The sequence below is a fragment of the Agelaius phoeniceus genome, chromosome 1, assembly GCF_051311805.1.
Source record: "Agelaius phoeniceus isolate bAgePho1 chromosome 1, bAgePho1.hap1, whole genome shotgun sequence".
Taxonomy (NCBI): domain Eukaryota; kingdom Metazoa; phylum Chordata; class Aves; order Passeriformes; family Icteridae; genus Agelaius; species Agelaius phoeniceus.
Window position 1 is genome coordinate 18,329,016 of NC_135265.1, and position 60,324 is coordinate 18,389,339.

General features: G+C 40.0%; 1 protein-coding gene and 1 long non-coding RNA gene across 2 annotated transcripts; both read right to left on the reverse strand.

Moving 5' to 3' along the window:
- Positions 1-2,521: 2,521 nt before the first annotated feature.
- On the reverse strand, positions 2,522-5,259 carry OTUD1 (OTU deubiquitinase 1). Its single transcript, XM_054649830.2, has one exon. It carries the CDS (start codon positions 5,013-5,015, stop codon positions 3,717-3,719), a length of 1,299 nt encoding a protein of 432 aa, XP_054505805.1. The 5' UTR covers positions 5,016-5,259; the 3' UTR covers positions 2,522-3,716.
- An 805-nt stretch (positions 5,260-6,064) lies between these two features.
- LOC143693375 (uncharacterized) lies at positions 6,065-15,850 on the reverse strand. Its single transcript, XR_013180985.1, has 2 exons — positions 15,538-15,850; positions 6,065-10,400 (listed from the first exon to the last, which is right to left on the reverse strand). It is a non-coding gene; the product is annotated as an uncharacterized LOC143693375 (long non-coding RNA).
- Between the last annotated feature and the right edge of the window lie 44,474 nt (positions 15,851-60,324).

The following is a 60,324-nucleotide window of genomic DNA, read 5'->3' on the forward strand; positions in this document are numbered from 1 at the left end:
TATTTATCTTGCACACATGTAATGTATCAGCCAAATACAACAGGACAGATAAACCACAGTAGCTGGCACTAGACAACTTCTATGTGTCCTAAGAAAGTTACTAAGCACAAAGTGTCGTCCACTTAACTTTCTGAAGAGCAAGCACTCAGCTGGAATGGAAAACAGTGATACTTACATAAATCTTCCTTTTCCTACCTGCCCATCACCCTTATTTTGGGATTCCTTCATTGCAAACCAATTCCGTTCTTGCAAACCTTGCTTCGTGTAACCTGTAAGTCTGTTCAACACACACGACAATTTTAACATATCCCTTGCACATTTAGTGACAGAATGTCATAGTCTTGGCAACCTAAGGAACTCCTGAAATGCAGCATCCAACATGTCAACTAATTCACAACTGTACTATAAAATTCAAGCAAAGATGGCATCACAAAGCTTATGCTCCCACCAACTGAAGTTCACATTAGCTTGGTTTAGAATTAAAGCATTTTCTACTGATTTATAGAACCGTACAAGTGGAATACTGAAAATCAAGCTCTTTTTCTGACTTATTGTCAATAATAAGAAGTCTGTTGACCAAAGTCCCCAGACAGGTCTAAGGATTAGTTGGGTTATGTGAGTGATTAGCCACAGTTAAAATACTTGGGCACTGAAATTATGATCCAGGACAATATCTGTCCTTCCCTTGTTACTGGAATTGTTGAACAGAGGACAGTAAAGGAAAACTTGCAACTACCTCTGCTTTTGCTGGGGGCAAGAATAGTGTTAGAAGCAGTTTTGTAAAGCTCTGTCCACATCAGGATCACTGCTTCCATAAAATTTGTCCATAAAACTGCCTCTACTCCTGTTCAAAGACACCACTAGCTTGCATCTGAACCTAGTGTCTCAGCTGAACTTGAAACACTACAGCTATTAAAAAAAACCACCACCACTTTACATGTTCAAAACATCTGAAATGCCATTTTTGCAGTTTCCTTTTAGACAGAGTACATAATGCAAGCTGCAAAAACAAGTGCCTTGTTACACGCTTCAGCAATACACCCTCCATGTCTTTGCAAACTAGTTCAACAAGTAACCTAGTTTTTTCAAATTCCTTAAAGTTATCTGCATGCCCCTGTGACTCATGCAGTGGATAAATTGCTGAGGAACTCTGTGGGAACCCATCCCAGGGTCCTGCACGGTTGGTTTTTAACACTGCTTTCTTTATTTGTGATATTTTAGTATCGTTTTTATCACACAGAGTGAACACTATGCTGTACCAATCCTTTTTGCTTAGCTTACTGAGCATTTCTAAGGTTTGTGTTGCAAAACACAAACAGAATTTGTGATCCCAATTCATGATACAGCCAAAAATGGTAATTTTAGAGGACTTTAAATAAATGTGTTTGGGATTATAGTTACAACTTTGAATGAATTAATCCCATCCAACCCAAAGCCAAAGCAGCCTGGATAAAATGTTTTTGATCAGTCAACACATCACTGATATTTAGTGATGCTGTATTAATACCTTCATTTTTAGAGTCACGTGAATAGCCATTTTCCCCATAAACTACCTCTGCTCGTTATGAACACATCCATGACTGCATCTTTGCTGTGCTCTCCCCTCAAAACTCAGCTTTCCAAAGATTCATGGGTTAAGCAGAAGTGGACTAGAAAACCGGGGTTTTTCCACCACTGTTTGCACTCTAAAGAAAAAGGACAACTGGGTGTAAAGAGAACAGGAAAAATATTCTACTTACCAATATTTTGAAAATACCATAATATTTAAATCTACTCTTTGTACCACATAAACCAGTAACAAATATATACATCAGTCCTACAGCTCCATCACATGTGCTCAACTAAGACTGATGCATTTCAGCTGTTTAGTTACTTTTTAATCGTAACTTTAACCCAGAATCCTTCTGTTGTTTAAGGATGAAGCCTTTTACAATTTTGAGATCAGGGACTGATTTGTAAACACATTTTAACAACTTGCAAGGCATTTCCATCTTGTGAGGGGAGTAGAAAGCTGCATCTCCCTATGACATTACTTCTGTTTGAGTGACAGGAGGGTGCCAAGGCATCACTACTGACAGGACAAATCCCAAGCAAGTTTGGGGCTAACTGCAGGATGGAGGCTCCCAAAGACCCATGTCCAAGCCCAAGCGTGCACAGTCCAGCAGAGAGCTGGCTCACCACCAACCCTGGTGTCACCAGCTCATGAACTATGCTTGAGAACTCCTCTTCTAAGGCATATTAATACAGAAAATTGTTTCTCACTGGCAAACAGATACACTAAGATCTCTTGCAGTAAGAAAATAATTACAGATATTCAATTGTCTTTAAATGCTTGCATTTCTTTCACATATTGACAGACACCAGAATTATCAGCGGTTCACATCTATAAAGTACCATGCCCCTTCTTCCCACCTTTTAATAGGGGAGACTAAAGCAGAGAAGCTAAATAAAAGGTCCTGTAAACCCACCCACAACTGTCCCCCACACCAGGAATGCACAAGGTAGAAAAGAAGAGCACAAGTAAAATTATATTCTTTATTCATTCCATTTTAGCTGTGAATATTCCTATTATACAAATACAGTATAAATTCCAAAATCACAATATATTACAAAATAAAAAAAGTACAAACTGCATTACTTAATAAATATATCTAACAAGTTAATCAGAAAGTAGAAGAGACAGAATCCAGATTGGAGACATTTAAATGTTTGACCCAGCAAACCATACAAACCTCAATTTAAGTATTTTTTTCTTTTAAACCATAAACCATTCCTGATTTCTTGATTAGAAAATAAAGTCACGTGAATAAAATGTTGTGATCAGATAATGACTTGTTGGTGGAACACCAGTGCCAAAAAAGAAGCAGGGCTTACACGAAAGACACCATAACCCCAGAAACAAGAACACAAACACTGAGGTGCAGCCAAGGCAATTACTGCCAAAGCAGGAGACTATTATCTAGTCACAACATTCTATTGCAAGTTAATGTTCTGTTATTATAGATAAATAATATAAATGGAGCAGAGAGTGAGCCAACCAGGCAACAAGAGGCCAGTTTACTCAAAACAGTAATTAAAAACAGAAGAGTCAATTGCTCCCTGCTCTGTTCACGTGTAGCTGCATTCCAACTGGCTCAAAGGACCTGTTCTGTGCTCCAGGCAGAGAAAGCAACTGTTCCTAAAAGCTGTCTGTTCTCACTTTGCCACACTTTTACAAAAGCCATTATTTTAATTTTGCAAGAAAATACCCACAATATTTTCATCAACTAGGGGGGTCAGTTTGACATCAACTTCATTTGGTAAAAATATAAGGTTTATGGGTAAAAAACACAGCAAAAAATAGCTGTTACATCATAAGCCTTATTTACAAAAACTGTTTACAAACGTTTTTGGCTGTACAGCTGAAAGCCAGATACTAATGTAAGATGTAGAAGATGGAGGTAACAGTTTAAAAATAGTGTGCAAAAAATACATTCTTATAGAAAATAGACAGTGAGGAGGGGAGACACAAACATACACAGAGAAATCTGCTTGCAAAGAACCCGAGGCTAAGTTTTTACAACAGAATATTACAACTACGTCTGTATTTATCCCCCGCAACCTACAGTCTTTCTCCGTCTGGGGTGCTGCTGCTTCATTAAGGATTAAGGCATCACCATCACAGCCAGCACATCTCTCTGTCAGTCCCTGCAGCCAAGCTCCCGGCCCGGGCGCTCTCATGAGCAGGCATTCTGCTCTATGTACATCTTGGACAAGGACACCGCCATGGACTTGGCCAGCTCCTCATCCCGCCTGCGCTGTACCTGAGTCTGTCTGCACCACGCCTCGTACTCTGGGTTGGGGCACACGCGGTCCAGCACAGCATCGTAGTGCCCATTGCTAAGCCAGCTCAGCCAGATACTGGGCCGTGTCGGGTCCTCGGGCCCCAGGTAGTGAACCATGGTGGAAACGGTGGGGCTCTCGGGCCGGCCGCCCGTGGTCAGGTGGATGTTCACGTTCAGCATCTGCCCCATGGCCAGCAGCTCCGGGTAGCCGGCCCAGGCTCCGTCCTGGGCGGCGCCGATGAGGAACTCTCCCACGTCGCCCTCGATGATGGGGTTGAAGTGGTCCAGGTGGTCGGCGATGTAGTGCACTGTCTGCTCGCGGAGCTCGCCGTGCAGCCGCTGGTCCCCGTACACCGCCTTGCAGACGGCGCGGTACAGGCAGTTCCCGTCGGGGATGATGTGGAAGCGGAACCGGCCCTTCTGCCGCAGGTACTTGTCCTGCTTCTCCACCTCGGCCAGGTACAGCGCCAGCTTCTCGCTGCGCTCCGCTCTGCCGCCGGGCCCCCGCCGCACGTCGGGCCCCACCGCCGCCTCCTCCTCCTCGCCGTGCGCGGCGGGGCCGCCGGGCTGCGCGGGGCCCCCGCTCCGCTCCGCGGGGCCGCAGCCGGGGACCAGCCCGGGCTGGGCTCCGGCGGCCGCCGCCTGCAGCGCCTGGCAGTGCTCGCTGAGCCGCAGGCTGCGGTTGCTGGGCTCCTCGGCGGCGGCCTCGCCGTCGCCCCCGGCCTGCCGCACGCTCTCCAGGATGCCCTCCAGCCAGGCGCGGCTGCGCGGCGAGCCCGGCACCAGCTCCCCGGCGGCCTCGGCGCGCTGCACGATGCGGATGGGCACGATCCGCTCCAGCGGCCGCCGGCGGCTGACGGTGACCTGCGTGCAGGAGCTGAACTGCGGGCCGCCCGCCGGCCGCCCGGCCGGGCCCGCCGCGGGGCCGCTCGGCATCACCTCCAGGCAGGACGAGAAGGCGGGCATGGCGGCGGCGCTGCTGCTGCCCCCCGCGGGAACGAAGCTGTCCTTGCCGGAGCTCTCGGCGGCCGCGTTCGGGCCCGCGGCGTCGGCGGCGCTCGGTGCCTCCGCGGCGGAGGGTCCCGGCGACAAGGAGACCTTGAAGACGGCGGCGGAGCTCGGCGAGGCCGCGGCGGCTGCTGCGGTGGCGGCCGCCGGGTAGTGGGTGATCACGGAGCTGTAGAGCTGCATCCTCGGCTCCCCGCGGGCGGCGCTTTATAGGCGGCGCCGCCGTCGGAGCTGGGGCGGGGAGCGGCAGCGGGGGCCGCGCTGGGGCTGCCGAGGAGGATGAACCGCCCGGGTAAAAATAAACAAGGGCATCACCGCCCGCCCCGCCCCGGCCGGGCCCCGCGGCCGCAGCAATTCCGACTGCGCCACCGGGCCGGCCCCCCCGCGGCTCCGGCCCTTCTGGAAACTGCGGGAGCGCGGGAGGGGGGCGGGGCTGCCCGGGACGTCAGCGAGCGCCGCCCCTGCCCGGCCTGCGTGCGCTCGGTGTCGCGGTGCCCGACTGCAGCTCGGTGTCACGGTGCCCAGCTGCAGCTCGGTGTCGCGGTGCCAAACTGCAGCTCGGTGTCGCGGTGCCCGGCCTGCGTGCGCTCGGTGTCACGGTGCCCGACTGCAGCTCGGTGTCGCGGTGCCCAGCTGCAGCTCGGTGTCACGGTCCCGAACTGCAGCTCGGTGTCGCGGTGCCCGACTGCAGCTCGGTGTCACGGTCCCGAACTGCAGCTCGGTGTCACGGTGCCCGGCTGCAGCTCGGTGTCACGGTCCCGAACTGCAGCTCGGTGTCACGGTGCCCGGCTGCAGCTCGGTGTCACGGTGCCCGACTGCAGCTCGGTGTCACGGTCCCGAACTGCAGCTCGGTGTCGCGGTGCCCAGCTGCAGCTCGGTGTCACGGTCCCGAACTGCAGCTCGGTGTCGCGGTGCCGAACTGCAGCTCGGTGTCACGGTGCCGAACTGCAGCTCGGTGTCACGGTCCCGAACTGCAGCTCGGTGTCGTGGTGCCCGGCTGCAGCTCGGTGTCACGGTCCCGAACTGCAGCTCGGTGTCGCGGTGCCCAGCTGCAGCTCGGGCACGGATAACATTCATTGTGTCCACTCGGATTTGGACAGTCCCCGACGAGAGCTGCTGTTTGTCCACCTGCAGTCCCACTCCGGGAAATGCAGTGCATGCATACACAGGTGTGTGATATAAACCAGCACATATTAACAGGAGACACGCGGGTGAAATACGGGTCTCATCAAGATCGTTGATAATTGGTTTATTAATGCCAGTAGCAACTGAAAATTAAGCCACGTCTTCTAGCCTTAGCTGCGGTATAAATAAAGTCATAAAGCCATCTTCCAGGGACGATTATGAGATCTGTACACTCTTTGTTTTGATTGTGTTCTGTCAGGCATGCTGACCAACAAACACCAGTTTGCACTATGATCAAATGCTAACACAGTCATTGCTAACAAAATGGGAAAAAAGGTATTGACATATGGAAGTTCAAAGTGATACTTAAAACCAGTTCTGGATTCCATCCCACAGCTAAAGTATCTTCACGAAAGTGTTAGTAATCCAAGCAGATTGTAGAACGTTAAAAACAAACAGAAAAACAAACAAACAAACAGAAAACCCTTTATTTGGCTATTCTGAAAAGTTTCTTTTCCTCATTCCATTTACATTAATTAAAAAGACAGAATAAGAGGATCAGTTGCAATATACTGCAATGTCCAAAATAATTTTCTTTGGAGTCTTGGTTGTATTTTGTATCAATCTTTAGGGATATACTTCCTATCTTCAGTCTCAGTAGTTAATTTCAGGGCTACCAGTAAAACAATATGGAATTTCATTCTCTTTACATGGAAAACATACTATGACTCAGCTAAATTGCCTGTTGGAGAAAAATGTTCAATTCCTTCATACAAAGTAAAGTGGATATTTACGGGAAAAGTTTTCACGTACATCTTTTTTATTCTGGATAAAACACAGCAGTTTATTGCATGCAATATTGGAAACCTTTTAATAAAAATTTACAGACTAAATACATATCCAAAAATTTTGCCTTCAAAGACGAAATATAAGAAGTATAAGAGATATGAATCAAAGTCCAAATGTCCTCAGTTACCTGACAGAGCCAGCCAAAAAGTTGATATCTTTAGAACAAATGGTGATGGGCCTTATCGAGGAGCATTTCTGGCAGCCTGTTCGAGTGGGATAAGATATTACAACTGCTCTGAAATTACAGAGTGACTCTTGTATTTCAGAATGTTCAGAACTTTGTTTTAAATATAGTTTGTGAGCCCAGTCAGTGAGTCTTTATTTCTGGACTAATCATTACTTAGAGAGGAAAATATATTGACCAAATAGCAGTAAATTGAAATCCTTCCTCCTTGAAATGGATGCTTGGAGCAAAGGAAAGATTCCCATCTAGTTTTATTTCTTAGTCAGAACTTGACAATGTCTATTTCCAAGATAACATGTATATGAATGATAGGAGAATTAATGTAAAACAACTGGAAATTGCCCCTTCCAAGTGGGTTTAAAATATGCCAGTTGTTCTTCATTGTGTGTTTGGTCATTTATAAAAACATATAATGTATATTACTTAATGCTCATCATTTAATGCTTTTGCTACTTTTTTTGTCTTCCAGAAAATCTATCTGTAGTTTGGTTTAGTGAATGTTCTGTCTACTAGTAAATGTCAGAGCTGAGTACAGGATGGTGGTTTAAAGTCTTCAATAGTCCGGTAACAGAGAGAGGGGAGGGAGAGGCAGCTCTTTCTCTTAGACAACAGTAAATGGATGCAGCAGAATAAACAGGAGCAAGTGCTGCATTTTGAATGCTCAGTACTGCAAATTTCTTTCTTCTAGGATATTATAGAAACTCTTGCAAATGACTGTTCTGCCTCTCCAAAACCATAGGTTATTTGGAACAGTGGTACATTAATGGATGGGCAGCTGTTTAATTCTGATTGTTGGTTACAATGTACAATGAGGTACGACTTGAAGTTTGTGGTGCTTCATTTGAGGAGAGAAATAGATTTTTGTATGCCCAATTTACCCTTGTACTAGTATTCTGATGCTCTAATGTAATATATTCTGGATAAGAAAACTTGTTTATCTGAACAGAAATCCAAGGAATATCCTGAAACACATGCTAAATATGCCAGCAGATTTTTATAATGGTAGCAGAGAGATTGTTCTATTTTTCACTTTTTGCTTATAAGCAGATACAATGTCTTTCCTAAATGTTCAGTTAAAATGCACATAATAAGCTTACTAATAGCGTTAAAATACAATCAAGATCTGTTGCTAGGAAACTGAGAGACAAAACAAACATTGTAACCACTGTCTTGATGTTAATAGTATACTACTTTTGATATCTTTATTATGACCTGTGTGAAGTAAATGGAAAGAGAAGCTCACCTTGGTGTGTTTTACCTGTGTTGTTATTAAGTACTGCCAATGTAATGGAACAACATTTTTCATAAGTGAGCAGCCAGAGGTAGTCACACGTACTTGGCCTGAGGGGAATCCAGTCTCTCTGGATGACCAGTGACAAAAATCCCATTGAGCCTCTGCCACACAAGCATATCCTGGTTAGCTTTCAGCTCTCAAACTAGGAGTTACCAGGAATCAGCACTTCCTAAAGGTCATTTTCTTAGATATCTGACAGGTTTTAACAATAACATCCTAAACCATGGTCTACAGCAGGGAGTAATCATAGGATGGCCTGGATCGGAAGGAATCTCAAAGATCATCTAGCTCCTGGTCACTTTCTGCTAGACCAGGTTGTTCAAAACTCCATCTAGCCTGGCCTTGAGCACTTCCATGGAGGGCCATCCACCACCACCACGTGAAGGACCTGGAATGATCAAGTGCTATGTGTACAACTCTGGTGAAATAGAAATTTCAAAGAAAAATTTGAATGCCTTTAATGCAATAGTCTGTAAAAGCCAGGGGCACATGGTTCTGCTGCCTTTAGTGCCTTTTACTACCAGAATATTGGCCTTTAACATTTCTTTCAGCTACATATATAACTGCTGTTAATTCGTAGGAAAAACTAGATTTTGCATTATTATGACCCAGCTAAAACACAACCCATGTATCGATTACTTCCAGAATATTTCTGTATTTCCAGCTTCTGTCCACTTTTGCCTACAGGTCGTGGCCTCACAAGCACTAGGGCTGTTTGGAAAGTGAGAAGAGCACACTATGGATATTCCCTTCACTGTTTTCCACATAGTAATATTCCTGAGCTTCTGATTCACTCATAACAGGGTAACATCCAGTCCTTTGCTCTTACAGAATAGATCTCAAAACAAGCTCTGCAGTAATAAAGCATAAACATCTCCCGTGGTTAAAGTTTCTCTTGACATTACTGTTATCACTGGTTACCCTGCACATTCCAGGAATACTTTAGATTGTTTAGAAGGCAAACCACAATCACAAAAACAGCTGTGGAACAACAGTGGTATTCACTGACGTAAAATGAAATGCATGAGAGTAGAACTAATTTTAACTTTAATGTGTAGTAGATACATGATTGACATAGAAGAAACAAATTCATTACATCACCAGGAACATTTGCTAGTGAAGAAAGAAGTTGGCTAAAATGATGTAGTGAAATGCACTAAATAAGCATTTCCATTGCTTCTTTTTTGTTTTGTTTTTGTTTGTACTGACATAACAGCCCTTCAGATAAAGATATTTCTGACTGAAATATTTAATGAATTAATAACTTTTTGTGTATAACTTGAAGATGAAATGTTGAATTTATACTAATAATATGAAGTGGTATACCAAGGAAAAAAATCTGTAATATATTAGAAAATAGAAAAATATATCAAGAAACTTCCAATACAGGGAAGAAATGTGTATACACTTCAACTAGAAGGAACATTTTGACAAAATATCAATTTTATCCTCTGTTGCCTGCAGACTATCATATCATATATATCAATCATTTCTTTCATAAAATTACTAGTTACGGGTAACTTATTTGGGGTATGGTCATAAAGCTGTCACAAGGCAACAGAACTGCCAAAACAACAAATTCTGCCCTTTCCTGTTCCCAGTGTCTTTTTTCTACTACTGATGCCACCTGCTTTGTGATGGCCTAAGTGTTAGTATTAACTAAAGTACCTAGTGTATTTCACCCTAAATGCTAACATAAAAAGGAGGAAAACTGTATCCACACTTCCACTGAGGTGTGAAAATGTTGCATAAAAGAAGAGCTATGTCTCAGAGAGCTTTGCCTCACAATTTGTTATTCAGCTTCTGCATATATTAAAATTTTATTCATGGTATGGGTGCCCCAGGCATTAGAGATGCAAGCAGTGCTATGACATCATGTGGCAGGAGTTTGTGGAAAAAGGGCTGTTGGTGATAAATATAGCCATTTGCTCATGTCTCAAGGGCTCAGTTGGTATCCCAGTTGATAAGTGAGTCTCTAAATGTGAGCGATGACGCAGATCAAGCCTCACATTTCTGCTCAGAAGTGTAAATGGCAGTTGCAGTGATCATTGTGCACAGGGCCTTAAGATGATACCAGGAAAAAAAAGGGGGGTGGGAATCAACAATGCTGTTTCCTCTGAAAAAAAAAATGTTAATAATGTGGTAATAATGTTACATAGACAAATTTTATAATGTGTATGATGTTTAGAAAGGTTATCTTCTCTATTTTTATAAACCTGATGAGATATAAAAGTGTTCACAATGTCTACTTTTTTTGTCAGTTACAGGAAATCAGTCACCTTCTCTCTCTTTCATGTTGGTTAATGGCAATTTGGGGTTGAGGAAAGTAGATACTTTGGCTAAGACTAAGAGCAGAACACAGTTCTGACAAGGACAGACTGTGAAGGAGGTAGGGGAAATGGGCAATACAGAAATACCAGAAGCAGGAAATCACCACTCACAATTACAGGAAACATTATTAATAGCTTAATCTTGATAAAAACTGGAAGCATAAAATAACTATGGTAGAAAAGAAGGTGCAATACTGCCTACTCTTGAAGTGAAAAAATGCACCTGTGAGGTAGCAAGCAGCCAGCACTACCATGTGTGGCCTCACTGTTTGGAAACAGGCTGATTCCATGGGAAGTGCCATCCCATCTATCCTCTACAACCTGGCAGTGCCACCTTTCCCTGCCTTTCTTCCATCAACAAGCAGCAAAAGGAGGAATCATCATTTTGCAGCTAGAAGCGAGTGTCACAGAAAAGATTTCATCATTCATGCTTTGAGAGTCACAGAATACAGGTAATTACATTTACCAGCTTTGCTGCTCCCGTGCCAAGTCCTTCCTGTGGGAAAGGGCTGTGGTTATATGCTACATAACCAGCTCAGCAAGTCATGTCAAATCCCTGATGAAATGTAGGGAGAGAGCTTACCTCATCACAATTAAAAACCTGCTCTGTTTCCATTTATGTAGCAGAGAGCTAACTGTTATGGCAAGGTTGGATCACAGCTATTTAACTCAACTGTCTTAACATGAAAAAATAACACAGGTAGAGCCATTAGAGAGGAGGGATGACATCAATTCATCCTGACTGACGTCCTAGTCTGCCTAAATAACCAAACCTTTCCTTAACATACCTTACCATACCTAAGTGTACAATATGGAATTTTTTTTTCCTGACCTGAATTTTAAAAGTTCTAATATAAAAAGAGACGATTTTTTAAAAGCATTTATAACAATGAGCCTGAATCTGAAATATTTTTCACTGGAAGAAATCAGGGACAGATACTCTCCAGTTAGTAGGTTTATACTGGCAACTCCAATAACAATGGAATCTTTATTTAGCCTGAAATATAAATTAGTGTTCCTGGGACTTCCAGTGAATATCTACAGAAATTTTAAAATAGGATTTTAGCAATTTAAGAGTTTCAGTATTTATTCTAGTGGAAGCATTAACATTGTTTCAAAGAAGCACTAGTTATTAAAGGGACATTATCCATACATGAAAATAAACATTCTTCAAGTTGTGATTAATAGGTAAGCACAATTTTATTAACATTAAGCATTAATCAATTAGTAATTCAGAGCCAGAATCCCAAATACAGTCAGTTTACCATATCAGACCTGGACATAGAGGGTTTTGTGCATGTCTATCTGAATTTGATATAAAGTCACTATAAGAAATTTAGTATATCCAGTCTTGCAGTATCTAAATTAAGTTTCTGATACTGCATGGTATGAGTCATTACCAATCCAATTAAGACAGAGATTAAAACAAGAAAAAAAAGATGATGATGGGGAGAGACAACTAAAAATGATTTAAAGAAACTGTTACACTGAAAGAAACTTGCTAGTGGAGTACTTCAAAGATCCATCTTGAGACTGACTTTAGTATTTTCATTAATTACACCAGCACTAGCTGTGCTACTGACTTAAAGACTGAGAGCTGAGCAGCATTTAAAGAAGATGTTTTAAAATGTCATATGGGAAACATCTGAAGCCTAGAGACAGAATTGCTTATGTGACTATCTGAAATTCAACAGTGCAAAATGAAAGGGCATCCACCTGGTGGCAGGTCAGTATTCCCATTATTAGCATAATCTCAGCTGTGGGAAACCAGCAGGACAGAAGACCCACAAATGCTATTCAGAGGCAGAATCACTGTAGTTTCTCATGTGATGTAACTTTCAAAAGGACAAATAGGATCCTAGAACTCACAGCAAGTGAGTGCATATACAACATAAATATTTCTTTAGGAAAGGACTTGTGAAACTTAATCTGGAATACTGTATACATTTCTGTTCACTGTTGCTTAAGGATGTTGACTGGAAGGAAAGCAAGGGGGAATTGGAATGATCAAGGCACGGGTGGCTGTGTAACAAGTGGAGACAACTGCTCTTGGCTTGCATTACCTAAGGTTGAGAAGGGATCCCTAAAAATAAATCACAGATTAAATACTAGGGAGCAAGAAGAGCTCCTTTGGTTAAAGGTAATGTTGGCCAAAAAGAAATGGATACAAACTGGCAAGGAAGAAATTTAGTCCTGACTCACAGCCTTGGCTTTCAGATATGACATAACTGCAAATAGTTTTGTGAAAGGATGCTGGTAACAAAATACTTGAGCAGCATGGCGAAACCAGGGTGGTCTATGAATGTGAGGACCATTATAGTTTAATTATAACACAGGGCTTTAGCTTGGTAAAGACTTTGATCTTAATGTGCAATCAAATCTTATTCCACTTCTTTGTTCTATTATGTCTGTTTCCTGGTTTACTTTTTTTCTTTGCTGGGTTTTATGTGGTGCCACAGTGTTCCCTGCACAGAAAGCAGAATCCCCAGCCAGTGAACCAGTAACACTTCTGGAGAAATGGGACACAAACCAGAGGCAAGTAGGATCTCCTTTCTGAAGACTACAAGTAAACTCATTTTTCAAGGTTAAAAGCAGTATTTTATTAGGCTATAAATACTACTCTTTTAGATTTGGCATCAGTACCATTCCAAATCCATTTTCAACAGCTTCTAACTGGGTTAAAATTATCATAAAATTCCTTTCAGGGAATTTGGAGAATGAAGATTATAAACAAACAGTTTTTAATTATTATCTAAGAGAATCAATAGCTGTCCTTGCCCAGGCTAGAGAGCAAAGACGTTTCTAAATAAACAAGATTATTATGAGTGCAGTAGGTAATTAGGGTGTGCAGCATCGAGTTACTTAACATAAAAACATCAGTTAGAATAGTTAGATCAACAGTAATCAAAAATAAGAAAAGAACTAACAGTGTTAGTCATAGTATGTCATAAACAAAGTGTTGAGTTTTTCAGTTCATAAATACATGTGAATCTTCTGATCAGAACTTCTAATGGATAAAACTTGCTCCTTTCGTATGTATCAAGCAATATACGGGATAAATAAATCCATTGCCTAATCTGTGATCTGATTCCTGTATGTCATACAAACTTTGAGGTAATCTTTAGCAGTATTTTCCCAATACATTTGTGATCTGTTTCAAATGGCTAATAAGATTTTTCCCAAACCAAAATGCACTCTTCCCTATATTATTAGTGTTGAAATGTGACCTAAAAGACAGGCTTTACAAATGGTCTTTTGAAGCCAAGTAATGAATTCTGCCATTCATTCAATTACCTTTATTTTTCTAACCAAAGAAAACCTCTGAGAGGAATAGTTGAGTTACAAGCATCAATTTAATCCATTACTCAGCACGTCTGACTTAATGATGACATCTCCCTTTTATAGTCATTTAAGTAACATCTGTCAATGTACTCATGATTTATCTCTTGCACTATATGTAACTTCTTAAATTTCTCTTTTTTACTCCTACAATAGAGATCACTTGTTTATCCCTTTTTCAGCTTGAGCTGAAAAAAAATCTAGCATTTAATTGTATGTTGGCAGTTTGTATCACTTTCCATCTTTCTTCTGTACTTGAAATGAGATAATGCCCAGAGCTTGCAGAAAAGGTACAATTAGTTAAATTATTTTCATTCTTGAAAATAAAGGCACATTTTTTCTAAAAGGCATATGATTCCCTGGCACTTCTGTGGACTCACAGAACCTGAAATGGTTTTTATTAATCTAATCATGGTGAGTTATGAGCCATAAAGATTATGTGTCACATTGAACAGTCATTGAACTAGCAAAATTCAACTCCAATAGAAGAAATCATCCTGTTTAAAACTCCTTATATTATCTATAAGTAATTATTTGCTTCTATATTTATAGAGTTGTGCTATGTTGATATTTGAAATTAAATATTTGACATCTCTCCAGGTGTAGTCTGAGTTCAAAAAAGTTTAAGGAATTTTTAATGCAGATGCTAATAGCTATTGAGGTCAAATAGCACTATAGATCAAACAGTGTACTCAAACTCACATTAATAACTTTATCTTTTTTTCAGCTAGTCCATACTTTCTGACTGACTTCTGTCAAGGGAGAACTATGAGAAAATAAGGCCTAGCTCTGGGCCATTATACTATTGTCTCCTTGTGGATGCCATGGTACAGAGAGAGAGAAACGGCAAGCATTTCTCACAGCAGCTTGTGAGAAATTTTAAGGAGCTAGAAAGATGTGATAACCTGTTGACTATAAACAATTTGCAGGTGCTGTTTTTCTACTTTATTTTTCTGTTCCTCTCAAGGACAGTGCATGAGAAAGACGTTTCTGTTAGTTAGCCAATAGAATGGAATCTATCGTGCCACTCTATAAAAACCGCGCGGTTCTTTTGAATAAAGCCTTCTTTGCCTTTTCTACGATCCTGCCTCTCACCTGTTCCTGCCCCGATGCCGGAGTGGCATCTCCTAACTACACAAAACCTAGAATTTCGAAGTCTAGGTTTATTTATTGCAAAGAAAGAAAACTGGCCATTCATAATGGCTTATACTCTTGTTTGAACCCCTCCTCCAGCCTGAAGCCATAAACTACCCAGATTATTTCTTCTTCTCCCTTCAGAGCCTAAACCACTACTCTCTATTTCTTCCATATTTTCTTTTTATTCTTATGCAGCTTTAAAAGTCCATGTAAACTTCATCCACCTCTTTGTCCCTCAGTGTGTAACCAGAGGTGAGAGGCTCAGGATGGTCCGTGTGTAGTGGGAGTCACTGCACTGATGCCCCGTTATGAGCAGCACTGTCTGAAATGTGTCATCATGTGGGGAAAATGTCTCCTGACCTCGGTCACCTGAGTGCCTGACCTCTCATCAGACGCTCCCCAGTGAGGATCCAACCACTGATATTTACAACTTAACAGCACTTTTACCTTAAATAGGAAGTGTCCAGTTGGACAGATGCTCCAACAGCGTGTAGGCTGGCTTAAGGGGGGGAAGAGGCTACGGAAGGAGATTAATACGGATCAAATGAGAAGAACATCTAGAAGGGAGTGAGGGTGTTTGCGGAGCAACAGGTGTCGGTAGCGAACAGGACAAGCGCGTTCTGCTCTCGGGAGACGGGACCCGTTTTCTCCGCTCCGGGACGCTTTGCGGGCTGCACCAGCCCGGGCGGGCTCTGCCCGCGGCCGCCCAGGGCAGCCGGGCCCCGGCGCAGCGCGGAGGCCGCGGGCCGGGCCCGGCGGGCGGGGCGGGGGCGGCTCCGGGAAGCGGCGGGGCCGGGCCCGAGCGCAGCGCCGCCCGCAGCGGGCCCGCGTCACTTCCCGGCTGCCCGGCGGGGCCGGGAGGGCTCGGCCGCGATCCGGTGCCGTCCCGCGGGGATCTGGAGCTGCGGGCTCCGGGGCGCTCTCCCGTCACACGGCTGACGCCGGTAACGGAACCCGGCCTTCTTTTCCTGGCTCTGATCGCAGCTTTCTCTCAGGCATCCACCTGCCCCGGCGGGGGCTCCTCCACGGGCTGCAGGTGGATCCCTGCATCCCTGTTGTCTGCAGGTGCATATCTGCATCCCTGTGTGCCTCCATGGGCTGCAGGGGAATCTCTGCATCCCTGTGTGCCTCCATGGGCTGCAGGGGATCACTGCATCCCTGTGTGCCTCCATGGGCTGCAGGGGAATCTCTGCATCCCTGTGTGCCTCCATGGGCTGCAGGGGAATCTCCCCTCAGGCTGGAGCACCTCATCCCCCTCCGTCTTCACTGCCCTTTGTGTGTGCAGAGATGTTGCACTTATATATTCTCACTCTTCTCTGAGCACAATCACGTTTGCACAATAACTTTTTTCTTCTTTCTCTTACCAGGTAAGAGAGGTGCTGCCACAATTTCTGATGGCTCAGCCCTGGCCAGCATTGGGTAGTTCCTGAGGCCAGCTGGAATTGGCTCTGGGACATGGAGGAAGCCTCTGGCAATTTCCCACAGCTGCCTCCCTGTAGCCCCCCACTACCAAAACCCGGCCATGCAAACCCAATACCTCCATCTATCCTACAAAAGTAATCCAAATGAAATTATAAAAGAAATACAGGCATTGCCTCTGAATTTCCATTGCTAGCAGAAGATCGATTAATAATGCAATTACTCTAATATTGCAAGTGATTTTTTTCAATCTTTTAGGTTTTGTATCCCGTGCATTTCAGGTGACTTAAAAATAGGATATTAGAGCACTGATCATGCTACATAAACAGTTTTCAAAGAAATACCAGAATAAAGTAGCTACCTATTGCTATGCAAACTTTAGTCAAATTAGGAAAGTATCATAACAGAGTTTTTCTTATGCTATGAAAAATACTTCTGTCACTGTTATCTCTGTAACCCATAAGGAATCTGTTTTGGCTTTTCTTCTGTTTAATATACCTATTTCAGCTAAATTATATAGATTTGTGTTTTCAAAATAGATTAATATGCAAGTGTTAATACCTTAATCAGAGACTGGATTGCTTGGCCATCTGAATCAGGGCAAGAGTTAACAAGCGTTAACAAGACTTTAGGTGCAAAAAAGATAAGCGAAAATTCTGAAAGTTTGGAGTAGTGGCTAAAAGCATGGAAATAAACACAGGCCTGGCAGTTCATTGACACTTGCCCAGTGTGAGCTCCAAGTTTGACCTTAGCTAATCTCAAACATTAAGGAGAATAAATGAAATAGTGCAGTGCTTTGGTAAATCACATACAAAAGCAAATTAGAAAGAAGATCCAAATAATACAATCTACTCTTGTCTTGCACAGTTATGTGTATTGCAAGCAGTGTGTCTCTGAAATGCAAAGCTTAGACTTGGAGGGAGGGTGCAGTCCTAAAGGAGGCTCAGTGGAGTCTGCTCAACCCGAGTGCCTTAGGAATTTGTGCGGGAAGACGGTGCCTCTGCAGACCTGCAGAGGGAGATGTGTGCCTCCAAAACGAGGGGGTTCTAGCTGTCCCTTTACTGTGTAAGAAATTTCATAGGAAGTTGTCTAGGGTTATAAAATAATTATGCATACAAAATTCCTAGAAAGAATAAGCTTTTCTTTTTCGTTCTCAGTAGTATACAGAGATATGAACTAAAATTAAATGCTTATTTTTAGAAGCAGTGTCTCATTCTACCACTAATCCCTGAAAGACTCCAGTGTATTTTGCTCATCTGAGCCAGGGGCAAGCAGAATGTATTTCCTTTAACCCTTCGCCTGTTCTTTGCTAAAATGCTGATATTTCAATTATTTTCATCAAAAAACATTTGCAGAGTGTTGAATTAGGATTTTTCAACAAGCTTTGGCCACTTACTGTGCTTACATTTTGATGTCTGTATTAATATATATGTGTGGGTCTCATTTGCAGATTCTGACTAGTTACCATCTGGCAGATACTTGAGTGTTCCTAAGTTAGTTATTTTTTGAGAAAGCTGAATATTCTTCCTGCATAAATATTCTCTGCCTGTCAAATAGTGAGTCCAAGTATCTTCTAAATATGCAGTACTGGAGGGGGAGTCTTTAGTTTAACAGAGAACACTTTGTACACCAGTGTATATTTGTATTTATATTTATATTGAGGGTCAGGTCTCATGCTTTCCTTGCATGAGACTAAAGAGATATGTGTTCCATTTTGTATATTCAGATCTTCCATTTCATGAGTTACAGTTTTCTTAATGTTAATGTTAGTGTTAGTTTTAAATTTTTATCATCCCCCAGAGTGATGCAATAGAGCAATGCTTACAACAAGCATTGAAAAGATGTCATTGATACAACTGGCATGGCAATATATGTTAATTTGGGCTCATTTTTATCATTTATTCTGCAAACGCAAATTACAGTTTTCTTCATGTAATTACTTTTCAGTTTTTATCAAACAACATTATAGTGCAATATTTCTTATTTTCTTTACAGAAGGCTCCCTGATACTTTATTTAGCAGTCAAAATTGTTGTTTTGGGTGGAGAATCAGCTCACAGATGAAGAAAACGGACATTTAGGTGTCTCATGGGAGGATCTTCCCAAGCAGTCAGTACAGATCTGTCTTCTGTTCAGTGGAGATGTCTGAAGATATTTGAGCTGGCCTCCACCTCTGGTTGCAGAAAGGGACAGGTTCCTTCAGCCCTATGTGAGATGTGTTTCATACCTCACTTCTGACACTAAACTCTATGTTCATGAGCAACTGACTCAAGTTTCATTTGTCCTATTGCCTGTGGCAGAAACTTACTCTCCAAGTTCTTAGGCAGACACTTAAATTTAGGTCTTTTCCTGTGCAGATGACATTTCTGCTGGCAGCCTGAGATTTCCAAAGTGTGGATGTGAAGCTGTGAGCTCTGACAGGTGTAGAGACCCTGCCCAAGTGAACAGTAGGGCATAGAAATGTGTTTAGGTGATTCAATCTAGTCATAGGCATATTGAACAGAGTAATGGAATAGCCATACTTTTCTTTTGACCAGCTTGCTTTCTATATAAATATAAAAAATTCTAAGATTTTGATTTTTAGCTTATTTGCTCCCTCTAGCCAGATTTGTTCATCTGCAAAGGCATCAGTCAAGCACAATATGAAGAAAATTTCGAAGAGCAGGCTACAAACCTTTGTAAATACATAAATGACCCACTGACAGACATTGACTTTTAACATAAATGGGTAAAGACAAAGTTCTTTTTCACTTACATGTTAATCTTCACTGGATACCAGGTTTCATTCATACATCCTTTTCGTGCAGATTAAGACAATATTTTACTTAACAAAAACTAATGCATGGAAGTACTGGAGATAAGGAAGTAAAAAAGAGTACTAATATAGATTCAAAATTTACTGTATAAGGTGTCTTTTGCAAATCTACAATTGAACAGAACATGAATTACAATGTGTTCAGTATATTAACCACCCTATCTAGAAAAATATTAATTTGTCTTGTGGCATTTCTGATAAAATACTTTATAACAATATTTTAATAGGCAAGAAAAGTAGCATACTCCCTATGTGTCTAATTTATTTACAGTTCTTTTCTCACTTATTTGATAAGATACGGTCAGTGAGTGTTGGGCAGTCAATCACAGCCCATGCCAGCATTAACACTCCTTGGCAATCATGTTGCAATCAATGAGGCCTCACTGCTAGAGAGAAATATGCATAAATTCTCAGATTCAAGTTTCTTATTTGAACAGTAATAAAAAAAATACAGAAGAGGAACATAAGCTTAAGAAAAATGCCGAAAAAAAATACAGAAGAGGAACGTGAGCTAATTGTTTAGAAGAGCTTGGATTTAATTTTCTTAAAAAAGAACAAATAAAAGTAGTTTGGTCCAATTTTATAATTGTTCCTGTTCTTTTACTGTACATCAAAATTATCAGTAATGCATTGCAAATTGAATTACAGAATGAGGTCCAAATTCAACAAAGCAGCAACAGCAGCTATGTGGTACCCTGGCTGTTCTCAGGGCCAACTTTGAGGGAGGTTTTCATCATGAGGGTGATATAGACTGCTGCTCTGAGTATTAATGTGTCATGAACTGGTTACACAGTATAGATTTGCACTTCAAAACCTAGAGAAGGTATTTGAATTTTTTGTGAGGACTAGGCATTTAAACTATATTTAATAGAAATAAATCAACACAAAAATTAGGGCTTTTCTTAAACAAATACTGTTTTTTCTTAGGCAGTTTAGCATTCTTGAATATAGTTTTAGGTAAGTAACATCATAATTAGTACAACATGAATGAGGTATGTTAGTAGATACCAGTGGAAGAATGCAAAAAAGTGCAGTTTTCAATTTCTTGACTCAGGAGGATTGACCACAAAATACTCAAGCAATGTAGGATTAGACCCAAATATGCAGTCAGTGCCACTTTTCCATGTTACTCAGGATAGGCAAATCATGAAGGGATGAGCATACTTTAATTCACAGCAATTAAGGGAGCCTGCTTCATTGTCAGTCTGTGATAGGGTCTGTTAGGAGGCAGAAACATAGTAATCACATAAAATGGAGACTGGTTCAATTTGAAAAAAAAAGAAATTTGATGAGTTTGGTAGTTGAGCTCTTAGGCTCCCAAGCAGCTGGTGATGCCCAATTGTGGGCACTCCCTTCTAGGGCCTGTGCCACAAACCTTCATGGTAACTAATTTCAGCATATAACTGGAAGAGCAAAAGGAATCCACATTAGGAAGTATGGAATCTAAATTTCATCTTTCTTCCCCTACATGTAAACAGAGCACACATGGTTGTACTTCTTGGCAAAACAAAGTCAGTATTTAAAAAAAAAAAAGGATTATTAAGTTACTTCACTTATGTGGGTAGTTGGGAAAGGTGGTAGATAAAATATTTAGCAAAATTATCCTCCTGTTTATACATAGCACAGTCAAGTGGAGATATGTATGGGAAGTGTGTCCAGTATATTAACAGCATCTCCTCTGTAATACAGTATATAAAAAAAATGGTAGAGAATCCTGGAAGGAGAAAAGAATGTGTTCTTACAGCATGAATGATCTCCTAGACATGTGCAGGGACAGGAGAACAGGTGCACTTCTGAATGGGTTTAAACCAGCATTAATCATGTGGATGTTTCACAGAATAGGATAGAGAAATGTGAAGCAAAGGAGAAAAGTTCACAGAAAAGATACGAGGAGCTGTGAGGCTGAGGAATTTTAAAGAGATGTGAGAGGAAATCAGAATGCAGAAAGCACTGACCAAGTGACAGAAGGTGCTATGCAGTTCAAGAATGTTGCATAGCTTAAATTAAGTGGTTAGAAAGCAAAATCAAGGGTTTAGCTTTTTAGAAGGAAATGGAAGATTGTGTCAAGAAAGAAACTGCAAGTTTTTTTAAAACTTCATAGAGTAAAGACGTTAATGTTTTTCTTTTGTTCTTCATTACTGGATAATGGTCTGATGGTAGCATCATTAGTTGAAGAAAGAAATTCTGCTCCAAAACCAATCTTAAAATAGGGGATTTTTGTGAGTGTTGAGGAATCTTCTTGCAATTGCTTCAAATGTTTTAGGCAGAGATAGTTTAAAAGAGCACTGAGACTATAGACTATTTGAGGGATAGTCTATATTCCCTTTTACAATTAGGTAGTGAAACACTGCTTCTGGGAATTCTAAAATAAATATTTTATTTTTTCATTCAGAATTGGGTTGTTAATCATTTAAATCAGCATTTGAAATGTATAGTGAAGGTATACCTTCATTTGAAATATAAAAATGTAATACAAAATCCATCATTTGAGTTTTCTTAACACCTGCAGTAAAAGTTCGTGGAGTATGACAGCTACTTGGGTACAGCCATTAATAGATATGAGAAGCTCTTTTCAATTATGAACCTTTTCCCCCATGCAAATGCAGACATAAATAGCTAGTTATAGTGGCAAAGAGCTCTCCTGCTATTCAGTCTCTAGTCTTCAAATAGGAGACATGATTCAGTCTCATTTGCCCATACATCTGCTTTGTATCCCTCCTGCAACATAAACATGTCATTCTGCCCAAATTGACTGTCCTTGTCTGGAGTTCACTGAAATGTGACTAATCTGGAACAGTTTTTCAAAACTCCACATATGCTTTAGGCTGGTAAAAGCAGTCTCAGGCTCTAAAGAGTTTCCAGAGTGCCAGCTAAGCCTGGCACTCTATTGCTTTTTCTTCCCTGCTCTCTATGTATCATTGAGATGTGTAGTACTACTGAGATCTAAAAATGCCATCTAACTGTGCTGGCAGCCACCTAAGGCAGAGGGTATGTGAAATTCTAGAACGACAAAATCATCTCCTCACTAGCTTTTAAAAGTTCTCAGTTGGTGGGAGTACTTTTAGAACACCCAGCTGGATCTGAAAGCCTGTAGAGACGTTTGTAACTTCACTGGAATTCAGATGTTAAACCTTTCATTCTGTTAGGGTTCAAAATAGTTTGGCAGCAACACTTAAACTGCTTCACAGTTTTTAGCAGTGCAAGGTCAGTTAGTTGTAGATTTTAGTGCTGGAATGCTGAATTATTTAGTGGATCATCGGGGATTTTGATACAGTTTTTAGTCTCAGCCTCTCACCCAAGGACACTTGTATTACCACTGTCATGCCTGTGAGCCCACTGTAAAGACACAGGCTGGGGGCACTGCCCACCCCTCTAGGAAACCTCTTGAGGGTTGTGACTGCACTCTGACTAAAGAAATGCTTCCTAATGTCCAGTCTAAACCTCCCTGGCACAACCTTGAACCATCCCCACGTGTCCCATCACTGGACACCAGGGAGAGGAGATCAGCACCTGCCTCTCCCCTTTCCCTCCCTGGGAAGCTCTAGAGAGCAATGGGGTCACCCCTCATACTCCTTTTCTCCAAACTAGACAGCCCAAAGTCTTCACTGCTTCTCTCAGGAAATTCCTCCCAGCTCTTTCAGGAGCTCCTCTGGACATGTTCAAGGACCTTCACATCCTTCTGAAATGGTGGGGCCCAAAAATGCACACAAGGCTCAAGGGGAGGCCAAGGTTAATGAGAAGCTAGTAAGTTATGCCATAAATACATGAATGCATTTGGGTATGCAAGCGGGTTTTGGTGCACATACATGCAATATTTCCAAAGCTTGATATATATTGGTGAGAAAAACTGACCAACAGTTAAAAGCTGAAAACAATAATATGAACAAAAAAGCTGAAATTTTTAAGAAAATAAATGTTATGTGGCTAGAAAGGCCACATAACTAAAGATGACAACAGCTATTGCTAAAGACTGGTCCACAAAATGGACAATGTATCAGTGTAAGTGCTATAAATGGCACCATTAAGGACAAAATAACCAATTTGTTGGAAGCAAGGGAAGTGAATGCTCTTGTATGACTTTACTCTTGCATAAAAATTGCTGAAACATTAATAGTGAAAATCCTTGGGACAAGCACAGCACAACTAGCTGTCCAGGAAGGAGATTGTCCTGCTCTATTCTGTGCTGGCGTGGCCTCACCTCAGGTCCTGTGTGCAGTTTAGGGTGTTGCAATATAAGACATAAAGCTATGGGAGAGTGCCCAAAGGAGGGCTGTGAGAATGGTGCAGGGCCTGGAGGGGAGCTGTGTGAGGAGCAACTGAGGTCACTTGGTCTGCTCAGCCTGGAGAAGAGGATGCTGAGGGGCAATCTGCAGCTTCCTTGTGAGGGAAAGCAGAGTGGCAGGCACTGATCTCTTCTCCCTGGTAACCAGTGACAGGGAATGGCCTGAAGCTGTGTCAGGAAAGGCTTTGGTTGGATATTAGAAAAAGGTTCTTCACTCAGAAGTTGGTTGGGTACTGGAACAGGCTCCAAGTGTAAAGCAGTACTAGATCTGTGGAGTCTTCTAGTACTCGTACTAGTTCTAGCCTGCATAGATAGGGAAGTGAAAAGAAAAAGTCAAAATATTTTTAAGAGCTAGAGAAAGTTCCCTAAATTGAAAAACTCAGCTTAAATCTATTTATCATATAGTTTGATATTAACTGATTACAGAATCTGAATACCTTGCCAAAGAGAAGATTTGGAGATATTTGCATAGTGTTTGGAATCTCTCTCTTAAGAGAATGCTTAATCTCCCTCCAGGTCACAAGAAGCATTCTAGCAACAGTTTACAAAACTTCACTAATTGGTTTTCATCCCAGACAAGCTCCCAAATGGATGGAAACAGCTGGTTGCAATAAACATTTCATGTCAAATTGGCTGGCCAACCCTTCATCCTTAGGCTGCACTACAAGGATTACTTCAGGTTCTATGCAATCTTTTTATTTAATCCATACAGCAAAAGTTGTGGTCATCAGCTTCTCTGAGAATTCTGCATTCTCATACAAAACAGGAACAAGAGAAGTTCACTGTTTTCTTCTGTCAAAGAATTTGCAATGAAAAGGCTATTTTCCCTTCAAAGCTATGCTGTCTTTAATCTTTCCAGCTCTGACATGACATTAGAAGGTAAATGGAGCTATCTGTGCCAGTAGCCACTTGTTAGTCCCTCCCTGGGCAGTGCCTATGTTTTGTTTCATTTAAAAGGCCTCCATAAATGCCAAAATAGAATACAGTGGCTACGAGATGACACCATTTATGTGAATGGTTGCTGATTAGAGCATGTTGTCAAAGGAATGATGACATCTTGATCTCCTTCAAGACCTTGGAAGCCCTAATAAAATGTATCCATTAACTCAAGATATGTGTTTAATAACAGGGTGGATGACTCTAAGGTAAAGGCTTGTATCCACCCAGTGCCCAAGCTGCAGGTTCCCGTGTTAAATCACATTTCTTTGAAATAGACAGTTATCAACTGTGAAAGATTTAATATTATAAACATGGGAATGCAAGATGTTATGGATAATAAAAATAAATAAATATTGAAATTTGAAATCATTTCCCTTGCCGCTCAGAACTGGGTGTGTTTGTAAATGAGTGTTTTTAATGACAACCTGGGCAATTGCACCCTCTGGTGTGCACGCAGCATGGCCTGTAAATACCTAAAGTCGAGTTTGAAACAGAGGTACATGATCATTCTGGTGACAGATTCTCGAGAATGGGTTTGTTTTCAAGGAAAATTACCAATGTATCTACAACAGTAACAACTTCAGTTTATAATTTTAATTGGAATATTCTCAAATATGTTCTTCTTTCATGTCATAGGATAACACCAGTAATTCACATCATATTTCTATGCAGTAAGAGTGCAAAAGTCATAGCAGTTATTCAAAAGGCAGAATTATTATTTTGAGTATACATTAAATACTGCAGTGCACCAAAACAGAAGTGCAGATTTCTCAATTACATAGGGAATGGCTGTGTTCTTTCACCTGTACCTGTTTGGCTAAAATACTATGAGAATAGGTGAATGAATCCAATTGAAGCTCATTGTGCTCCAAAACTATGTGTGCATATCTGTCTTGTGTTATCAGAAAAACTGTTGTAAATTTACATTACAAAACCTTGGCAAATATAGAGTAGAATTATTAAGGCTTAAATGTGCTGCTTTAAATTTTTTGGGTTTGTGTTTTTTTGGTTTTTTTTACTAGAAGTTATAAAAGTGTTGGAATTAAGGCAATACATCAGAAAAGGTGAGAAATCTTGAAGTCTCCAGCGTAAGCCATGTTGTGTAACCCGTCCAACCTCTAGCCCTTTTTTCTTACAACTTAAAAGTTCCCCAGTTTAAGGCAAGCCAAACGCTACCGCTGTGGGCAGATGGTAGAGAGAACATTGCTACAAAACCTGCCACTCAAAGTGTAACAGATGACTGTAGCTACAGAAAATTGTCCCTTTGTTCATTTTGCTAATGAGTGTCCTCATTGCAGCGGGAGCCGGAATAGTTAATGAGCTGCAGTTCCGGGCCGCGCCGGGGGGTGGCGCTGCAGCTCAGGCGGTGCGGGGGGCGCGGGGCCGGGCCGGGCCGGGCCGGGCCGGGGGAGCCTTTGCGAACCTCCCGTGTCCTGTCCTTGGAACGGGATCCTGATGGCGCTCAGGGCCGGCTCACGGTCACCCACAGCATCCATTTAACTCTTTTTGTTGTTGTTTATTTTATGTACAGGTTCTTCTTCGAGCCTCTGCTGGTGATGCTCAAACCAGAGCCGCACAAATACTTAAACTTTTTTAGGAGTTATAACAGTTACTTAAACAGTCATAACAGTTACTTAAAATGGTCTTTTGAAATCCTGAGGTTGTTTTGCGGTGGTTTAGAGCTGGCCACTGCCAGAATAGTGTCAGCTAATTACCTAAATGTCGCATGTGCTCTTTTCTTAACACTACTGCTTTCCCTGCGGGGTGTTCGGCCGTCTGCAGGATCTGGTAAAAGTTTCCAGTAAAAGCATGCACTCTCACAGTTATCTCAGAGGAATAATTTTAAATCTGGTACTGCAGAAACCCCGCTTAAAATGAAATATCGATGAAGTATTTAACTAGAATTTATTGAAAATACTACATTATTAAAAATAACATTCTTCTTACTCACACTTGGTCTTTATGTAAGCTGCTACTGTTTCTTCAGTACAGGAAGGGAAACCACAAGCTAATATGAATTAATTTGCGAAGCACTTGACATTTTATTTACACAATTTCTTATAAAATCAATGAAAACTTTGCAGTCAAAATTTTATGTATACTATATGTAGTTTCTTATATACTATATGTAGTTTCTTCTGGTCAATTGGAGACAAAAAAATGTCTTTTTCAAAGAAAACCAAATAGTTATGAACTATATTTTATCCATCATTACACTATAGTTTAAGTTTATGTGCCATTTCAAAAACTTGAAATTTAACTTTTAAAGTTCTTTAAGATCTTTTGTTTGGAGTAATTCTTTTTAAAGTTCATATTTTTACCAAGTGATGCAAATAATATCCCGAATTTTCCTTAGCAAGCAAAGGAACTGTTGTCTGAGTCTCCTCTTTTGTGTTAATATTTTAAATGGTTTCAGGAGTTAGTTAATATTCTGGTATTACTATAAAGATCTGTGCCAGCTCTGAAAGCTTTTCTATAATTTTAAAAGAAATATGTGGCAGTAAAATCTAGACAGCCATAAGACAATATATTCAAATGTTTTCAATAGCTTTGAAACCAACAAGAAAAAAAGAGTAGCTGTCCCAATAAGCTTCAGTTGCATAAGAAGTCTTTTCCATAATGGACGTGGCAAGATTTAAACAAAGGACACGCATAATAAAAATGTAAATGAGTTTGCTTTACTAAAACTATAACTTTAAAGTCTTTTGTTGCATGTTATCCTGGAACCTTCTTACAAGGTAATCACTGTTTGCATAGAGATTTAAACCGTAGTCTTCAATAGCATTAAACCCCTGCACGGTCTATGTGTGACAGGCATGCAAAGCCATGTTAATGTTCAGAATATGAATTGCCTCTGGGTGGCTCCGACACCAAGTGGAAAACCAACTGTGTTGATATCAGAAGGCCTGATGGACTCCATGCGGCTCCCAGCCTGAAAACTTCACCGCCTTGACATGTGATGTGCTCCTCATGACACTGGCAGCACTGTCACTGAGAAATGACACAAAGGCAACAAGCCCCCCTCCTTAGCCATGCACTTTGCAACCCCCTGGTGCTGCCTGTCCGCAGTCCCTCCTGCCTGCCTAGTTACGGACAGCGCTTCATACGCACGGGGGGAAGTGTGGGTGGATAGGCCCCAGCTGCCTTCCTGGACACAGCCTCCATAATAAATTGACCTGAATGATGAGGGCACACAAACAGTATGATATGCATTATTCCTGTCAATAAAATGTCCCCATGTGTTATGGGCTTTGTATATAATGTACTGCAGCCTTTCTTCTAGCGGGGACCTATTTAGAGTCTCGACTTTTTTTTCTATTCATATTATGACTCTGTAATAGAATTCAGAAATTATATGATACTGTGATGTATAATATTACACCAGTGCAGCATATTTAAATCCCTGATTCCTTCCTTATAAATTCAAGGCAGCACAATCTTTCAGGTTGCCTTTGAAGACAATGACCATGCAAGAAAAAAAAAAAAAAAAAAAAAAGCTTGAAAAAGATAATGAGTCTTTTAAATTGCACAATGAGACTTCTCATCTTGAAAATGCTCTGAAACATGCTGAAAAAGAAAAAAATAGTTATTCGGTAAAATTTTAAACTGGTATCAGATCAAGATGATTAGTTTAAAAGCAATAAGAAATGTCACTAAAGTTGGAATTATTTGCCCTTCAGAACTTGTTTCTGGACTGTTGCCTTTTTCTGGTCTCAAATGCTCATTTTGTATGTATTTGTAGTGAAATTCATACACACTTATTCTAATTCTAATGCATATATTTACATATTTTTAGATTATGACAAAGGAATATTTGCTGTGCCTTTTGAGACTTCTAATATTGCCTAGCAGTGTGACTAGACTGCTTATTTTGTGATAGATACATACTGTAAAGTTACTGATACAGAAAAGTGCCAAATGTAGATTGTAATGTTTTAAATTATGGTCTACTATTTTATCTTTAAAATATTAAAATCTGCTATCTCCTTAGAGTAGTTCTTGAGCTTCTGCAAAATATACATTTCTTCATATAATTAGTTTTGTGTTTCTGGTAAAGTTAATAACAGAATCAGTTTCTCTCAAATAAGCTAGCACTACTTTGATACCTGTGCTTTATTATAGTTTTAAAAGAAGGTGTTTTTCCAGATGCAATGTACAGTCCTTACCTGCAGTATACCTCTCATATATTGCAAGAGTGAAACATTTAATGGAGGACTAGAGCCTATGGCAACAGAATCAAATTCGGCAGTTCAGCTTTGTTGTTTCCCTATAGGTGAGACTCAGTATCACCTTCAACAGTGGTGAGATTGCTTTGATACAGACAGCACTCCTCATTCCTGTTTATCATCAGATCCCATGGAGACTCTTATCTTTTGATAGTTTTATATGAGATATAAAGAACCACCTGTTAAAACACTTTGTACTGGGTGTGAGGAGCAGCAAGGGTGTCCAGAACCAGTACTAATGGAAAGCTGTGGGCACTCAGTCACACTTGAACTTACTTCTCCATATGTCCGTGCCCAGGCAGCAGAGCAGCAGGGAGGAGCTGTGAATGTCAAGGGCAGCAGGGAAGGTCACAGCTCTGCCAGGACCCCCACCCCAGTGCACTCTGCTGGCTCTGGACACTGACCTGAAGCAAACATTTTGAATGCATTAATGTAGGCACGTGATTCCAGGCGTTTCCTCTTCCCCCTCTTGTTTTCAGATGAGCAAGTTCAAACAATGCAATTAAAAACGAAAGAGATGAGCAAGTGCTTCAAAGGGTTCAAAGTAATTTTAGCTTCTGTAAGGGACACTCCTGGCAGAACAGTAACAGTCCAGGAGTGTAGGCAGTGTAGAGTCCAAATGGTGTTAGAAAGCTGACTTTAACTTGACTTATGTTACGTTTTGGGTCATGGTACTCATTGTAGAGTGATAATGAGTTGGTATTCCTTGAATGAAAATTACTTTAAAAACCTGAATATTCTAAACCTCAATAAGCTACAGTAAAAGGATTGAACACTTTAATTTCAAAAGTAACACAATCAGTAAGGTTTTGAAGGCAAGGAAAGAAGATTTGTGTGGGTGAATAGCTAGAAATTTCAAAAAAGAAAATGTATCATTTTTGTAATCTATGACTTGTTAAATATTCCACTATTCCTGAACACAGCTGTTAGTATATCTGAATTGTTATTGATATACTAGCTGAGCAAAACACTATCTGAACAAGGTGTAAAAGCCAACTTTTAAAGAAAACTTAAAATGCTAATATTTATTAATTAACAGTTGATCTCAGTAAAATGTTGACAGCACTCAATGTTTTCCTGGTATAACATCTAGATATCTACCCAGTGGACTTCCTTTCTTATGATGGTTCTCAAAGAACTTTTTTCTACAGTGTATAGTTCTCATTCTGAAGATCAGGAAATAGACACTAGAAATTAGGCCTTCTTTCTATAACATTCCTTCTGTGACACATTTCCAAAATGTTTTGTAGATTATTCACTTCTCTGTGATGAAACGTAAGGGAAATAGTGGTACTTCTAGATTTGAATTCCACTATTACTAGATTCTTGGGCAAATTCATATTTTTAAAGTATAGATATATTGTTGTGGTGACTGAGGCAGTGGATTTCTAAAATCATCCCTTTTGTTGCCTTTTATTGTACCTTGGATTAATATCCCTGGGACCACATTTCCCACTCCTAAAATAGTGATGCCTCTATCTTTACAGGAGCATTGAAAAGGTAAATTCATTAGCATTTTGTTCATGAAATACAAAATCAAAATTAGAGTAGTAATTGGTTGACCTAATGCACTAGTCTGTCAAAGGAGGAATGTGTCTTCTGAAAGCTTTTATCTTCTCTCAGTGGCAGTGCTCAGGAATCCTGCTTAGGTTTGAAGATTCATGCTCAAAAGAAAAGGCCACTCATCTGTTCCTGTACCAAATATTCCTTCTTAGTTCATTTCTAAAGTTCAAAGAGTATTTTTAAAGTACATTTTTTCACCCTTTCATTCACAGGAAATTTTTCCTGAAACTTACTGTCTGTTTTCTTTTCCTTCCCTTCATCTCCACACAATGGAGGGCGTTGTCTCATATTTAGTGTCTTCCCATGAGCAGCAGCACAGGTACTCTTTTCTGTGGGCCACTCATGTGATCTGCAAGCACATATCTGTGTAAATTTGGACCACACATCTTCCTCCCTATGGCCTCCAGCACAGCTGCCTGTACAGGAGGCCCTTCAGAGTCAAGGCACAGTCTGTCAGGGTAGGTGATGTGGTGTGAGAAATCTTTGGGACAGTCCTCATAATTCTGATCATGAATCTAGTTATGTTTCAATTCTCAAAAGAAAAACTACAATTCTTAAAGGTTAACTACATATCTTTTGAGTGATGTCCTCCAGATAGCCAGAATGTGCCTAAATTCTTCTTTAAAGAAAAAGTTTTGATTTTAAAAAAGAGGAGCCGGGCATGAAGGCGCACGCTGCTGCAGTACCCAGCAGCTGGACATTTTAGTCCAGAAAGGGAATTCACAAAGTTGATACAGGATACACAGTATAAGGAAGGATGACACTTAAAAATGAGATTCAAAGCAGACACAGCTGCTCATAAGTAGCAATGAAATGTGTTGGAAACACTTGGACTAACGAGAAATTACTGATTGATTTCTTACAGGTAGGACTTGGAGTCTGGGTCCTGCTCCTGTACCCAGGCAGCCAAGCTGTGCACTGTCTGAGAGCATTGCCTCTCTCATTTCTCTCATCACAGGAGATGGAAAGGACTGAGTTTCTCACAAGGACTGGAGCATTTGTCCAGGGCCCTGATCACTGGACTTGAAGACCTTTGAACGTGTAGCTCCATATGCCAGTGAATTGACTCCAGTTTACACCATGTTCCTCTTCAAAGTGGGATACAGGGAGAGCAAGCACAGAAGAGCCATAACCTCCCTGGGATGCATGTTAGGATACTTGGCATAAAGGAAGACACTTTGCTGTAGATCTGGTTTTTCTTTCTTTGTGTTTTTGCTGAGTATTTTTGCTTGTGTTGAGTTGCAGTGTGGGGGAAGGGGGCATATTTTGTATATTGTTTTCTTGTAATTCATAGTCTAACATAAAATGCATAAATAATCTATGGAGCCAAAACCCAGGGTTGTCCCTTTCTCATGCAGTCACAGCTTTGGTATGTCGTCAAGCTCATGCATGAGTATTCTGTATCTAGTCTCATGAATTTCATATTCTTTGTGTCCAATGGCACAGCTTGAACAGAACTGGTGGCTTATTCTCATCATAGAGGGGTACTTAGGCTACTTTTCCATGACTTGGGATATTGTAATCAAGCCCCATAAAACTCACAGCAGCATACAATGTCGGCTGTCCTGATTTGTGGCTGAGCATTCTAGCTTCTGGGTTATTGTGCTGAAGGGGAGCATTTCTCCGTTTTTATGAAAGAAAATGAATGTCAGCGTTGTACTCAACATTGTCTGGTTTTAAATATGTTCAAAATGCAAATTCAGTAAGTAACAAACTGCTCCTGGTGACACAGGGAAATATAGATGTTTAACTTGTGAGTCCCCGGTGACAGTCGCTTTGACAGACAGCTCCAGCCCAGCAGAACCGAGGGAGCTTTGCCATGCAATGTAACTGTTTAAAGGAGCTTGATTCTGGAACTTCTAAAGAATTCATAAAGAAATTTGGGTAAATTGCTCTTTAGGCACAATCCTTTGTCCTGGGTGAGAAGGGATGTGTAATTTGCCTGACAATGTTTGTCTCACAGGGGCATGTTAGAACTTGCTGCAGATGATACAGACATCTGCTGATCTTTCTGCCATGCACAGCACTACAGTGGAGTTGCTCCTGCAGCTCCAAACTGCCACTGCTGTCTGGCTGGAGCAGGTTTCCACAAATAGCCACTTTGCTGAGGGTTTAGGCCACTGAAGTCTGTTTCTTATGAATTTATCATTTTCCTACTTCCTGTAACATCACACTCTGCTTTATATGTGTGACTCCTGTGGCATTATTAAACTCCAATAAAGTATGTAGCTCTGAGTGAAGACATCTATGTGCTAGCAGTTATCACACAAATATTTGTTTGTGTGACAAGGTTTAATCCCAGGGAGAAGCTAAGTGCCTGTAGCCTCTTTATCAGGGAGACTGGCCTTTGAAAGGGTTTTTAGAAATTTATGCCTGTTTGTAATATGAAATCCAAAACTAGATCTCACATGTATGTGTTTTAGTTGATTGAAATTCAAGTCAGAACTTGAAAATTAAAGACCATCAGTTAAAAATCTGGTAAGATACTGATGTATAAATTTTTGTTTGTAACCATCATTTATTATTGCAAGTCTAAAAAAATATGCCAAAGTCTTGTGATATCCCATAGATTCAATAAATTTATTTTAAAAGTAGGAAAGCTATATTACATGTGAAAAGAGACAGCAAAAATACTTTACAGTTTTATTTTATTCTTACCATATTTTGAAAAGAACAGAGGTAAACGTTGTGACTAGAAATACTTTTTTTAAAAATCTCTATTATTTTGATATAGGAGGATTTGGAAAATATTTAATAAATGCAGCATTATTTGAAAGGATTGCTGTTTGCAAATGTCGTAGGCAATGATGCAGATTTTTGTCTTAAAATATTTTTGTATTCTGCATTAGTCTCATAAGAACACTGCCTTTTATTTTCTTTTTACATGATCCAGGAACTTTCCAGACGGCTGGTCCTTTATTTTGCCATTTGACTTTTTTTTTCTCCCCAGCCTGATTTCGTACTGGCTTTCACACTGATCACTGCTAGTACGTCTTTGTTACAGTAAACTGACTGGGTTTATTATAATAAAAAATAAAACACAGCTTGACTTGCAATCTAAATGTGCTGGAAAAGAATATGATACTGTTCAGAAGAGAAAAGGTTGTGAATAGAAAAACAGTACCACTTCAGTTATTTAAACATTTGCTTTTCTGCAGCTTGTCAAACTTTGTGCCAAGTCATAGCTGCTTTACTTTGTTTTGTTAATCCCAGCACCATGTGTCTTGGGCTTTTTTAATAGAAGACCAATCCTACAGTACTTACTCAGTTTTCAGTTTCAGTGAGTCTGGGTAAGTACTGTAGGACTGCATTTTTTGTTAAATTAAGGGGAAAAAAACAAAGTATAATGTTGTAGATTAGATGTTTCAAAACAGTTTGTGAAGGTTAAAAAATTCTACAAAATAAGTTGCATATTAAATAAATTCTAGCATGCACCTTCATAATGAATTTAGTTTATAATTCTCATCACATTTTAAGAAAATTTCTTTGAAGGTGTAAGCAGGACTGCATTAAATAGGAAATAATAAATAAAATATTTTAAAACTTGTTTGTCTAAAGTCAGGCCAGAGTATAGACTTTACTTTTTCAGGGAAAATCTTTTGGGATAAGACTCTGCCAGCATCCTAGTTAGCTCTAAAAATTACACTCTGACTGGTAAATTCACCAAAAGCATTTGAAAGTGTAAGGTGCTGTAACTGAGGGTTGATTTACCTTCATCATCTGTTTCTGAAGTGATATGTAAATATCATGAAAATAAATGAAAAATAAATGAAAATAAATGAAAATAGCTCAGACACATTTCTGGATCATCTCTGAGATACCTAGAAAATAATTTTAGACCACATATTTAGTTGTGATAATTCTAGAAATTCCAGTGGGACCTTTAACATCAAAGCTTAAGCAGTCAGGTTTGACATAATCTAGATATTAGAAAGCTTTTATTAATCGAGGAGAAAAATTCTCAGGGTAAAAATGTTTTTTAAACCACATATTCATTATTAGGCACCTCCACTTCTAGTTTATTATTAATCCAGAGTTAGTTCAAAATTTTATCTAGAAATTCTTCTTCCAAGGGGCTGTTCTTGGGTGAATTGGGCAGACCTCTCTGCTCAGCTGTAGTAAATAGTCTGAGTGCACAGGGTCCAGCCTTTGCACAGGCAGTTGAGTGAGCTTTGCTCTCAGTCTTCTCTCCTCCTAATGCTAAAATCAATCACATGGTTGTCAAACATCTAGGGCATATTTTGGAGTCTGCTTCTGAAGCCCCCAAAACATGGAGAGTGTTCACAACTGATTGTGAAAGGTGATGCAGATACTTTGGTTGATTGCAACCCCTGATCTTATTTAGCATTACATTTTTGGAACCTTATCTTTTCATTGCATATTATCAAACAGATCAGTATCAAGCACAAAAGAAATACAAATACAAAAGCAGTAATGCAGCCAAATCAAGTTAGTCTAAGGAGTAATGTGCAGAGTGGATGGGAAATATTGAACAGGGAATGCTGCTCCTCTGGAAAACAGCAAGAAGGAGAAGACTCAGTGAGAACATAAAAGCTTTGCTCTCTGGGGCTTCTTGTTGGTACTCTGAGTGCATACAAATGTGTAAATGAAAGATGGGCAAGCACAGGAATAAAAACACTCTCAGTGGACACCGTGCTCGTGAAGGATGAAGTTGGAACATAAAAATTAAGTAAGGTTGAATCTGAAAATATAAATCCTAGAATTTCTGATTGGAATAAACCTTCTGTGCTTTCAAAAGATCTTCTCTAAGTTTTAACAAGTTCTTAAAGCAATTTGATCAAGATTATTACATTAATGTAATGTTTTCTGTATTACTATAAAATTCTGAATATTTTTTACTTTATTTTAATAAATAAAAAATGTTGGTGATAGAAAATTACATTTCCTAGTGGCTTAAATCCTGGAAAATGCAACAGTGTTAGATTAACATTTTAAAATTAACAATTACAAAACAGAATCAGGAACAAAGTACTGAATATTCAATCAATAGTAAAATCCTGGAAAAATCCTATGGGAGAAAATATCAATTGGTTATATGTTGCCCTTTCATTGTCTTTAATGATTCTATCAATATTCTGTTTCATTTAATTGCCTATACACAATATTGTTAGTTTCCCATCTTCTGAGCAGTACAAATCCATGAGCAGTGCTGAGCACTACACAGAGTATCTGGCTTTGTTACAACTCAGGACAAGCCAGGAGCTGCTGTCACTTTTTAATGTTGTTGACAGTCCCAGCTCATATTCAGCAGCATTTTCAAAGCAAAAGTGTGCATACTTTCCCTCCAGTTATTATGATGTCCCCAGATGGTGAACTGAAAAACAGTTTTTCACTGGCATAGATCAAAGTGCTAATACAATCAGCTTTATATCTGAAAAAAAGTCCTACGCCTCTTGAACACACTTATTCACAGATGAATTCTTTTTTATTCATTTTAATATAATTGTCAAGTAAACCATAATGCTGGTTAATATTAGACTTTTTGCAAAGGTTTCTGGCCATAGCTTTGTTCATATTTCTTGGTGGTTTCTTTTAGCAGCAGAGGGAGAAGAGAGAAGATGACAAGGGAAAAGTGCAAAGTGTCCTGGGTGTGGCCCAAAAAGAATGCCATTAACTTTAACTCATAAGGAAAATACAGATTTTATTACTTAATATTGCAAAGTGTTCTGCCTGTGTTATACCTCTATTTAATTTGTCTTAGTCTAGTTTTTCTTTTTCCACAAGTTTCTCTTAAGCTTGTGTTTGCATTTTATAAGTATGTATGAGTATTATGGAAGTAATTCAATTCTTTCCTTACATTAAAAAAAAAGCAGTCTACTTTCTTTACAACTGCACTTTTTTAAACAGCCTTTTTTTTCTATTTAATATAAGTGGAGTTCAGTAACATCACTAGTAGACTAGGTCCTTACCTTCTGCCTCTCTGAACATGTACTCCCTGATCCTTGTCTTTCAATATAGAGAGAACATGGCAGACCACAGGGTGGTGGTTATAATATTTAATAGCTGCAGTTATTGGGGGAGTGCCACTCTGGGGTTGTTTGTCTGAAATCAGTTCAAATTACAAGGTAGGAGTCTGAAGGAAGAAGTCCCTTTATTACCACTGTACATCACAGATAGCTAAAAATACTGGAAAATATTAAACAGTCCTCAAATCCTAGTTTTTCCACAGGAAAAAATGCTTTACCAAAAATACACAGCTACATGAATCACAGTGCCAGTGCCAGAAAACCAGGATGGCTGCTGTTTGCCATTGCAATGATATATTTCATAGCCAAAAGCAGCACAAATCCTACCTTAATGCCATAATAGCATTGCAGAAGGCCAGCAGCTTACTGAGCTGTGGCAGTGCCTGCACACAGCAGGTTTTCAGAAAAGCTACTCCAGTTTTTCCTCATGTGGAAAACATTTCCTCTACTTCACTGAGAGTAGCTGAATAGGATGTGATCCTGTAGGGACCATGGAGAAAGAAGCAGGATTTGAAATTCTGCTGGGCCATTTGGGTACAGCTGGCAGCTGAGTAAGTAACTGCCAGAAAAAATCCTGTGTGGGCCCTAAGTGGTGCCAGGAGGCTCTTGAGGAATTACTGATACCTGCCAGGAGTCCTGGAGTTCTCTGTGTTTGTGCACCTGATGTGAGGTGTGGTCCCTTACTCTTGCACTTCACATGTTCCAGCCTTCAAGGCACAATAATACATTTGTAATGAATATGTACAGCTGAAGGAAATCTGACAAACAAATGTAGATATAAAATGATCTTACTGTGTTGTGGCTATCAGTACTCAGGATACTAAGGATTCATTGAACTATCTTGAAAATAGATTATTGCAAACCAAGAAATGCTATTGGAATATAGAAGAGTCTGCAAACAAAGTATGCATGACTATATAAACAACTTTAATGTGGTTTTAATGCTTAGTATAATTTTCAAAAGCCTGCAATAATTTATCCCTGAAACACTTCAAAATATGCCCACAAAAGAGTTCATTCAGGAAATCTATTTGTCCTCTATTATATTCTAGTTTCATTTTAAATGGCATGGGAGGCTATCCCAGCAGCAGTGGTCTAGAGGGTTTTATAATCAGGTTCTATGTCTTTGAGGTATTCTTGACATTTAGGGATTAAATCTCCATTTATGCTCTCCTTTTTTCATGCTGAACAACCAAAACACTTCCTTGATTTATTGAGAGAAAGTGTGGACTGCTTTACATAAGTCATCTTCCCTTTCCAAATCCTTACTCTTGTAAGTCCCTCTGTACACTTCCCAACTTCTGAATACTTCAAGTAAAGAACATGTAAGAGAAATAAGGAAAAAAATACCATTTAAATAGCATTTTAATGTTTTCCTTTAAAAAAAGCTCTTTCTTCCTGCAGAAGAATGATGGCTCTATAACTATTTTCATTAATTATTTGAGCTATTTAAAGATTCCCTCTTCTGTGAGGTTTCTAAATGTGACCATAAACAAATAAAAATATGATTTGTCATCTATCCATACTTCTACACCCTGTCATTTACCAAAGGTGTGGGTACAGTGAAACTGCTTGGATTTCTCTTCTGCTATGAACTATATTTTAATCATTTTAGAAAGTATTTGCCTGGAAAATGTGTGTGTGTCTACAAATATATATATATATATATATATATATATATATATATATATATATATAAAATAAATATATATAAATATATATATATTTGTATATATGTACATATTTATGTGTGTGTGTGTGCATGTGTAGGTATATTTGTGGACTTTTTCTAACTGTTTCAGAATATTCTCATTATATCAGAATAAAAGTAGTGAACTATTATAAAAACAAAAGATTTTTTAACTGTTTGTATTATCCTTAAATTTACATTGAATTTGTATTTCACAATGCCTTTATTTGAGTAAAGGGTTATTAATATCCCCAATCTTCAAATAATAGGTAAAAAAACAACTAAGGCAATGCTTAGAAGTTGATATCTAAATCAATGTGTTAATCAGCCTCACTTTTTGAGGCTGGATTTCCTTCAATAGCTATTTGACAAATCCCATTAATTATAGTTAGATTTGGAAATCCATGGCATGTGGTGAGAACAAGCCATATGCTGAGATAAACTGAACTACAGCACATCTAGGTTAGCTGAAGTATGTGTGATCTTGGAAAGTGGCACTTGATTGGATTAAAACAAAAAGTTTGTATACTGTTATTAATTACCTATTTGTTACTTAGACTACTGGCTCAAAATATTATAGCCACAGAGGAATACCCATTATTGAAAAAATTGATTGATGTTCTCATGTAATGGATTCTGTATCAATTAAGTACTGCATTGACACTTACCCAGATTTCTGCTTGCCCTAATACTGTAGTCATAGAGTAAAATCTCAGCAGAAACAACATAAAATTTCAATCTCAGTAGAAACAACACAGAATTGTGACAAAAAATCATGCTCCACACCACCTCTGAAATCCTTTTCGGTCCTGTTAAGGACTGGTCTTCAGATGACCACTTTGATCCTAGTGCAACTTGATAAAATAAGAATTACAGGTCTTCCAGTTCTCTGTTAGGTATCATTTTGTGCTTGCAGATGCTCTTTTTAGAGCTGTAAGGTTTTGTATGGATACTGAACAGCCCTGCAGTGATCCTGCCAGAGAGAAGATCACTCCCCATCCTCCACACATCCTCCTAAAAAGTGCAAACCCTAATTCTTCCCGGCAGGCCCTTAGCAAGAGGTTAAGGCCCAGACCTGAGCACCCCTGGGTGGTGCTGCTTGGGGGATTTGGTGCAGGGGATTTGGTGCAGGGGATGTGGGTGCAGGGGATGTGGGTGCAGGGGATGCGGTGCAGGGGATGTGGTGCAGGGGATGTGGTGCAGGGGATGCGATGCAGGGGATTTGGTGCAGGGGATTTGGAGCAGGGGATTTGGTGCAGGGGATTTGGTGCAGGGGATGCGGTGCAGGGGATGTGGGTGCAGGGGATGTGGGTGCAGGAGATGTGGGTGAAGGGGATTTGGTGCAGGGGATGTGGGTGCAGGGGATGTGGGTGCAGGGGATTTGGTGCAGGGGATGTGGGTGCAGGGGATTTGGTGCAGGGGATTTGGTGCAGGGGATGTGGGGTGTGCCAGCCCCTCCCTGCCCATTGCCTGCAGCCCTGGGGGATGGAGCCCCTCGGGCAGGGAGACTTGAACACACAGTGAGCTGTTAATGGATAAAATACTCAATGATAGGTGAGCCTTTGCTCTGTGGTTTGGAGGTTTTGATTTTTGAAGGAAGCACACAACAGCACATTCAATAACATTCAACTACTTTTCAATTACTATTCAATTACTTTTAAGTACACATCCAGTGTTAGCTGATCTTTTACACTGTGTTTGTACTGTTGCAGGTTTGATTGTGTAATTATTTTTTTTAAATAGAGAGAGCAGGAGACACCTGCATTCACTTCTATACATTTTTATGTATCTAGATAGGGATTATATTTACACTGGAAAATCCATTGTGGTATAGATTAAGATTTTTGAAAATAATAGGATATCTGTTTATCCTCTGTTTCAGTGGTAACTGATCACTGCATAATGCACTGTTGATAAAAAGGGAGATACAAGCAGTAAGAAATAATGTTTATTACAGCACCAGGAAATTAGAGATGGAAACAAACTGGATCATTCTAGCTAGTCCCATCAAAAGGGAGACTTTTCTTAGTGAGTGATTTTCATTAGAGCAATAGTTCATATCCAAACAATATCATGATGGGAAAGGTGTAGGAGTAGAACAGAAATAATGTCACAACTAATGAAATTGGCACATTTCTCCCAAAATCTGTTCCATAACCTTATGTGCCCTATTTGTAGTTCAATTTATTGGTTCTATTCTATTTTCTAACTTCCTTAAATTCAACCTTCAGCTCCTAATATTTAGTACATACTGGAGGGTTTCCTTCCTTAGTATTTATATTCTTCAAGGTTATCTCCTTGTTATCATAAAACCTTAGAATAATACAATAAGTGATGGAAAATAATATTTATTATTATTGAAATCTTGTCATAATACTGTTGAGGCTCATACAAGTTTGCCTGATCTTTCTGAACTTAGGTAGACTAAAAGGAGTGGATTTGAATTGCAAGCAGTGGAAACTGTAACTACTTCCAAAAAAGAGAACATTAACCTATCAATGTTCTCTTTGGGTTTTTCTTGGTTTGTTTTGGTTTGGTTTTCTTGGTTTGGTTTGGTTTGGTTTCGTTTCGGTTTTTTGGTGGGTTTTTTTCTTGGTTGGTTTTTTAGTTTGATTTTTTTTGTAGTTGTATTTTCAGTACTCTAGAAAGAGGAAAGAATGTTCCTGAAATTCCCCAAAACAGATGATTTTCACTAGGTTACTGCATCTGATATTTATGACATTCTTCTTCATTAGGCATAAAGGGAAATCCTGTCTCTGAGCTTTTCTATAAAGCCATGGTATCTTCATCCCTCTCCAGCCTTTGTGGCTTTCAGCCAAAAGGGTTTCATTTTAGAACTCTTCAGACAATTAAAAGTGTTACTGAGGAGCAAATCTAATTTTGAAATGCAGTAATAATATTTCTGTCACATAACTATGAGTTGCTTTTTGTGCTGAGTCAAGCAGCATATGTTGTTTTTCAAACTTTCCCCTTTCAAGATAAGAATTAATTTGGAAGGAGGGGGAGATGTTACCTAAACCAATGGTTGCCAATGCCCTTACCTACCCAGAATGTTCCAGCTCAGGTGTCTGAATGGATTAAAAGCTTAGCAAACACAAAAAGCTTTAGTTATTAGATTCTGGCCATGTGTATTTTGTCAAAAATGAATTTCATGTTTGATTATATATCTGAAATATATGAAAAGTCCTCCCTGAAATATAACTCTTTTCATCACCATGCTAATACAGAATATTCTAACTTCTGCTAGAAGATCTCCATTTCCTTACTTAAGTTTTGGAATCTGTTCAATGGATTCATATTTTGGCATCCAGGAGGCAAGGTTTAGATCAAGGTTCAGTTCTTTTACATTGCCTGAGGTGCTGAGGTGCTGTCACCATGCTGAAACACCATCTAAATAATTGCTTCCTTTGCCAGAGAGGTGGTAGGGCTCCTCTGTACTGAGCGTGTCAAGCAAATTTATGTCATGAAATGTGGTATTTTTGCAAACTATTCCTTTTCAAATAACATCCTCTCATAATCCCTACTGCATGAAACCTTCTGTAGGGAGAAGAATACATAGTTATGTGCTGGGAACACTTCATTAATGGCCCAGAGGAAGGATTTCCTGTAGAACAGATGGCACTTGCAGTGTCAGCCAAAGCGTTCATCTGAACCAGCATTGTCTGGAACCAAATGCCCTCAGGCAAGGACCCGACCCAGTTGTGGGGAGGCACCATCAACCCTGCCAGATGGCCCTGGGCTGGGGCAGCCCAAAACCACCACATGGACCAGGGTGGCTGCTCAGAGCTGAGCCTGACAGTGGAAAACAGTAGGCTTGAGCTTGTGGGGTGTCCTACGCTGAGCGGCGTTACGTAAGAAAAGCTGTCGCCACGGTTCTCTTCGCAGAGGAAAGCAAGGCACAATTCTTCCCAAGAAAATTTCTGGGTTTCACATTCCCTGAACCTCAGAGAAAGAAAAAACAATTCCTGTCTCCTTTACTGCTCCTGTGTTTGTTCACAAGTGGAATGCATCATGGAAGATTGTTTACCTGAAGGGAACTGGTAATTGGATTCTGGTGTCAGTGTTTTGATTCACTGACCAATTGAATCCAGGTGTGTGATTCTTGGCTGACAGTCACGAGATTCTGTGCAGTTGGTGTGCAGTTGAGGGCTTGGCAGATTCAGGTTAGATGTAATGTAATATAGAATAGAATAATACAGTATAATAAAGTAATTAATCAGCCTTCTGATAAGATGCAGTCCTCCTCATCATTCCTCTCCTTCATGGGGGGCAAAAATATCTACAATAAAAAACAAAGGCATAAAGCTTAAACCTAATGTAAGGAAGAAGGCAGTAGTTTCAGAACCATTCACCCACTTTGTTGATACACCAATAGCAGGCAGAAACCTGTTTTGTTAGCTTCAGTCAGGTGCAGAAGGGCCTAAAATTTATTTCATCATTCTGCAGTAAGCAGAATGAGTGACAGTAATAAATACATTTAGAATGATTCATCCCAGACTTTTGAAAAACAAGTTTGAATGCCCTGATGTTTTTTTACCTTGATGTTTAGTGTTTATTTTGACTTTTATATAAAATCTGAATAATATTTTATTTAAGGTTTTAAAGCTGAAGGATACAGTTTAAATATCAAGGACTTTTCAAATCAAGAAATTGATCAAGGCTCCTTCTGCATTAAGAGTACACCAGAGACACCCTTGAAAAGGGGCAGGAGTCTCACTTGTCTTCAGAAGTTGAATTTTAATCCAGATTGTGGTTGCTTTCCACATCTTCAAAGGTATTTGCTCTTCTTTTCAGGCAGGAAAAGCACTGTTTTGAGACTTCAGAGGAGTAAATCGAAGCAGGGTAGAAAGAATATCAAAACACAGGAATGGCTGAAGTGATCTAATGAAAAAAATTATAATTATTTGCAGTGAGGAAAAGAAGTGAGATAGAAAACATAACAGAGACAATTTATTTCTTCAAAACATTCATATGTTTAAATTTTATGCGACTGCCCTTAGAATTAGTTTTATACTGGGGTTTTTTTACCATTTTTTCCCAATAAATGTTATAGGAAGCATAAGTGCAGCTGTCCTGACAGTCACCCCCATTGACTGTCATAGTGAGCTGGAGTTCAGAAGTGCCACTGCTTCCTCACAGAGCCATTCCAAGAGCTGAGCATCTTCAAACTGTGGAAATTCTTTAGACATGGCCTTTCCTTCTCTGTTGTGTCCTAGCAGTCAGTGAGGACACCAGTAAGGGCTACAGGAGCCCTACTGTGCTTCTATTTCACACAAGTGGGAATCAAATCCTGTGACTTTTGAGCTGCTTTGGACAATTATCCCATGGCTTGAAGTCCAGCCCATTTTGTGTACACCTGCAATAGGCTTGATTCTGCTTTTGCAGACTCTCCTTTTGCCCAGCTATGTTGACACTGAAATCCAAGGTGCTACATCAGTATGAAATCCCTCTGTTGTAAGGAGGATTTGAGCATGTGCTTGGTTTTGCAGTCATTTAGTAAGAATGAATATTTACACTGAATTTCATTAGCAGATTTCTTTTCTTTATTTTGAAAGCCCTGATATTGCAATGTATCTTCAATATTATCTTTTCTTTAACTCTGGTGTTTACACCTCTGAATGAGCCACATAGCTACCAGCATGTGGATGTGAGAGAAAGTGGAATGCATCTGCAGCTGAAAAAACAAAATGAGGACCTGATCTGGATAGGGCTAGGACTTCATACAAAGCATGCCTGAAAACTTGGAAGTTCTGTTCAAACAGGTGGGTGGATGCAGTGTTTGATTTGCCAGATTCATGTCCATGTTCAGGAGACCTGTGGAAATGTAACAGGGGAGGAAATGTGTGTTTGTGCAGGGTGTGAAGGAGATAGCTGGGGAGAGGACACAACAAGTATTTCATCTTTGTTTTTTTCAGATTTTGTTCTGTATAGAATATAATTTTCAGTTGGAAAAGTTACATATATGACACCCTGCAGAGAGACAGTGAAAGGTTTGAGGTTGTTTGGTTACTTACAGATTTTTGATACAGTGTGCCTCATCAATGGTGCTCTCTTTGCCCAAATAATAAAAATATTACAGGAAATTAAAATAGGTTTGTGTGCTCATTAGGCCTTACTTGTCAGTTTTCACCACTGCAAGGAAGTTATAATGACCAGTCTGCCAATACAAAGTGAAACTTAAAGTATAATGATCAAGGAGAAAAGAAAATTGGGAAAGAAACACCTTATGAGACAGAAATATCTTAAAAATAGATGGGAAAACTTACTGTCAAGGTGATGATCTAATTATTACAAGCTAAGTTCAGGTGCCAAGAGGATGGAGCAAGGCTTTTCTCAGTGATGCCCAGCAGCAGGATAAGGTGCAATGGAAACAAACTAAAACACAGAAATATGAGGAATATGAGGAAAAATTTCTCTGTGCTGTGGGGTTGGTAGAGCACAGGAACAGGCTGCCCAGAGAGGTTGTGGAGTCTCCCTTATTGGAGTGTTCAAAACCCACCTGGGTGCAATCCTGGGCAACCTGTTCTAGGTGAACCTGCTACAGCTCCAGAGGCCACTTCAGACCCCAACCTCCCTGTGGTTCCGTTTAAATATATATTTTATAAATATTTACATGTGGACCTCTCTAAAGTCTAGGGATCTCACAGAACTATGGCATCTTTAAGATTTTAATTGCTAAACTAGTAGCAATCATTTACATAGCAGCTTTATCCCAGGACCCTTCAAAACTCCTCATGCCATTTCTGTGCAATGGGAATCAGCTTCCAGGAAAGGGAGGTGAAGATCTGAAGGCACACAGGATGGGTGTGAGTTATGTGCCAGGATGCTCCATGGGCACCTGTCCACCCTGGATTTTCCTACTGCTGCCTTGGACTGATCTGAGTCAGAGAATCCACCCAGAACCAAGATTAGGAAGGATTCCTGGTCCCCAAGTATAGACACAATTATAAAAACCAGAGTTAGATGTGAGTGAGGAGTTCATTTCTTTGTTCTGTTCACATGGCCATAGGCCTTCCACAGAGCACTGATTTTGCCAGGGGGCATTTCTAACAAGAGATCTTCAGTTCTCATCCATTTAAAACAATGGCAATTTTACCAGTGATAGCAGCTACAAGATTGCATTTAATTATCCACAACACTGTTTTTCTTACAGTTTCCAAAATGTTGCTGTTGTTGTTGTATTTTTTTTGAAATCCTTAGAAGCAAAACAAAACAAAAACTTCAAAAATTGCAACTTCCAACCACTGACTTAGGCTACAAAATATTTCAGTTCTTAACAGGATATTGGAAAAATCTAACAACCCCAAAAAGGGAATACTTTTTCCAAGAATAGCACTGTGTATGAACTAAACTTCCCATTTGTTTTTGCATAGTTGGCAAAGAGAATAATCAGTGTTTTAGTTCCTTTCAGATAACATGCATGGTACCTGAGCAGCAAGCTGGTAAGACAAGCCTGGCTGCTGAAATGAAGAAACTCAAGAAACATAAAGGTCAGGAAAAGCAAATGACAGAAAGATCCTGGCCAAAATTTCTGAGCTGCACTTCTAAAACATTTAAGAAGCCTCTGTGATGGTTTAGCTTCTTCTCTTTGCACTTTTTTTCTATCTTAGAAAGGAATCTGAGCAAAATAATACAATATTTAAAAGAAATTTCAGATTTTAAAAAGCTGGTTTAGAAGTATGTCATGATCGCATTGATAAAATACTTCAAGCCTATAGATTGTGCAAATTATATTTATTAAAATTAAGGTAGTTATACACATTATTCAGCTGCCTAATCATTAGCTTTTGAGGATTTAATGGCTAGGTTTAAAAGATTGGGATTAAATATTAATGAACAGAACAGTAATCTGTTAAGCTGCTTGTAACAATGATAAGATACAGGTAATTTTGTACACTGTGCTAATAGTACTCAGAGTTCTTAAAAACAGGGGTTTGTGTGCTGTTAAACTGCATCTTTTTAATGTCTTTCTTATATCAGTCTTGAATGAGCTTTTAATCCTATTATGCTTTTTTTACCCTATTTGTTTTTCTTCTCTTCTAATGCCTCTCTTTCCTAGAATTCTTTTTCATCTCCCTTGTTCCAGACTTCATTTTCATGCATCATTTTCTGCCATTGCATATTCTCTGTCCCAGAATCTCAGTGCTTTCTTTTGTTTCTCATGTGATGACTGTTCTCATATTTCATACTTTTTACTCATGCACTTCTCTGCTCTATCCAGCCTCCCTAAAATCTTCATCTTCACTCCCCGTGTTCCACTCCCCCAGTCCACTCTGGAGGTCACTGGTGCTCATCAGTGCCACATCTCAGGGCTGGGATTTCCTCCCCTCACCACACATTTTCGTGGTGTTTGTCTCATGGAGTGCATGCAGCATCTTTGTTGCCTGTGAAAAGTGCAGGACAGAGCTCCACAGCACAAAAATAGAGTGGAAAGGCTCAGGAGCCTCTGTTCTAGCAAGGGCTGTCAGAGCTTCCAGGCCCCCGACCATGAACCCAGGAGCTACAGTCTGACAGCTCTGTGGCTCTGGGGAAGTTGGAGGGTTTACAACTAGAAGTGGTTTACAACCAGAAGTGGTTTACACCTGAGTGGTGTCTGGAATGGCAGAATAGGAGACCCTGAGTAAATACCAAATCAGTTAATTCAGTATGTTCTTGGTGGGGTCATTGCCAGTGTTCTAGGATGATTCAGACAAATGTTAACTTCAGATTTATGGAGTCCTGAAAAATCTATTTGATCATGTAAACAGCACATTTGATTCTTTCCAGGATTTTTTTTTTCAGAAATTCAAGTTTACTTCAAATTCATCTGTACTGATGCTGGTCTCTGCTAAACAACATTTCCCACCAACTGCATATTCTGCTGCCTTTCAGACAGTTCTTTTCCCTTATATTTTTATCTCCACAACACAAATCAAAGGTGAGGAAATGCAGTGATTCCTGTCCTACAGACAGTGAACTGCAATGAAGACACATCCATTGCACAGCAAACTCTGTTTTGTACTTCAGGCTCATTTAGCTTGATCCAATATCTCTAAGGACACTGGACAGCTTCTCTGTAAGCTCAGTATCCATTGAAATTGGCCCCAAGTTATCTTCTCATCTGAAAATGGTGAGAATACACTATGTTCTTGATTATATAATGAAAATGTTACCAGTGTTTTAGTAACAATGCAAGTCTCTTTAGAAAAATAAAGTTCTGTTATTCTTGTCAGCTCTACTTAAATGAGTGTACATTCTCTTACTTGAATAGGTGGGTGCTGGAGGATATTTTTTAACACAGATCATTAAAAGTTTTGTTAATTAAGAGATAAATATGTAATTTTACACAGAGGTAATGTATAATGTAATAGAAATAGAATAATTTTGAGGCAAAGACAATAAATAAACTAATAAATAGATTATAGGAACATCCTTATTTTTCCTTCACTTTTTTCCAATAGTTTGTTAAAGAACCAGGAAAATTATTTTTTCTGACAGCATGACTATCTGGGCAGCAGATATTTCCCTGAATTTAGCCTGTGTATTGTTATAATTTTGTTGTACTCATTAAAAAACACAAAAAAAACCCCTATAAAATATGTGAGCCCTCTTGTGGCCAGAATATCTTCTATGTGTCTTATGAAATCATCAGAAACTATGTGGCCTAATGAAGTAACTACCTGAAAATATCTAGAGAACACTAAGTGTAATTTTTTAGTTAATACTTCTAATATCAGTTCTCTTTCATTTTTTATAACAATGAAATCAATTTAATTTTTCTTTTATATCTTTCTTAATTTACTATTTGTAGCTAAAATGCCCAGGAACTTCTGGTTTTGTAACAGGGGTTTTTATTTTAAAGTCTTCGTATGTATCACATATAGGACCAAATATGACCATCAGTCAGAACTTTATTTGTTACTGATCTGGAGCTGAACTCTGAGATGATTTTGAGGTGGAAGAGACTTTATTTCATTGCCACTTATCATTCTTCCTTCATGAATTCAAGAAAAACATGCCAAACAATCCAAACTACATATTCATATTTAAGAACAATCCTTATCACCTGATACAACAGTTTTCATATTTTTGAGGGGTTTTTGCTTCCCTTCATTAAGAAGACCTGTTTCTGCAGTGTAATGCTTTTCTTTGAAAAGAAAAAGGAAAAATTTTACAGCTGTTCAAATTAACTCATGAACTGGGCCTTGAGAAATTAGGTAGTAATTTTCATTGATTAGATAAAATATCAGCGCTCTGTGGTTAAAGTTATAATAAATTTGCAGACAGAAAAGGGATGTTATTTTAAATTCAAACTCTGTGTTCTACTCCTCACAGATTTTTCCACTTCATAAGGTCTGTTACTGTGCTCAGATATTTAATGTAGTATAATAATGGCATTTTAATGTATATATGTCCCATGGATTGCTGAACACTTACTGATTATTTGCTTTAATTCTGCTGATCAATAGCATTTGCTTAGTTATTTCAACTGAAGCCTGAAAAGAGATCAAAAACATATTTTTTGTTGTAACTGACTGTTTTAAAGTTCCACTGGAGAGTATTGGTTGCAATGCCTTAATCTTCTGTATCACAGTGTTTGTGGTACTTGTGTACAATTATTTATTTATACATTGATATATTTATATATATGTTCAAGAAATGCAAACAGTCAACACATCTGTTTGTATTTTTCTGTTTTATTCTGGTATTTTATTTTTGGTTTCCTATATTCTTATTTGTTTCTATCACAGTCATTTTAGTAGTCTGGAATTAGATTAAAACTGGAGTGTATTTTTTAATTCTTGCTCTGTAACTCTGTATCTATTTTTTCCCTAAGAAATGTAATATACATTTATATAGCAAAAGAAATTCCATATTTACAAACATAATAGGTGTTCATTGTTATAATTATTATTACTGCATCCTTAGTATAAATTCTTAAGAAACTCTTTGCCAGGAGTCACTGTAGAATGAACAGAAATTAAGACTTGTACCTGATAGCCTAGAGAAATTGTATACACATTATATATGCAGGAGTCTGTAGAAAATATGTCAGGGAAGAGGCAAAGATTGGTGAATTAAGTGGGGAGGGGGAAAAGCCAAACCTCACACTCATTAATGGTGAAATTAGTAAGTTTCTCATTTTCAAAATTTGGAGGAATGCAAATATTAATTGGGCAGAGCAGTGGGTAATAATTCATAGACTGGTTGATTTCTTTCATGAAGAGAAACTCAGCTCCAAACCTTTTGACCAGAGTCACTTCTTATATGAGATATGTGGAGTCTACCCTGAACTGAGATGCTCCATCTATATTTAAGAGTATCTTATGTTTACAGCTCTGAAGAGAATATCAATCAAATGTCCTTTTCATTCCAGTTACCTTTGGGAATACTACAGATATTTTGGGAATTTTACTTCAGTATGGTTTTAACTATATACTGTAATTCTTAAGAATGACAGACAGTTAATGTAGGTTACTTTAATATAAAAATCCTTTCCCCCTGCATATGGTTAAGAGTGACATGTTTCTTGAAAAATATCTGCAGCACCCGTTACTAAGCACTTAAATGTGCATCTCTCAGTGAGATAGCAAGTAAAGTCAAGGCAACTGGTTTATTTTATTTAATGTTTCATTTCTATCAAAAGAAACCTTTTCAATGCATCAAGATACAGAAGCTTGCTCATGCCACATGACAATGGAAGTTATAAAACAACAAGTCCAATAAATGCAGATTATTAAAGCTGGGTATGCTAATCTGTACATGGTAAAATATTGTGTAAATAATTTGTGCACACAAATAGCAGAGAACCTGGGCCTTGGCTGAGTAAACAAGACATCCTTGTGCAGCATGAATAAATCACAGGATCATAAAATGGTTTGGCTTGGAAGGGACTTTAGGGATCATGTAGTTCCAGCCACCCTGTCATGGAAGGGGACGTGGTTGCCCAAAGACCCATCCAGCCTGGCCTTGAGCACTCCCAGGAGCAGAGAGCCACAGGTTCTCTGGGCAACCTGTTCCAGTGCCTCACGGCTTTCTGAGGAGAGTTTCTTCCACATATTTAATCTTATCTCCCCTCTTTTAGTTTAAAACCATTCCTTCCTTTTCCTATATCTGCCTGTGGAAATCTCCCACTTTTTTAAAAGCCCCCTCGATGTACTGGAAAGGCTGCAGTGAAGAAGGTCAGAGCCTTCTTCTCTCCAAGCTGGACAGTCCCACCTCTCACCAGTCATTGTAGGAGAGGTGCTCCAGCCCTCTGGGGATATTCAGAGTTCTCCTCTGGAGTCACCCCAGAGGACCATGGTGTTCCTGGGCTGAGGAGCAGAGCCCAGCCAGGTGGGTTTCACAGTGAACCCCCCCATAGCTCTGTCAGCTGCTCTCTGAACTCAGAGTCAGGCTTTGGCTGCCCCTGGCAGAGGGCAGGGACACCAGCACTGGGAGGTTTGGCGTGGGACTCTCTCTGCTGGATGCTCATGTTTCAAGTCCTGGCCCAGCAGGGAGAAGCACCCCTAAAAAGCCATCTGCCTTTCTGTTTTGGAGGTGGGCACAAAAAAACAGGCCAGATTGAAATTAAAGGCCTGGTTTTTTCCAGGGATTTTAAATATAGGATGATAAATTCTCATCTAGTTGCAAGATTAGCACAGTCTGCTCACTCTGAGGAACAGGGCAGAGGAGTCAATAGTGACTGAGTCCTTTGGGATTTGATTTAAATGCTCCAGAGTTCAGAAAGTTCTTCAGTCAATCCTTTGGATGGCTGTGGGTAAGCACAAGTCCACATTGTCCCATATTGTTTTGTCTAACTAAACTGTGGAGAGAACTTGCTAACACTTTATATGAAGTTCAGAGTTATATCCTAATGCAGTACAGAACCTGAAAAATATAAAAGCTAAAACTTAAGGCATCATTCTGACAGAAGGTGATGGGAATCCAGGGGCCAATATAAAGCCAGAAAATTTTCAGGTGGAAAAAAAATTACACTGAAGTAAGGGCCAGTGGAGAATAAGATATTGTTCAGGATACTGTAGGTAATTACAGAAAAGCTACCAAGGTTACAAAAATAATGAGCTTTCCATTTTAACCATCAATTCAGATACAGTGAAAAAAGGAGTTTTCAGTGAAAAGCACCCTGAAGTATCTTTTTTTATTTCTCTAAACAAGTCTCTGAAAATAGCAATGGATTCATTGACTTTCAGATGCTTCTCTCAGAAGAGAACATGAAAATATCTTAGCAATTCTTTAAGAAAAGTTAAATTATTTGAAAGGAATACTAGTTGCTGAAGTGCTTAAAATTATGGCTATTATTTGAAAGGAATACTAGTTGCTGAAGTGCTTAAAATTATGGCTATTAATAGACTACATGATGCACTGGTGTGTCTAAGAGCAGTCTGATTCACTGTGGGTGCATGACCTGCTTTAAATTATTGAATGAATCTGGGTTCTTAAGCATGATATAAATGTACCTCATAGTAAATTGTAAGTCAGAAATAAATGTAACTAAATGTAAATTATATAGACACAGATAAAGATATGGATTACATAACTACATCTATAGATTCAGATATTTATACAGAAATGCACTTTTCTGTATATATTTATCTGAATTTGCATATATGCATGTAAATATGCGGACCAATATTAAATTCTTCATGTTCTAGCCTGGAAAAAAGGCATGTATAAAATAATTCCAGTTCCCATAATTTAGTGAAAGTATTTATGCTCATTTTAATGAGTCAGGGTCTAGAAAAGTCCCTCAGGAATTAAGTTTGGCTTAAATGATTGTAGTGCAAATACTTCTCTGGAGGTTTTCTTTAAGCACTCAGCTAAATTACTAAGTTACATAAGTTACTAAGCTAAGCAGGAGAATTGTTTATATAAGTCTCATTTCTGTATTTTAAAGTCTTTTATTCTTTCTTTAAGAACAGTTTTAACTTTACATCTTTTTCCTGAGTTTCAGATGAACTTAACTATAACTTGGCTTTTTTTATTATGTAGTCAACAATAGTTTCTAATCAACCTTGATAAAAAAATATTTCTCTTCTAGCCATAGAACCACAGAATACCCAGACTACAGAAGAGCAGAAAAAAGAAATGAAGACAAAGATTAATTTCTTGGACTTCCAAATGCAACAAAAATTGAGTGTTTGAAGACAGTGAATCTGAAATTTTTGATGCATAGTAACATACTCTGAAGTTTAAATATTTCTCATTGCTTAGCATGTCACAATCATACAATTTTGGAGTGCAAAAATAGCATGGGTATGGGGTTTTTTTAAAAGAACAGAGATGGTTACATTCAAAAGGACTTGAGCCTATCACATTTGGTGGTATTTGTGCTGTCAGTAACTGTTTTATCTGACCCAAAATCCAAGTGAAGGAGAGATTTTGGGAAGGAAGCAAAAGAGGTCTTTAATCCCACATTTTGAGTTAAAGAACAGTTGCCTCAGAAGCAAAATTCTGTTCTTTAAGGCATGGGATCAGAAGGTTTGGAGGTAGAATCTCAGAGAATATTTTATTTTAGCTAGTTAAGAATGGACGTTTGGGATGTGTGTTTGTGACTCATTGTGAATGAGGTTTATGATGCACAAATGAAAGTCTGATTGCTTCAGTGACTGGAGGTTTCACACAGGCTTCCTTCACTCTGCAAAGACTGTGAAACAAATACATGATCCTTGCAAATGCCTACTAAGCACCAGCTAGTCCAGTTAGACACGTTTAGTAACTTGTCTTGGTCATTGCTGATGGTTCCTGGAATTTGAGCCAAATGTTGTATCATTTGTTCTCTCATCCATATGGAAGGACCTCTGAACTGTCTTCCTTCTTTTGCTCCCTTCTCAAACCTCTAATACATTCAGCAATCTGCTCACCTATTGGTACTGACCTGGACTGGTTCTTGAGTGGCCATTGCCTTCTTTCTACCACCATGTCAAATTATAATTTCCACCTGAGTTTTTCACAGATGTTGAACAGAAAATAACCAGGCATAACACAGCCTATGATTCTTTGGCTTCCCAAGTGCAATCTGTGATTCCATCCCATACCTAGGTGCCAAATGCCATTTAGCATTCTTCAGAGCCTTGCTTTCTAAAGTCTCAAGGGAAGAATGAAGCTATAGGGCTCCAGAAAAAGCACAGAGAAACATAAATGTGATTGCATTTCACTATGATCAAAAATGCATGGGAAATGTTCTGCACTCTCTTTTAGCAAGACAGAAGTATGTTCCAGATTACAAAACTGTAGTATGGACTTGGTTTATTTCTTTAGACTGATCACTCTTACTGAATGCTGAATATTGGCTGAATTAAGAAAAATGTTTTTGTTTGGGGGGCTTTTTGTTTGTTTTGGGTTTTTTAGATACTGAAAGGCTATCAGCTAGATTGTGTTAAAAAGAAACTACATTTTCACCAACAAGGGTGTCATGTTTTCTGATGACTTGAAAAAATCATCACTACCTTCCCTGGGGCAATGTGGAGCATCAAGGAAAATATGTGGGAATATTCCTATTTCTGAAATACATTAGCAGTTGCTTTCATAGCAAAATCAGTTTGTCTGGTACATAGTTGTAATATATTTTGATTTCTGAACTTTAGATAGAAAAAATGTATTAGTTATCCAAACAAGAATATTCACTGCATTATCAGTTAACAGAAAGGAAAATATTCCCTTAGCTAGAGAAAATTCTTAGAAATAAATTAATTATTAATTTCCTTTAGAGCAAGCCTAACCTTGACACTTTATTATTATTGAAGAGCACTTACAATGAATTCATCATTTCAGCTATTTGAAGGAGTATATGGAAAACTGTGACTCAACAAGACTCCTCCAACAGATAGTTGTGTTTTGGCTTCTGCACAAGGCTTGATGGCATTCTCATGAATAGTTGATTAGGTTGGAGAGTGCAATGTCTGCATGCATAATTGAAGCTATACAGAAATAATTGATCTAATTACCAGTGCTATGTAAAGTCATTCTGGTTAGAGACCTGCCCCACAGTTACCCCTCAAAGAACATATGGGATATTCTGAAGGAATCCTTAATATTTTCAATTACTCCTTTGCCCTGCAAGGTCTCTTCTTGACTGCTTATAAACTGTGTTGGATATTCTCTGGTAACCAAACTCATCCCTGCTTCCATATCCAAGTAAATTATTGGAAGGCATCCCATCTATTGGGACATATGGATTTTCTATTTGGTATCACTACATCCTCTCATCATGAGTGGTGGAATGAACAAATAATACTAACCAAATGAACAATTTTTAAAGAAGAAATGGCCCTCTTCCCAAGTTAAAGTATTTGCAAAGTACTTTGTGTGTCCTCCCTCATGGGACTATTGCCTCAGGCTTTCTATGAAGATTTTGAATATTCAGATATCACAGTATATAGACTATGGGCAGAATGCAAGTGCTCAAAGGGGTTTCTTTGCAAAATTTGTCATTTCCACCTCTGTCAATGCTGACATCTTGACATGTGAGCACAGTCCCAGAATCCTTATTCAGTAGTGACTGCAGGAGCTTTCTCTGGAGACTTTTAGGAGTCACACATGAGATAAATGTATACATAAGCACACACCCAAAGAAGCAAGTTATCAGGAACTGTCTGTGATAAGTGTGAGCTGAGGATGAGGAAAAGTCTTCCCAACATTTCCAGTCTCAAATTCATAATTTTTTCTACCTGTAGTAACAGAGAGACAACTTACCCTAAAAACCAGAGGTAATAAATACCAGACAGAAAATAGAGGTTATTGAAATAAGATTTTTAAACTACTAATCACTGTAGTGGTCCAAAAACAGGCAAGAATTTACTCTTTCAATAGTAGAATGAATTTGCTTTATGTCATCTGATCAAATGTTCAGAGAGGAAAACTCTGAAAAGTTCCAAATTGAAAATTGCATGGTCCAGCTTTCCAAAGAAATATTTTAGAACACTGCTAGCCCAGTTTCAGAAAGGAATGGTACAAAAATACTTGATTTTAAAATTATCAGTTTTATGTCAAGAATGACAAGCTAGAATTTCTTTTCAAGATACCAAAGCCCTCATAACTGATGCAAACATAGAGGAATGCTTCGGGTATACGATTCCTATTTAAAATAACCTTGATTGATTTTATTGTGAACTGACAGCTTATGGAGATATTATTGACATCAGTTCAGAAATTTTCACTCAGTGAAAATAATGTGAATTTCCTTTTTAAAAGGGTGAAACGCATCACTTTGGTGACAGTCACAAACAGTGTGGAAGTGAGAAGAGTTTCAGTGCTCCATGTCAAAGCACAAGTGAAATCATCTCTTGGTTGTATCCAGATAAACCTCATGGATAAATCCAGAGAATTGTGTATACTGAGGTAGAATTAATTGCAGTAAATCTCAGGTATGTTCTTTGCTTAGAATTGTTTTCAGCTAGGGAAATTATTCTTTAAACAAGAAAATAACAATGTTTTAATGCATAGGATTGTTTCTGTGAATGTTTAATGAAATCAATAATTAGTTAAGAAAATACATGAAAAAACAGGGGCTTAGGAATGTATGATAATATAAATCAAGTACATTTTAGGAAGTGGACTGTTTCTTTTATCTATTCTTGAAGTTCCTGAATTTAGGATTCAAGTGGTGCATCACTTCCCCCAATTGTCTATCTCCACATACAAGTTTAATAATACGATAGGATTTATAGTAAAGATAATTAGGACTTTATGAGCTTCAATATAGGTTCTTTATTTCCATACAAATATATTTGTATTTAAAATGTAGTATGTAGAACCTTAAACCTTTTAAAGGTAAAGGAGAAAATCATGTCCTAGGTTAACATCCTGCAAAACAAAATATTCTATAAATCCTTTATCTTAGACAGGTTCCAGCTTGTACATCTGCCCCCACCTTATCTTTTTTTCAAATAGAACTTACTGAATTCTTTGCTGCTTTTGTAAAGCAGTTCCAAGTATAATCTGTAAGTCCGGCCTTGCTGGGCATGTGTACCCCGGTGTAAAGCTCTGCTGTGGAGGAGGCTCTTTCAGGGCTCAGAGGAGTTACTGCTCTTTGTGGCATGAGAAGTGGAAAAGCACCACACACCTGAGCGGGTGGTGCATGACAATAGCATGGGCAGGAAAAGTTAATTCAGCAGGAATAAACGAGGGGCCAACTGTAAAGCATCAAACCATCCTAAAGTTTCCTATCTCCCTCCCGTCCCAAAGTTAACTTCATATCGGGGAAGACGCCGGGTCTACCCTGCTGCTGGGCAAAAGGGAAAGTGTTGATTGCACCTTGCTCTGAAACTTCATCGCTCCTTCAGCACGAAACACTGAGTTGTCGTAAAGGTATGATGAGAACCATTGGCAGCACGGGGAAGACACTGGTGGTGCTGTGACCAACCTCCAGCCCCGCTCCCAGCGCAGCCCCGCTCCCATCTCCAGCCCCGCTCCCATCTCCAGCCCCGCTCCCACCTCCAGCCCCGCTCCCAGCGCAGCCCTGCTCCCATCTCCAGCCCCGCTCCCACCTCCAGCCCCACTCCCATCTCCAGCCCCGCTCCCTGCGCAGCCCCGCTCCCATCTCCAGCCCCGCTCCCATCTCCAGCCCCGCTCAGCCCCACTCCCACTCCAGCCCCGCTCCCATCTCCAGCCCCGCTCAGCCCCGCGGAGCCGCTCCCGCCCCGCCGCGGTGGCACCGCAGCCCCCGGGCCGGGCCGGGCCGGCTCTTCTCGAGCTGTGCACACTCAGACCTGGTGGTACCCGCGGGATGCTTGGGAAATCACTTCGGCGTTTTGCCAGCTTTTAAGGGTGGCCCCAAACACTACTTGTAGATATTTAAAAGAGTGTTATTGACAGTAATATTGGATTATTAATAGCTTGGCAAAATCCATCGGACTCTGTGCTTCAGCTTCCTCATTATATAATCCCCCCTTTATGTGGTTTGGGTTGAAGCTGAGAGTTTTGTCTGTGGATATGTTTTACTTTAGTCTCGTTTTAACATGAGAGCACAAAGGAATGCACACATGGCATCATTAAAAAAATGTGCATACAGTAACTTGGATGCAACAGTGTAGGAAATACTGAAAATCTGCCCCTCGAAGCACCTCTCAAGAACTGAAGGAGCCTGTTCAGGGCCCAGGACCCTTCAGTCTTTTAGTGATGTGAAAGAGCTCCACTAGATCCCGTCATAATCCATAAAAGTAGCTGTAAAGTCACCCCATCCAGGCCCACCACCTGCTAGCTGGATTCATAATCAGCTATGGGTAGAAAAACTCAAAACAGTCGTAAACTATCTTTCATTTAAACTTACATCTGCCATTTTGAAATGATGCTATGGAGACATCCACCTTTAGGGATGGCAGAAGGAAGTGTGCAACACTGGAAGGTGAAATTTTGCCACAATATTTACTCTCTTCCTTGTTTAAAGATGATAAAACCGAACACCTACAAACATCTATGCTTTCCATTGTATAGCATCCAGTGCTGTTGATTTTTATGTACTCAGGGAGAGTTTTCTCACAGTCTGGTGTTTGCATCTATTGACTTTGTAATCTATAGACAGACTCTTAATGAGCAGAAAAGACAAGAATCTCAGAGATAAAGCCTTGGAATAACAGTGGGCCTTTACAGCTTGTCAGTAGGAGAAAGCTCAAACATAAATATCTGATTTACAGAAGTAACACAACTTATTTTGATAGATTACATTGTTTCTGTTTCAAATTACTCTGTCAATCGAGAAGGAGGAGGTTAAGAGGTCATATTTTTAAAAAAATGCTTGAAAGGGCTCTTTCAAGGGATTTTTCATAAATTTCACCCCCATAATTAATTGCTTATTTGTGATATTGGAGTACCTCTACTTTGTCTGACAAACGTGCTGATTTTGTGAAATGTTGCTTTACAAATTCCCCCAAACAGACAGGAACAGGACCAAAGACCCCGCACATGGACTGAAATGCAGTGATTTGCACTACACAGCAGCTCCTGACGCGTCTTCGTCTCATCTTCATTTCAAGTTTGATCCTTTTTCCCTTGGTGGGTGAGGCTTTGATGCTGTTTTGACCTGTTTCACTTGGGAATGGATCATGCAGAAAACCACATGGGCTTTTTTGCTGTTTTGACCTGTTTCACTTGGGAATGGATCATGCAGAAAACCACATGGGCTTTTTAAGCAGAAGTGAGGTCAAGGCTGAGAATAGTCTGTGTTGAAAACTTTTAGACCAGTGGTTATCCAGCAAGAGACAGGCAAGGAGAAAGGTTAGGGTGTAAATTCTTGAAGCAAAGTGGCCACAGTGGGGTTTAACTTCATTCTGGAGTATCAACTCAACGCCCTGGGCCGGCCTATCTACTGGAGACGGAGCCTTTTGTCTCTCCCGTGCCCTTTCCGTGTCACCGCCTCCGCGGTGGCGCCCGCGGCCGGGCGGGACACCCTCAGCACCCAGGGGCGTCCCGCCGCCCTCTCGCCGCTCCCGGGGCCGGGCTGTGCTCCGTGTGGGTGCGGAGGGCCCCGCTGAGCCCCGCCCGTGCCGCGCCGCCCTTCGGGGCCCCGAGGGCAGGCGGGGCACGGGGAGGGCACCGGCGCCTCCCGCTTCGGGCAGAGCCGGCGGCGGGCCCGTGGGTGGCTGTGCCCGGAGAGGCGGCGCCGGAGGCCCCGGCGGGTCCCTCGCCCGCCCCGTCCGGCGCAGCGGCGGCGCTGGGTCCGTGGGCAGCGTGCGACACCAGGAGCGCCCTCCACACGCGTGGGGCGGCCAGCGGCGGCTGCTTGGCCCCGGAGCCGGCCCTGCCCGCTGCGCCTCCGCTTTTCCAAGGGCTCGATTCCCCGGCAGCCGGCAACAGGAATAAATTACAAAGCCGCACTTAATGTTAGTGACTCTTTAAATGGAATTTTTCATTCAAACTTTGTCATTAAAATAGAAAGGCCTTTTGGTTGTGACCATACAGGCATAATAAATTGTATATGTTTGCGATACTGAATGAATCTTGCCCATATGCTGCACTGCAAGGCTACATGAATGAAGCATTTACCAAATCAGGCCCACCACATTAAACAGAAAAACAATCTTTATTCATGGTAACTTATCAGTTTCAATTAATCAACCTCAACAATAGAAATTCTGATGTGTTCAAGCAACTTGAAAGCAATAGGTCATCTCCAGGGCAGCCATGTTGTGTCTTTGTGCCTATGGCTTCAGACAAAGCAACATCTCCAATAAATGTACATCCCCACACACAGATGTGTGACTATATCTGTATAAACATCCAGGCGCACTGAAGGCCCTGGTGTACACGTACGTAGAAGTGTTTGGCTTTTTGTCATACAAAAAGTAATTGTTTGTAAAAGTAATTTTTTCTTTTTTTGGAGCTCCACAAGTTTAAACAAAAGAAAAGAAATTTCCATTGGATGACCATCCTTTCAGTTTCTCTGCTGCTATGTGAATAGCATTGTGCAAACCATTCCAATGGTATTGAAAAGGGGTAACCATTGGTTTGATTTGGTTACACGGTTTCGTAAAGAGCTCCCTCCCACTGCCTTAGGGTCTGTGAAAGGTCTGTGACCTGTTTAGAACTGCCAAGTGAAATGTCATGTCGCCCCTCCCAAATGGGAGTATCTGCATTCATTTGATCAGTATAAAAAATGATTGGGGATGGCGAGATCAGGGCTTTTGAATTGCAATTTATAGCAGTTTACAAAAATGCACATTGTTGGAAAAGAAAACATGGAAGTGTTTCTTTCTAAATTGCATTACCTGTGAAATGTCATTAGTCTTTTTAGGATATTGCATCGTATTTTTTATGATCTCAGAGAGAGATTTAAATGAAGAAGTTGAGTGTTTGCTTGAGATACGAAGACACAGCGCACTACCTACAGCACCTGCTAAGTTTTGCCATCAGCTGCTGGAGGAAATGTTTCCCCATTCCTCTCCAGCTTGCGTCCATAGCTCTGCTGTCATCACTTGGTGGTACCGCGTATTTCACGAGATCTTGTCATTTTAGTGCAATGACACGAGGCTGCTGCTTTCTGGGAGGGTGGTTTGTTCATGTCCAGGGCTCAGCATCCTCCCACCTCCCGCCGAGCGCTTTGACCACCGCCGCCTTGTCCGGAGACGGCTCCGCCGAGCGCTTAATTTGTTCCTCCTGCGATTGCCCGCACCTGAAAAGAAACAAAACCAAAGCAAACGAAACACAACAGCAAGGGAAACGAATGAACGGTTGCACTGATTTAAAACTCTCCTTCCTTCAATGTGCCGTCTCTCACCGCCATACCCCCGGGGGCTGCGCCCTTAATGCGCCCGGTCCGGGGGTTGGGGCGCGGCTCTGGGGAGCGCCGTGTTCTGGGGCTGGGCACCTTCCCTTCCCCGCTCCGTGCCTGTCACAGCC

What these genes read in the sequence shown, in the direction of transcription:
- OTUD1 (XM_054649830.2), bottom strand. Translation starts at nt 5,015, where the DNA reads ATGCAGCTCTACAGCTCCGTGATCACCCACTACCCGGCGGCCGCCACC.